The sequence below is a fragment of the Strigops habroptila genome, chromosome 1 (genome assembly GCF_004027225.2).
Source record: "Strigops habroptila isolate Jane chromosome 1, bStrHab1.2.pri, whole genome shotgun sequence".
Taxonomy (NCBI): Eukaryota; Metazoa; Chordata; class Aves; order Psittaciformes; family Psittacidae; genus Strigops; species Strigops habroptila.
The window spans coordinates 108,245,721-108,317,064 of NC_044277.2; the positions used below are offsets into that span (position 1 = coordinate 108,245,721).

The 71,344-nt window shown below is 39.5% G+C and overlaps 1 protein-coding gene across 12 annotated transcripts; it reads right to left on the minus strand.

Annotated features, from left to right (window-relative positions):
- Positions 1-242: 242 nt before the first annotated feature.
- LARP4B (La ribonucleoprotein 4B) lies at positions 243-56,270 on the minus strand. Of its 12 annotated transcripts, none has more exons than XM_030497853.1 (17): positions 55,905-56,270; positions 38,084-38,218; positions 25,251-25,398; positions 24,967-25,128; positions 22,585-22,666; positions 21,539-21,675; positions 19,955-20,058; positions 18,396-18,506; positions 17,849-17,902; positions 17,285-17,494; positions 14,201-14,307; positions 13,430-13,567; positions 11,869-11,914; positions 8,598-8,762; positions 5,420-5,544; positions 4,653-4,764; positions 243-4,101 (listed from the first exon to the last, which is right to left on the minus strand). In XM_030497853.1, exons 2-17 carry the CDS (start codon positions 38,162-38,164, stop codon positions 3,820-3,822), a joined length of 2,064 nt encoding a protein of 687 aa, XP_030353713.1. In that variant the 5' UTR covers positions 38,165-38,218; positions 55,905-56,270; the 3' UTR covers positions 243-3,819. The 12 variants fall into 12 exon arrangements, with proteins under 12 accessions (XP_030353713.1, XP_030353671.1, XP_030353694.1 ...); XM_030497811.1 differs by having other exon boundaries at positions 13,430-13,684; positions 55,905-56,247; XM_030497834.1 differs by lacking the exon at positions 55,905-56,270 and adding an exon at positions 53,364-53,380 and having other exon boundaries at positions 13,430-13,684.
- Positions 56,271-71,344: the final 15,074 nt, after the last annotated feature.

Consider the following 71,344-nt stretch of genomic DNA (forward strand, 5'->3'; position numbering starts at 1 on the left):
ACCAGCTTTTTTTAAAAAAGTTAACCATAGTTACCTATGAGGTAGATATTGCTGCCTTCAGAGTTATAGTACAGGTGTTCTTGTTGCTGCTACATAGCCTTAGGTGATGGTTACAACAGTAAAGCAAGCAAAGATTTTTGTTTTCCCAAAATTAGAAATATACCATTTCCAGAAATGGGGGCAAAAGACAAAAGGTAGTGAAAAATACTGCTGAAGAAAGGTTTAATTAAAAAAATCAGGAATTCAACAGTGCCTAAATCTTTATTTTTCATAACCTACATATTTTTTCAAATTAGACAGTTTTACATTTTATGACACAAAAGGAAACTTAAATTACTGATAGTTTACATGTAAGCTTGATTCCAGTCTTAATGGAAGAAGAACAAAAACAAAAACCCTCAAGAAGGCTCCCATATTACACTTCTATCTCGTGAATTGGCAGCTGTTAGGTCTCCTTAGAAGTCTTCGATTGTCTGCTGCTATTAGTGTAACAGGTTACAAAGCACAAAGAATCCCTAACTGTAGCTAGCTGGAGGAGATACAGAGATAGGTATGCACCATTACAGTCAGCTGTTGCTCCTGATACGCTGCACCACACTCAGACGAGGGCCTCTCTATGCCAACTGCTCAAGTCTGTGAAAGATAATGCAGCAACGTAAAAAATTTGCCACTGTTCAGAGATTTCTAAGTGGCAAACGACAGCATCGTGGTGGGGGATCGATCTGAAACATTAACTTTTAAAAGCAACCTTTGGTTTTTTGGCTTTTCAATTCCTGGAAGAGGAGTCTCAGATCCCATTTTGACTTGTTTTCAAAACTAAAAGCATCACCACACAATCCTACAAGGTAAAATGCCAATTTTAATTCCTGTATCCCTGTACCTTGAACTCAGCTACTGCTTTTGGGAGGTTTTTCATTTTAAAAACCGCATTTTAATCTCTGTGTATCGTAGCAACAGTCTGCATGCAACTTCACAACTCTACTCCAGAAACTCCATTTTGTCACTGAGTGGAAAAACCCCAAAATCTCAAAGTAAAATGCAGTACGGATAAGTTGTATATTACACAGCTATTTGGTGTGTCACTTTTTTTTTTCCTTTAAAAAAAAGCTCTAAAAACCACATCAGAAAAAGGTTTAAACTTTCGATGCAACAGACTGTTGCTGGGTAAGCAGTAATTACAGTGTATTGACCTAGCACAAATGGCAGCAGAATACATTAGAACAGCACAACACATCCCCCTGGTCTCCATATATCACCGTAGGTACCAGTTGAGTATCATGACTAGCTGTACACAGTCTCTGTAAGGAACCACTTGTGATTGTTTGCAGCTGGTAAGCCTTTCACTTGCAGCAGACAAACAAAATGAATCATACAGCTGGCCTAAACCATACACAAATCTAGCCACCACTTTCACTGCCACTGGGGAAAGGAGAAGCACGTTAAAAATCCAATGACAGAACTAGCTGAGCAGTTTTGGTGATGTTGTCAGAGCCCTATCTCCTCCCATAGCATTGACTCTTTTTGAACAAGAACAATCAACAGATTCCAGCATGCCCTATTTTGACCAATTCTGCAGCATACAACAGGCTGGATTTAAAAGGTCAACTAGTTACCAATTGATACTTGTAATAGGAAATTTATCAGGAGTCAACTTCTATAGTTACTTTACAGTTCTACGAATCATACATTACGGAAAGCACTGATACTCTTGAAAGCAGACAAGTAGGCTTCAGTGTGTATTTTTGTAGCAGTCTAAAGTTTTTTCCCAATTAAATCTGATTTTATTAATGACAAAAAAACTACATTTTGACTGCTGAAATTCACTATTTACACTGCAGAACACTTTTGAATTGGTTAAATCGCTTGTTTCTAGAGGGACTTAGGAAAACATTTGAGGGCTTTCAAATAAGACTTTCGTTCCATTTCCCTTTTGCAGTGAAGAGGCAGAGTCAGTTCAGCACACCAGAATAAAATAAGAAAAAGAAAAAACAACAAATTAAAGTAATATTCAAACCACAACATTTAGTTTATCTACATCCAGCTCAACAGCAACATTTATAATATCAATAATTTTTATCAGATTTTTTCTTTAGGGTACCTTTTTATATGTTCTGATTATTTACAACTGTACAAGCAAAGCACACACTTCCAAGTGCACATATTTAATACAGTATTGACTATTTGCATTTACAGGTTTTTCAACAATCTGAAAAAGATCAACTGTTTAAGATCTTTAAGGTATATTACAAAAACTGCTGCTAGTTCCTGTACTACAGTATGTTTACCCAGTAAGACCAGTGACAATAGATACATACTGTAACTGAGTAATTCTGTATTCCACTCACGCTAACCCTCCACGGGGTCAGACCTCATTAACTCTAAGCTGTCTTGTACAAAAGTTAAGGCAAAGTCATTTTCAAGTTTAAATAAAATTCAAGTCTTTAAATATTGGATGGAAATAATTCTTTAAAAAAATCAGTTGTTTAAATAAACACTTTTGTGGAATAAACTGTACTGTCATAGTCAGCAGGAATGAGTTTTGTCTGAACTTCCTGCAGTTTAAACACTCAAAGAAAAACTTTAGGCATTTTAAAACAAAAATAATTTATATTCAACTTTATTAGAAACTTGCTAATTTAGTGCATCCTTGTCCTTCAGAAAGCGCATCACTTCTAAAGTAAATAAGTGTGAGAAACCTCATCCCAGAGGTAAACATCAGGGATCTCTTCCTCCACCACACAAAACAAACACCATTATCTCACGTCTTGAAAAATTTACATCCATACGCCAATGCTTGTAGTTACAGGAAGATGCCAACACAAGGCTGACTAAGATATGAACTCTTTCAAAGAGCACTTGGGGCAGAGTTTAAAAAAAAGCCTACACAGAGCACAGGGGTAACCAGAATATACAGCGCTGACTCAGTTAACTCCCTTACAAGCACAGGGAAGCTAAGGTTATCACAAGAAGGCTACAGGGCTTTCTCCTGATAACATCCACTAACAGGCTTCACCACCGTAGAAGCTCACAGACTTAATTCTTTCTATTCACAATGTGCTTTGTATTTGCAAATTATAACATCAGTTTTTCTCTGGAGTGAGAAGATGGTTACTTGCTTGCAGTAAGTCACAAAAGGAAATATTTCAGAAAGACTGCTATGGTGCTCTGTAGGATTCATTTTGTGTGTGCAAAATGTCCAAAAAAAGAGTCAATTCTTAAAAATGCTAGAAACAACTACTCATTGAACCTAAAAGTGCAAGTTCATTTGCTGACACTTAGTACAGCAGCCCAATAAAAAAAATCTTCAAGGTCACGTACTAGTCTGTAAAATGTATCTACTCCCTTGCACTCTACACACGCTAGCTGCCGTTATCAGTCGTTTGGACACTTTAGATATGTACTTGCAGACCAGTTTATTAAAAATATTGCAGCAGCACATTTCTGCTTAACAGTTTAGAAAAAACTCACTATACAGAGCTTGCACTCACACAGCCACAGAGAGGCTTAATAAAAAGTTGATTTTCGTAAAGACAAATATTTTACATCTCGAAAGAAAATAATCACACTAAGCTTCACCTCCAATTAAGCACCAACCTAAATGTAAGGTTCAGAACAACTATCCAGAACTATCCAGAAAAATAGAATGTTTGTTCAAGAGGGGAAAAAGTATTTCACAGAGAAATAACTTGCAGGCATTGTTATATGCCTAGTATCACTGCAAGCTCCTAACCAGCAACTCATTCTCAGGTATCTTAGTGGGAACATGGGTTTAATTTGTGGGAAGCAGACCTCTTTTCAAATCCCCCCCAGGTATTAGTTTCACTGAGGAGATTTTGGAGGGGTGCTCTGTTCTTTGTTTAAACGTTTGCCAACGGCTGGAGGGGACGATCTGCGTCCTGACTGTCTCCTCTGGTCTTTGGGTTGTCCAGGATGTGACTTTGCAGGAGGAGGTTCTCTGTTTTTCTCTATTGTTTCTGTGGGCTTTCTTTCTTCTTTCCCACATGCTACAGTGTTTGGCTTCTGTTCTTTCTGGGGTTGCAATGTAGGAGGATCCTTGGTTGTTCTCTGGCAAATTTCTGCATAACTAGGTTTTCGAAGTTCCTGTGAAATCAAAAGCAAACAGGATAGCAGAGTTAAACAAAGTATCCTGAGAAAATGTAATTTACTTTCATGAACAAAAAAATATAGTCTTTGTCCCCAAAGACTGCTGCACTAAAATATGCAGATGAAGGCTTGAGTATGTTTACAGAAGCTGTACAGACAATAAGGTTCAAGGTAACATGCAAAACAGTATGCCAGAAAAATGGGATACTGTGATAAGGCAAAACACTTCTGATTCAAGCAAACTCTAAAACAGCTGAAAGATGATGAATACACTGGTTGAAATATTAACATATGTATTAATACTTCTACCTCACACTACCAAGAAGAGAATTCAGGCAAAGACCTATGATTCACCAAGTTATCTTGAACATTTTTGCATTGTTAATTGCGTAGCTGTATCATGCAAATAATCATGAGGCCACCAACACTCAAATTTAAGGATGCTGGGCTCACATGATTAAGCAACACTGGGTAGCAATGGAAGCAATCTTCTGTTAAATGCATCAAACTGGATCATTAAGAGAAAGTGAAGTAATAAGGTCACTTACTATGGCAGCCCCATTGACTTGTACCGATTTACATGCAGTACTGAGTGTGGAAGAAGAAAGCCTTTCTGTACTCTGTGTCTCTTTCTGCGGTTTATCCACAACCTTGGAGTCCCTGTAAGCATCCAGCAGGAAGCAAGGCTCATGAAAAGTGAAACTTCAGGATAGATGAATTATCTAATAATACGTCTAAAACTTAGTATCCAAGTATGACTATAAGAAGTTACAGCTATAATTTGCCTAGCACATTATGACTGGCTTACATTTAAAAATGCTATCAAATGTTAAAAGAGATTCCTGTGGAACTCAACACTACCTGTAATTTGTGACATTCTGATACCATTTAGTTATTCTATTGTCTTGCTTTCATTACTCAAACACCTCAATTTTATTTGCAGGTTCCAAATAAAGTCTTACTGAAAACTTTAGTATATGGACAATGGTACTGCCCACAGGATTGTGGGTTTGCTCTTTGTACTTCACAGCTATCTAATACAAGGCAGTAAGGTATTCATTAAACTTAAATACTTGCAGAGAGTAAAACACAACTCTAAACTTTTGTCTGCTGAATTACTATTATGACTGAATCACTGTTCAGATACTGTTCAGAATCTAAGTTTTATTGCCTTTACTACAAAATACAATAAAATATTATTTCATTCATTAAGATTTTAATAACTATGTACAGTGTTCTACCTAGCCTTCTGATGAAAGAAAATGCAAATGTGATTCAGAGCAGAATAATTATACCCGTGTAATTAAGTGCTTACTCAGAAGACTGGGGTGGCGAAGGAGACCTTTCAAACGTCCTGGGCAATGTAGAAGAAACTGGCAACATTGGCTCTCGAGGAATTCCCGACGGAATAGTGTTTGTACTTGCATCAACGTTAATGTTCTGAAGGAGTTAAAAAAAAAGGGCAAAAAAGGGCAATCATAGTATCCAATTAATATGGTTTGCCTGAAAATTCACACTATCGGGGAACAGTTTACAAGTTGATTTATAAAGGTAAATTAACTGTAGGGAGATACATACAGAAGGATCCAACATATGTGTTGTAACAATTAAGTTTTCTCCTTTGCAGTTATTTAGAAACACAGACAAATGAATCACACACTGTGGCTCCTTCCGAAGTCGGAAGCTTAGTTCCCTTTGGGACATACCTGGATGACAAAATCACTTCTTTCAACCTGGGAATTTTGCACCTGCTGGTGACAAAGCAGGCTTTGTGCCTGTTCATATAACCATAGTTAGCCTATTAAGACAAGCCTCCTAGATTTATGCACTAAGAACCGTCTTCTTCAAAGCTCTAATTCTGCATCATCCCAATAGCTGGTGCTAAAATCCCCTAAACTTAAAAAAAATTAAAAAAATAAAAAAAATAAGGTTTTGCAAACTAGGATATGACCATCATTTAAAAGTCCCTTTCTTATGCTATAACATGATTTGCTACCAAGCAAAAGAGGCTTTTTCCACAGTCCTCAAAGGATTCTGCTAGTGCCAAGTGATATCATACTTCCAGATAAAGGCCAAATCGGTTCAAAAATGCACACATAAATTTAAATGATTGCAAAATGAGAAAGAAGATTTTGTATCTTGAAAAACATATTTCTGATATTTATAACCATTTTGTTTTAAAAATGTATTGCTTCTGACCTGTCTGACTCCAGAACCAGAACAGATTCTGGTAAGCAGAAGGGAGAGCAATGGAAGAGAACACAAGCACAGAAGGAGGAAGATAGCCACCAGCCACCCCTCTCCACCAGCCCAGCCACCATTCAAAGGTCATAAAACATGACACTCCCGAGGTCACTGTTACAAGGGAAAATGGTATTTGATGACACTTTTTTAAATCAGGCGTCACAGATTACTGCAGTAGATCGAAGCCTAGTTTTACTCAAAGTAAAGCCATAAAAAATGGATTTTAGAAACAAAAGAACAGCTTCTACGGTTTTACTCTAGTAGTGTGTAGAAAGGCTTGTAATTGCAAATTGCTGAGTACTCTAGCCCAAGACCATGAAAACTTGTAGGTACATGGTTAAGTATGAATAGCTTCATGTCAAGCAGATACACAAGTGCTGTTCCTAGGCCAAAACACTTAGCCCCTGATCTGACAGTGCTGCAGGTTCCCAGCTGGAAAATGTGGGATGATTAATACCTGCCATTCCCCAGAGTTACATCTATAAGAGCACCACAAAGCAAAGAGCATAAAGATATGATGCTCGGATAACAATGTTGGAAATTAGACAACTTAAATTCACATGGTTTCTGTACATTGGACTTGCCCATCTCTAACTCAAGAGTAGCACTGTGCAACTACTTCAGCACTTTGTAACTCTACATCGAGTGACATGAAAAAATGTTGATTTCAAGGTGAGAAGCAGCCTGTGTCCATTAGCAAGATTCTAGTATTAACTCAAACACCTTTGTAGAAGAACACAATCGCTCTTCAGAGCCAATTTGCTGTTACCTTATTCCTTATTAACACAAAGAAGGAAAGATGGTGCAATCCCCTTCTTCCACACAATGGTACAGACTAACTCATACAAGCCAGAAAAAGATACTGGAAAATCAAAGGAAGCTTTTTAATGTGACAGTGCATTGCACTATCATAAAACCTCAGTGCCTGCCTGACTGCCTCTACAGGGGAGAAGCGCAAGTTGTTTACAGTCACAGTGCAAAGCAAGTGCTAGATTTGTAATGGGAGGAGCAATGGGTTTTCAGCTGCGGTGTCACTAGCAAGTGCTGGAATTATATTTAAAACCTGGAATAGGATAGTCAAAAACCACTTCAGAAATAATAGCGGTAAAATACTTAAAAACAGATCTCAGCCAACAACAGACTACAATCTGCAGTACTGTCAGCCAGTACTCCAGATTAAACACTGCTCTTACCATGGCACTGTCCTGCACATTCCCCCCCTAAATGCAAGCCTGGAATGTAGTTGTCCCTACTACTACTTGCAAGAGACAGAACAGATGGCTTGTCTGTGCAATCAGTGCTTCAGGTGCAGGCTGCTCTGCTGCTTCCTCTTTCCTTTACCAACAAATACTCTCCCTACCCAGCTCTGACACATGGGCACCAAAGAAAACAATTCTGCAATAGACTAGTTGTAGAGATGAGACATGAGAAAAATTTTAGTGTTTCAACAGGTTGCTTTGCACTGCTATATCCAGGGGTTAACTTCTTCAGTTGTGGTACACCTAGAAAAACACGAGTTCAACTAGAGCTAGCAAAAAAAGCCAATACTGACTTCCATAGCCTAAACTGTTCCATGGTGCACAGGGTTATACAAGTCTTGCTGCAGGAGAACACAGCGTCACTCACAGATGGCATGGTAGAGACAGTTCTAAGAATGAAATCTATGAACAGCTACTGAACATTAATTTTCAACTGTATCTCTACTACATCTAGAAAGCAGTGGTTGCCAACTCATTCTGGTATATTTTTATATTTCCAAGCAATAAGACAACGCTAGGATCCAGCTGGTTTTGGGAACAGTTCTTGTGTCAGCTACCATACCTAGTGTACTGGGATTTTGTAGGCAGCTTCTTTATATTTCAGTGCTTAAAAGTTTGTCACTTTCAAGAGTTTTATATAGAACTCGGAAGACTGAATTTCAAACAGGAGGAAAATTTATCACATATTTTTCACCTGAGTCTATCAAAAAGCCTAAGGTAATTATGAACAGCAAAGAGCATATTTTCTAATCTCTGCTATTAATATCTACTTACACTGGTGCTCATATTCCACACCATTTCAAAGAGAATACCCAACGACTTCTCAGATATAAGTGAAGAAGGCAGTGGCACATCATTTGACAGCTGTTTCTAAAAGCACTTACGACCCACGTAAACCCACAAGTTTTTCTATGTATAAGCCACCAAATTCAAACCCAAGTAGTATGCAATGTTGTTTTTTCCCCAAAAAAGTGAACACTGGCTACTCACTCTTTCTTTTGTCGTTCCTATTACCACACTGGACAGTCTGTTTTCAAAAAGGTCTTCGGTCTTTAAATTGCCAGCAGCCCCAGGTAATGGAGGAAAGCTAGATAAACCCAATTCAAAGCTAGGAGATGGAGGTTTTGGGGGTGGTGGAGACTGCGTTTGGCCTCTCTGGAATAGAAATAACGTGTTGAGGTTACTGCACTGGATGACAAGACAGACAGACATGGGACTCTGAACTGCATTTTGCATTTGATTTATTTCTGTGAAGCCCTAGAGAGGCCTCCCTCATCCCACCTCCCAAGAAAACCACACAGTACCAAGGAACAGAAGCTTTCATCTTCCACTGTTGCCCTTAAAATATTTAACTGGGAATACATAAGCATCCTTAAAAATTTCATATGCATAAGCTTTAATGATACTGGTATAGTAAGAAAAAGTCTTCTTGCTAACCCTTCCTTCATGATAGATCTTACACTGACATAGAAAGGAAAATGGACTGGTTTAGACACGATGATATAGCAGAAATACAAAGTCCATTTACGTGCAGTTGGTAACATTCTGAATGAAGGACAAGAGTCAAGAATCTTGACCACGTTCAGGTGTATTAAGAAATGGGGGACAGCATGCCTTCCATGTAATGTAGACAACAGCATTTTTCCTTGTTTTAATTTATATGGTCAACTTTGTAAAAATGCAAAGATAAGTGTCAAGACTACTTCTGAAACACAGAGAATTTTTCTTAATTAACTCTAAGAAGAGAAACAATGTCCCAGGTAGAAAACAAAACATCAATAGGCTAAACGCAATTATTTTGCACTACAGACAGCAGTTCCAGAGTTAACAGTACCACAGTTAAAGATCACTTGTAAGGATTTGTAAAGCTGAAATCTATTTACACTGAAAAGTAAAATTCCTTTTGTAATATGCTATAAGTGAATTTACCCATTAACTTCATCTGTATCACGTAAACAAAGACGTAACTCATGACTATGCTCAGGCCTGTGCTAAAGTGATCTCTGCTGCAGAATACCAAATGCAAAGCAGTCTGAGACAATTCCTATTTTGAAAAGGGAAATACTTAAGGGTATACAGCAAGATGGTCTGAATATGAAAAGAATGCTTCTGGACAGAAAGCTGTTGCATTACTTTTTTCCCTTCTTCCTCATGAAGAGCAATACCTACAAAACTACCCTTGAGGTCTCTTCACAAACTCCAGTATTTGTCGTAAGAAGTGTGTGTCAAGAGGGAAGTAAGGAAAGAATAGAGACAAGAACAACTGCAACTCCCAGGACTGCTACTCACCCGGCATTACCCCCCTGAAGAGTGCTACAGCAAGGGAGGCTGCAAACCTCCAAAAACAGAACCCAGGTGACCTGCCAAAGGGTCAGCGAGAGACTACACTTATCCAGCTCAAACTGCAAGAGGAACAACCTTTGTGGTTTTGTGGGGTTTTGTTTTGATTTTTTTTAGTTAGGGGTTTGGGTTTTTTTCTTTCCCAGAATCATTCTCCAAATCACAGCACCTAGTTTTCTTGAAGAGGACTAAGTCCTTTAACAGATAATGCTTTTGTATGTTTTAAGTTATATGGATGAGTCCTGAAAAACCCAACGTAAAGAGACAAGTACCATCAACCCCTTAAATTAGCGAGACCAGGGAGGACTTCAATCGGTTTTGAGCCGCCAACTGCATAAAATTTCTCAAGTCAACTTGCATGACAAGTTGAATAACTGGCTTATGTCTACAGCCTCAGATACAATCTGATCAGAAAGGCTCATGCTCTCCATGCAAGCATGCATGCTCTCTGCAATTTTTCCTTTAAAAAAAAAAAAAAAAAAAAGAAAAAAATTAAAGTCATTACTCCATTTGAATACAACTGGTTGTAGTTCTGTCCTACGTACACTATCTAATCACACAAGAAATAGAATCCTCGATTCAATTATTTCCACAGTCTAGAGGGGTCAAATGTTAATCTTTCAGATTACACTCCTTCCCAGCAGCTCTCATCTCTGTTCAAGTTGCATCACTGTATAGTACAGGCTAAGGATTCATGGGTCAGAAGAGACTAGAAGGAACCTGGCTGCACAGGCTGCAGTTAAAGCATGGTGCTAAGAGAAGGGAACTGTGGGTCTGCAAAGCACTCAGGTCTACCAGTTCTATATTCAAAGTTAAAATAATCTTTATAGTCAGCTGACTCGGAAGAGCCTCTCTGGTCAGTAAGAGGGTCCGAGCCACTGACATGCCTAACCTGTACACTTCCTTGCTCTTTCAAAGACAGAGAAAAATGTTGATAGGAAAACATCAAGCTAAAAGTTCAAGTAGCTTTGAAAGGGCAAAAGAAAGAAGTATTGAAAATCCTACATGTAATCTGATCTCACCAAGCTTTGTGAAGTTTGACAAGAACTAAAAGCAACTAAAGGGAAGGAACCACTTGTCATTTTATGCTTTCCAAACCTTGATGCTCCTTTACCCAAGACCCCTAAGGCTACTCAACAGCAGGAGCCACAAATTCACAATGCAGTGATTCCAGACCTTTTTGAAAGTGTTATGGCTCATGCAGTGGGGTCATTTTAATTTGAATTAGCAATTTTAACATGAATAAAGAAATAATATGGTTCAACTTCATAAACATGCCATGTGTGGAAAAAATTAATTGCAGAGAAGTGTCTGGTTTTCTCAAACCAAACTTTAAGTCCTAGCAGAAAATTACATTTTTTTTTTTCTTCTACACAACATCTAGGCCAGCCTTTTCAAGTATTATAGACTCAAGTATCAAGGCTGTTTAGGTATTCACCTTGAATTTAAGTTTACCAAAATTGTAATCTTAGTATAACCTTACCAAGTGGTACTTGGAGAGGCATTTAAGAAATAGAACTGACCACTTAACTAACATTCTAGCTACACATGACACATGGATGTACAACACGTTCAACATCTACAGGAATAAGTATCAACTGTTTTGAACTTCAGCTTAGCTATATAGCTCTCCCTAAACGTGAGCGCTGGCATGCTGACAAAGTAACACCAAGATGGAGATTTTTTGCTACTATAAAAGAGTAATTTTAACTTTTTCTCTGACTTCTGCATTAATAGACAATCTTCTCTGATACCCAAATGCGGTAAACTGATGTGACTTTAATGAGCTGCTGTCTTCAGTCAGCTGTGACATACAATTGCTTGTGCAATAACTTACCTCACCTGCTACTCCACATAATATCCATACTATTGACTTGTTACCCTATTTTTAAGATAGATGAAAATGAGCATGAACACTCACTGTAAACTTGTCCTCCCTTTTCTTTCGGTAGCCATATGAGTTTTTCCTAAGGGAAAGAAAGCAGTTATTAGAACCTTGTCTATAAATGAATCTAAGGCGGCTGGTGAAAACGGGAGAAGTTAATTCAAATTGCTATTTCATCCATCTTCGCTCTAGACAGGTTATTAAAAAAATGTTTTGGGGAAAAATTTCTAGCAAGCTGTCACCTTAAAATAAAGGTATGGATCTTAATACAAGTCAGCATAAGAACACAATGGTTATAAATAATGCCTGTGTTAAAAACATCTCAGTGCTGACTACATATAAGGTTTAGACAAAACCCTTCAATAGGCAAAGTAAAGGGTTTTTCTTGTGGTTGGGTTGGGGTTTTTGTGAGGGGTTTTTTTATACCTTTTGAAATACAGATAACCACCTTCAATTGAGATAAAGCCCATCCAGCAGCATTTTTAAATTTGCAATGCATTCTAACTCGGTTGCAATATCTCTTTTAAGTTTGACTTTTAATGTTATTAATATATTCAATACCATAACTTCAGAATATAAATTAAGTTCTGACTATTCCCACACATTTTTGTAGTCTATAGTTTGAACAAACTTGTTTTCTAGGTTCTTAATCATACTTACATCCACCAGTTATAACACAATTTGGCAAATTAGATTATAGAAAAGTATTGTAATCCTTGCACAAAATCCCCACTTAATTCCGTAATGATGTAATACAAGTCTAATATAGATCATCTGCAAAAGACTCAAGTCACCTTCTAATTTAGTAAGTCACTGAATGTAATTTACTTGGAGACACAAACGCAGCCATCATTCAAAGCTGCACAGTACTTTTATAAAGCACTTATTAAAACTGTACTGTATTGAAAAAATCTAAGATAAGCCTACTAAATTCTCACATTAATATAGGTGCCACCAATATTCAGCTCCCTCGGTGTGGGTTTTTATGTTTCTTTCTTTGGGTTTTTTTTTTTTTTTAGTTAGGTTGGGGTTTTTTTGGGGGGTGGAGGGAGATGTTGTTTTGTGGGGGGGGGGGGGTAGGTATTTGTGTTTTTGTTTTAAACTGCATAACGACAGCCTTCTTAATGGCATATAATCTTTTTTCCTCCCTCCATACCAATCCATCACCTCTGGTGTAAACGTCTAATTTGGGCAAAATGCTGATCTTTAAACTGAAAAATATAACACTGAGCACTGCTAGCACAATCTACACTGCTGAACGGAAAGGGCAGAACAGCTTCATAGAGTCAAATAATATGCAAGATCTTTCTTACAACATATGAAGAAAGGATAGAGAATTAGATCTTACAGCTGTAAACTGTTCATCGGTTGCCCTTAATGATTTTCATTTGGTACGAAAGTATGCAAGTCCACTTTGCATTTGTTCTATATTTCGCGCTTTCTCTGAAGTACTTTCCAAGATTTTAGTTTTGAGGTGAGACAGTCTCAGTTTAAAATACTAATGAGAACAGTACCAGTACCATACCTCTTTACTAGAAGCAGCAGTTTAGAAGCAGCAATACTGGTTGTTCAGAGGACAACAACAGAGCACACTCACCTTCCTCTGCCTAATCCAGGAGACGAGTCAACGCTGGTCTGTTCCATCCGTCCAGTTCCCACTTCCCTCTTGGTATAACTCGTAGTAGCATTCTGCATCCGTGTCCTGTTTTGTCCCGGCTGCCGCGTCTGTGGACTCCTGACGCCATTGATTAAACGATCAGCAGAAAAGTCGAATATTGTAGGACTGCCTAGAAGCCCAGGTCCCCTCTCTGCACTGGGTATTGTATGTCGTATATGAGACTTGCTAGGATTCCTACAAATTCAAAAGTCATTTCAACATATGTACTATGAGATCTTCTGAGGACTAAGTCCATACACAGAATTCAGAAGAAGTAAGATCTTTAGTCCTTCATTGCATATTTCATTTATAAGAATGATAAATATTTATTTTAACAGGTGATGTGAATTACCCAAATTAAGCTTTTCACTGTCTATTTTCAACTATGGCTTTACTAAAACCCACTTGAAATGGAAAATACTGTACAAGTAATCCTGCTGATCACATGCCATCATTCAGAATATTTCATCTGAATACCCTAAATCATGGAACAGAGAAGTCCTCAGCTTTCAGACAGTCCATTTACATTCAGAAGCAATACATCCACTAACAAGAGCAACACAATCTGTCCTTTGGCCTCATCTAACTTTGCACTAGGTTCAATTTCACAAGTATTTTCAGGTGTCACTAAAATAACTAATTTTATTAAACCCCCACATGCCAGGTAATAAAATCATGTGTATATTATTAAAAAAAAATAGTTGAACTTGCCTGTTCCTGGGAGGATATTGTCTGAGTGTAGTCAATGGAGAAGCAGCAGGCTTGAAGGTTGGAGATGTGAACCCATTGATAAATCCAGCATTTGGAAATGGTGTTACCTAAAGAATATATTGCATGCTCATAATTATAAACAAACTAAGTACTACTTTTTCTTATCCACATATTTTATGACATTCTCTGCAGGGCAGTGCTTAAAAGACTGGCTCAAACAGCTAGAGAATTTGTCCAGTGCCTTGTAACCAACTAACAAAATGCTGATTTTTGAGAAGACAGCCACTGTTTATATTCAAGTTCTGATAATTTGTTAAAAGGATTGAAAAACATTGAGCCAAAATTCATGGCTGTAAGTAGTGCAATGCTGCTCCTATTTCACACCATACTATGCATGACTTCAGAGTACAGAGATCCTCCTTTGCCAAAGAGTCTCTAACCTACAAAGCCTGTAATTATAATTTATATGTCCTTCCCTAAATCCAAAAAACACTGGTTTAGTTCCTCATTCTACTTACCTTCCATGTGACACCTAATAAAGCCTAGAGAGTAAGTGGATGTTAAGTGGACATCTGATTCTTTTCACATCTTGCCAACTTATTTGAAATGTGAATTACTGCCTTGTTGCACAAAGAAGCAACATTAGCAAAAGATTTTGGGGGGTGGGTGCATATCAATGTCTTGTATTAACAAGGTATCTCAAAATTTGAAACATGTTCATAGTACATGTTTCTCCAACCTTACTAACGCACTTTTCTCCACTTTAATGTACAAATGAGTTTCCTTTAGAAAACGTTCTTATTAGCAACAGCAAATGCTTGTCTTCTCTCCCTGAAAATAACTAAAATGCAGAACAGTAAGACTTCTGTGTAGCACTCTTTCTATACTTATAAAATTATAAGAAACAGCTGGGATTAAGACTGTTTCCTATAAAGGTATCTTTAAGCTTGTCCAACCTTTCTTTCAAAAGCTAAAGTAAATCACTAACCAATGGAAAATAAGATTTACCACCAAAGCTCTCATGCTAAGCTACTGACAGCCTAACCTATCAAAAATGCTACCTCAGGCTCCAAAAAAAAAAAATGGCCATTAGGAGTTTAATAAAGCTATTTTAGGAACAAAGTTTCATCAAAATACTGCTTTGAAGTGCTTTCTGCTTTAATAGTTGGAACTTGAACACTAAAATTCAAAGCTAGTAAGCAACTACTGAACCTAATGAGAAGACATTGAACATACTAAAGGAAAACAAGTAGGACAAGCTAGATCTTTCCTCAAATACTATTAAGGACTTGATGTAGAAATAGGTAGTTTTAGAATTTTGAGGACATGTGGTGCTACATTCTAGTTTCAGAACTAAAACTGTATGGCCACATTACTGGGTGTATTTAATCTCACATTACACATGAGACATAGAACGGTTAGCGTTTAGGTCAAAGCAGAACAGGAGAGAAACTTCTATCTTTGCACACAAGTATACATGCAAAGTGCAACCCTGTCTCATGAGAATTATTCCTGTGTCATTGTTCATCACGGTCCCTGTTCTCTCAAGTAGTTTGTATTCAAACATAGCTCTTCCTCTAAAAGGTTCAAGAAACATCCGATTACATTAATGTACACAAAATGCAGCTAACCAATGACAATAAGCTGCAAAATAGTGTGAGGCAAAGCTTTGCTAGTTAATTTTCTGGTTTTACTAAGAAAGGCATGAGACCTTTAATGCTGGCAAAGTTGTAATGTCTTCCCCTAAGGGCCAGGACTAGTAAGCTTTCTGGAATACAAAAAGTTCAAGGATGATGTAAGGCAGATACACACTAAGCTGTGCTTGAACCTGTAGCAAATTAATCTACATCAGTGCCACCCAACTACTTTACTAACCCATAGCAAGATTGTGCAATAGTCAGTCTTGTTTATCCTAAGGAAGAATCACATTCATTGCTGCTTAATAAGGTTGCTTTCTCCTGGAATAACATTGCTCACTACACAACCTTGTCTCCCTCACATTCTTCATTCCCTTTAAAAGCTTTCCTCTGCAAAGGCTCTGGCTACCTTCCCTGTGTGTGAAGTGTTTAGCACACCAACTTTTTAATTAGCTTGCTGTTCAGTACACAGGAAGTTTGTTCAAGGACACTTTAATCCTCTGCCAAAAAAACCTCTAAAAAGCTTCTAATTTTGAGCATTGCTACCCTAGTTTTTTAGCCCTGAGGAAAGAGGCATTTTCAGAGGGGAAAAAGAGGTTCCACACAGGACAACTTTAGACTCCCAGTTATTACAGAAAACTATATTCATAGGAGTTTTTGTAGGGTAACAAAGGCTGACTAAAAGGGGCCAAGGCAATTCTGATGGGACTATCACAACGGAGAAGATGGAAGCAGCACTGCAGGATGCAGCTGACGTCTCATTAGAGTGTATAAGGACTTACTGCTAGTAAGGCTCTAAACTTACCTGATCTCTAAGGCTTACCAATAGCCCCTTTAAGAAATGTTTTTAAAATTAAGCAAAAATTTTTTTTTTTTTTAATTGCCAAAAAAGATGTTAGTTTGCAGAGAATATGTTTTGTTTAAAGAACATGCCAAATAGGATAATTCAACATGTTAACCTAGAACTTATTTTCCTGCTGGAAGATCAAAATACTAAGTTATCCTTATTCATCAGATACCATTAAGCTTATTCAGCACACACAAGAATTGCTTTTTCTGGTATTCATGTACGTATTCTGAAGATCTAATTTCTAAAGAGGCTTTTAACCTTTACTACAAGTAGTCTGTAATGAAGATTTCTTTTGGTAATGGTTAATTAATAATCTTTACTAAAGAACTGCTTCAAAACCTAAAAGGTTAAATAAAAAAAAAATTAAGATAAGTAATAAAAAAATCAAATGCAGTCCAAGACCAGATACAATTTTCAAACACTTCAATCTTGTACACCATGGGAAGAACTTTGAAGAACTGTTTTGCAAGAAGAATCAGTATCTTCAACTCCTCTCCTCAGGATACATTCACTTCCTACACCTCAAGACTTCAGAATTAAATAAGAAAATAGAAAACTTTAAAAAGAATGCAACTGTTTCATAATCCAGAGACTTACCAATGAAGGGTCAAGGTAGCTGTGTGTGGCTGACCAGGCCTGTGGACCAATTAAGCTGTACAATGGAAACTGCTGATGGGGACTGTATACGGGAGGTAAATAAAAGGATGTTGTGTAACGCTGCTGCGTGTAGAGGTTCATATCCAGAGGTCTGTATCCATTCTTTGGCAAAAAAGTGTTTATAGCTATTGCCTTTGCTTTTATCCTTGCCTGCAAAGGAGATTGGATTAATTATTACAGCAGCCTTTCAAATTAAATCAGGATAGTTCAAACTAGCATCTCTCAAACTTTTACTGGACACTTGTCAGTCACTGCTTTCTCTTTCAAGGAAGGCAGGAACAGCTGAATGCTTCCCTGCTGGCCTGATGTGGAGATGGATATACCACTTCCAGAAAGGAGAAAAAGTATTAAAATGGTATGTGCTACATTTTAAAACCCATCACCCGGTCAAATGGCTGCTGAGATCGGACCACAAATTTGTATTAGAAAGCACAGGGAGCCCCCCACCTCCAAACTAGAACATATACACACATGCATCTCAAAAAATCATAAAGCTCTATTTACCTTAATCGGTTTTCCTTGGAAAGTTTTCACTTCTTCTCTAAGGTATCTGTAAGCCTTTAAAAAATTATAAAATTTGTCAAGTATAATTTAAACAAAGGAAACTTAAGTTTTGACAGGCTAATCCTGACAATAATTCTTGAAGTGCTTGCTAATGTTAAGACTATTGAAACCTGTAATATGTAATCTGCATTCAGCAAGATTTAAGTTATCACTGCAGAAGTGCTTCAGTAGCAGCAAAACAAGATCTTAATTCCTACCATTGAAACATTTCAATCTGTCATTCAAAATATCAATGTCCTTAGTACAAAAAATTACAGCTTTGGCCAGGAAGCCAGAATATGTAAACAAGATAAAACTCTACAGGGTATTTAATAGAACAGATAACTGGATATTAACCAAGGGGAAGCATTACTGGTTTTAGAGGTTTAGGTATTTTTTTCTTTAAATTGTTACATGGTTATAATACAGTTTACGTCTTGTCAATCCACCCTCATCCCACTGTTGTCTACTCTTGTATTTTAAACTGCTTCAAAAAAAATAGTGTTACCTGCTGTGCATCGGCTTCTGATTCAAATGTGATAAACCAATTGTCATTGTAGGCAAACTCACAGTTGATAAACCTAGGCAAATTATCTCCTTTGAAAAGTGCTTCAACCTCCTAAGAAAAGTGGTTTTGATAAGAAGGGAGAGAAAAGGATGGGAGGAAAAAAAAAAATGAATAGACAGAAGAAAACATCAACTTAAAGCACAGAACTCTGGAACTCCAGTAAGAAAGATAAAAAGCTTTCAGGCTTACAAAACTGAGAACACTTCAGAACACCTGCAGTAAGTAGTGTTAGTTCTCTCCAATCTCCCCACTAACTAGAAGAAATTCAAACAAGTGTTGTCTAAGGCCACGCTGCAAGTAGAAGTAGCCTGCTCCCTTAAATCAGAGGAGAGAATCTATTTTGGCCATACAAAAACACTTGAATCGGGCATCAAGTGTCAAAAAATGTCTATTTCTCCCTTGTCCCCAAAACCACGGAGCCACACGAAAACCTGTGCATGCTGCATGGGGTAGAAGAACCCCACCTCTTCAGCAGAAACCTGGAAATACACTTTAACTCAAGTGTCTGCAGATTAATGTATTTGAAACAGTGCTTATGTTACCTCAAAACCAATCAGCTAGGTTCCACAGAAAAATACCCCACACCTTGGACTTTTTATTTGCTTTAATCCATTTGCATACTATTTTTGTCACAGAGTTGAGGCGAGCAGCATCAAAAAGCAATACAATTAGGAAGGCCTTAGAGTAAACATTTCCAGTGTAGCATGGTCAGGCTGTATTTAAGCAGAAACTTATCCCATTAAATCTGGCCAGTTAAGCCTAGATTTTCCAGTCTGGCAAATTTATACACATAACTTATAAAATACTTCAGATCACCTCTTCTGAAAATAAAGACTGCTCAGAACTTTGTTGTTGTTAAGCATTTAAGACCATCCAGCGCTAACGTGTCCAACCTGACAAATTGATGACAAAAGAAAACCATTGTTTTCTAGTCTTTCCATTAGACATTGTCCTGGCTACATCAGAGTTGCACTGAGTACCTTTCAAAGAATCAAGTTGCCTACTCTCACACTCTCATTCCACAAGCCAGTGGAGATCCTTAGTGACTTGCTGACAACTCTGTCCTCAGTGTTACAGAAATGTTTGCAAAGCTTTAAGTACTTTACCCTAACAAGCTTCAAGGTGCAGCAGTGGCATTTTCCATTCTAAGACTTATTCTCCCTTCATCTTCATTTGCCATTTATCCAAGGAGCTGTGCACTAAGCACATATGGATAAGCCAGAGTCCAAAAAAATTAAGTTATCTCTACCTAAGACAGCATTCAGTTTTTCAGCCCTCTGCAGAGCTACAGGTTTTACCATGGTCTTCCTATGAGCAACAAGCTTCTATCAAATCTGTTTATTATCCACACACATGCAATAAACTAAGGTTTACAAATGCTGTTAAAAACTAAGTAACAATGTGTTAAGAAAATGTGATATGCTTATTGAAATCTGGAAGAAATCTAACTTCCAAATCCTAAGGGTAAAGCATTCTTTACTAAAGAATTAAATACTTACTTCAATAGGGGTAGATTCAGGTACTTCACGTAAAATCACAATACAGCGATTCTGATTTGGCCTAACTTTTTCTCCCTTCTCATCCACTTGGACTAAAGGCAACGCTAAAGACAGAAAAGACAAAAGTGTATTTTAGCTATCAGCAATTATAGCTTTGCACACAGAAAGACTATTCCTTCACTGGTGGTGGATCTGTGTCTGCATCAACATGGATTTTTGTTCCCAAGATTTGAGACCCAACAGTGCTGGTAAAAACAGAGGTGAAGAAAGTCTTGAGAACCTCTGCCTTTCAGCATTGATGGTGACTGACTCACCTCTCTTGTTTAACAGCTGGCCAATATTTTCCTATGTTTCTGCTTGTTGTTTAAATATCTGAAGAACCCTTTCTTGTAGTTTTTGACATTTCTGGCCAATTTCAATGAGCTTTTGCTTTCCTAACTGCATGACTGCACACCATGGCAATACCCTTACCTTGTAGTTCTCAACAGGTATTTGTCCACTTTTCCATCTCTGATATACTTCTGTTTTGGTTTTGAGCCGACTCAAAGCTCACAGTTAAGCCAAGAGAGTATCTCACTCCACCTAGTTCCCCAACCTTTAAAGGGGATGAGCTGTTTCCGTGCTTCCATGAGAGAGCTCTTGAAAAACTCCTAGCACTTGCTAGCTCCTTTATCCTCTGTGGAAGCTTCCCATGGAATCTCTCCCAGCTGAGGTCTGAGCAAGCCAAAGTTTGTTCTTCTAACACCTAAAAAACTTTGTCTTAGTCCTAACCTTCAGTGTGCTCAGCCAGATCCCCACAATGTTATGATCACTGCAGCCAATGCTATCACTGAGATATTACGAAGCAGGTTTTCTTGGTTTGTGAGTAGCAAGTCCAGCAGTGCCTCATTCCTGACTGGCACATCTAACATTTGTATGAGGAAGCAGTCCTCTACACATTCCAAGGACTTGATGGATGACATGTGAGCTGCTGTATTGTTCTTCCAACAAATGCCTGGGTATTTTAAGTCACCCATAAGAACCAGGTTCTGTTGAACCAAAGCCTGCTTAAGTGACCCAAATAATGCTTCATTGGACTTATCTCAGTTTGGAGGTCAGTCGCAGATGCCTACTTAAGATCTCCTTTGGATATGACCCCTCTGATCTTGACCTAGAGACATTCAGTAGGGCTTCCACAATTGCCATAGCTGACTTCTAAACATTCAGGATTCTCCTTAACATAGAGCACAACTCCTCCTTCTGTTCTTCCCTGCCTTGTCTTTATGCAACAGCCTATGGCCATCCATTGCAATCCTCAGTGATGCGAGTTGTCCCACCACGTCCCACAATTTAAACTCACATCATTCTCATTTACACAGATCATTACTCAATATCTCAAATGTGAAGTAGCTTCGATAAAACTGCAGTCCTATAATTGTGATGGTCTAAACTGGTAGGTGCTTGCTCTATTTAATACTTTACAGAAAAAGAAAAGCATTTTATTACAATACACTAAAAAAGGAAGAGAGACTGAAAATCCAGATTAATAGTCCTACAGCAATAACCAAAATGCTTTCTAGCATCAAGGGATTGATTTTTACTTACATCTCAGCACTTCGACAATCAAATCCATATCAGTACTGAGTTTCTTGACATGATCAAGGTTTGCTACTGTCATTATTGGCACATACTGATCACTGTCCATCTGTGATATAAGATACATGTCACTGGCAAGATTTTCTCTGTTGGGAGAGAAAAAAAAAAAGAGAGAAAAGTCACAGACGTAACTTTTGCCAACGAACTTGAAACAAAACCTCACATAGAAGGCAGATTCCTACACTGAATTTTGTATTCAGCATTTTCACCAACTCCCCAGTCTACCTATATAGCTCACTTCCCAAAAAACATGAAAATGTCTTTGTTTTTCCTTCATAAATCTTCCTGTTCAGGCAGCACATTACCCCCACAAGCACGTAATATTGTTAAGTTTATTACTTTAAATGACCCCCGATTAACTGGCTGTGCAGGAGTATACAGATTAGAAATTGTTCTAGGTTATTAAGACATGTGTTTAGGATGCTTTTATCAAGACACAAGCACCGAGAATAATTATGTAAACTACTTTGATTATGTTGCATCAGTCTATACTGGAATGTGTATGATTCAGAGCCTTTTATTGTTTTTGTGGTTTTGTTTGTTGTCATTTTGTTGCTGTTTTTTTTTAATTGATCCTTAACTTACAATATAAAGGGATCTATAGATGCACATACAAAAATCCTGCTTTTGTATCAACACAAATTCTAAAATTATTAGCTTAAAAGCTTACCAAATGGCTTAAGTTTGATGCAGTTTTAATTTGCATCAAAAAGCATTTAGTAGCAGTCATAAAAATTCACCTGATCTGTAATTTGTAAGTAACCTCACTTTAAAACAATGTATTCGCTAGTTCAGGTTTTAAGCCCAGATGTTTCATGTAAGATTTAAGAGGTATATCATACAATACTCTGGAATTTGTGCATTACTTCCCCCAAATTCTCATCTTTTCCATGCAGTTTTTAAGTGACAACTGAGAAACTATTAACATACATCCCAAGTTAGGCATTGATCTTGTGAGTTATCCTCCAGTTTGCTACGTTTAGGTAAATACATACCTAGATAAACAGAATTCCAGTGTTTTTTTCAGTAATTCTCGTAAATCTTCCTGGCCTTCTGGCTGCAACTGTTCATTTCCACCTAATAATTAAAATACTTAAATTTAGTGCTGCTATATTACACATTATGTATTTTAATCAAGCCATCATATCTATTAGTGGCTGTATAAACAATAATGAGTTTTCAAATTCCATAAATGTTCACTGCGTATTAGTTTACCACCCACTAAAATTGCACAGGAACACTTTTCATTTAAGGCATTACAGAAAAACCATGCCTGACTTCACTTGTTAGCTTTTGCTCTCCACATACATAAAAATCTGAAGCAGTTTTAGAAGAGCAGCTACAAACAAAGTAAATACTGAGCTAATTATATCTGTCTTCCAGTCTTAGGAAATTAACCCGTTTCTAGCTGACTAAACCCTAACAAATACAGCTGACCAATAAAGCACAAGAGTGATGTTCTGGAACACTTCGTGTTTCTGGCCTCACTCTAAATTCCCAACACACTAACTCAGAAGAGAGAGTTTCTGAACCATTACTATTAAATATCTGCATATATAGAATTACAGAATGGTTGGAAAAGACCTTAAGATTATCTAGTTCCAACCCCCCTGCCATGGGCAGGGATGCCTCACCCTAGACCATGTCACCCAAGGCTCTGTCCAGCCTGGCCTTGAACACTGCCAGGGATGAAGCATTCATGACCTCCCTGGGCAACCTGTTCCAGTGCCTCACCACCCTCACTGTAAAGAACTTCTTCCTTATATCTAACCTGAACTTCTCCTGTTTAAGTTTAAACCGATTCCCCCTTGTCCTACCACTACAGTCCCTAATGAAGAGTCCCTCCCCAGCATCCTTATAGACCCCCTTCAGATACTGGAAGGCTGCTATGAGGTCTCCAGGCAGCCTTCTCTTCTCCAGGCTGAACAGACCCAACTCTCTCAGCCTGTCTTCACACGGGAGGTGCTCCAGCCCTCTTATCATCCTCATGGCCCTCCTCTAGACTTGCTCCAACAGCTCCATGTCCTTTTTATGTTGAGGACACCAGAACTGTACACAATACTCCAAGTGAGGTCTCACAAGAGCAGAGTAGAGGGGCAGGATCACCTCCTTCGACCTGCTGGTCATGCTTCTTTTGATGCAGCCCAGGATACAGTTGGCTTTCTGGGCTGCGAGCACACACTGCCGGCTCATATCCAATCGCTTAGCAACAGATGTGTGATCAAGTAATCTCTTGGTTAAGAAGGAATCATTATTTTTTCTTATACCTGGAATTTTCAAAATCATCACATGGAAAACACTAATTTCATGTCCATTTTAGTTTAGACCCAGTACACTACTGTAAATTGAGAGTAAGCTAATTGTGTCAGTGGGAGAACTGTTTGAAGATCAGAAATTTAGTGTGGCTTTTAGAGATTTATAAAACATTTAGTAACATGTTACATAAATGTAAGTTAGGTTTGCGGGTTTTTTGGGTGGGGGTTTTGTTTTTTTGTTTTTTTGTTTTTTTTTTTTTTTTTTTTTTTGTTTGTTTTGGTTTTTTTTTTTTTTTTTTTTTTTTTTTTTTAAGTATTTCACACCAATTGTTACACTCTATACCCTTCCCTTCTTCAGTAACTTTTATCCCTTTCTTCAGTTCTCTTTAACCTTTCTTCTTCCTATAGCAACTTCTAATTTCCTCCCACCATTTTGTTCTTTCTGGTTTCTATTCTGATGTAGATAATACAAACACCTAAGAAATACACATATCATGTACTAACCACTATTTCTCTTCCCCATCTCCTCTTTCTTTCTTGCCTAAAACCTAGCAGAGATTCATAATTATATTAATTTTTATTGGTATAAACTACAGCTACTAACAGTTGCACTGAAGAAAAATAATGAAAATTAATTAAAACAGAATGCAAAGAATTTAGACTAAATTGTTGCTTATTTTACCATTCTAAGTACAAAACTGATCTTTCAACACATTAACATTACCGCTTGAGACACAAATGATATGTGAATTTCACCTCAGTTCCTGACCCAACTAGAAGCATGCAACTTAAATGTACATGTCTACACTAGGGACCTGCATTCAGAATAACATTTCAGAAAACAGTACTCAGTTATATCCAGAACTTATCACCGATTCTGTGCTGTATCTCCTAAGGCCTCTACTCAAACAGGAGAAAACTGGTTTCCAAATACGTCTAAGTCTGAGAGCAAGAGACAATTTTCTGGAGTCCGTTTGCAGAGCAATAACTAAAGTGGTATAGGTTTTTTTGGTGGGTTTTCTGTGTATTTTTTGTTGTTGTTTGTTTGAATGGATGCTCGCTGTTCAACTCAACATTTGCTTTTTTAAAACCAAGTCCAAGCAAATATTAGCTTTCTCTTACCTGTCTGGGTGGTTTCGTGCATAGACTCATACTCAGAATGATCGAGAGCCAAAGGGTTCATATCTGTCTGGTCTGACACCGAAACAACTGGTGACGGCTCCTGCAGCTCTGTCAGCACTGCATTCTGATGCTTTTTGTCACCATCACCACTGGCATCCAGTTCTGCGGCAGAGATGACAAACACACTCAAAAAGCATTCCTTCTAATCACAGTATCATCATAGTTAAAACTAAATCTGAATTTTACCTTTTGCTTGAGCAACTGCTAGAAACTTTTATTCATACCTTCTTTACAAGAATCTGGAGGCTGGTCAGGTATTTCTTCCCACGTTTTGCTCACACTACCATCAGTGGCACCACTCGCTTCCAAGTGTAACATATGATTTCCCCACACCTTTGCATTGGGGTTTAACTCAGAAACCTTGGTTGACTCCTACAGAAAGAAATTTCTTTGATTATGCACTTTGTGGATGCACAGCACACACCTGTGTGTATATAACTATACAGTTTCAAACAACAGTATCAGATGTGCAACTCAAGATTGTATTGTCAAGATTTTTTTCCACATCTGAATATATTAACAGAACTGCCATCTCATAATAGTTTCAGGTACAAATACAATTTAATTGTGCAGCACAGAATTCACTTCCCTGGTAAAGAACCACCAGAAAAGGACAGCCAAGGAAACTACAACAAACATTTCATTCTTTGCCTTTGACAAATTAACTCGACCTGTACTTGCCCTAGACTTCAGGCAGTTCTCTTATGTACATGTTAACATGATGCTTACTATATTATCATGGTATCTGTTTCTGTGAAACAACAGAAAATAATTAGGAAGATGTAAGAGCATGGGGTTTGGTTTGGGTTGTTGGTTTTTTGGGTTTTTTCTGGACTTCTATAAACATGTAAGTTCTAAGGAAGCATTATGAAAAACTGGAAGTAATGAGATGTGTGTGACAACTTCTGTCATGACTTCAAGACAAAAAACAGCATTAACAAAAATTTAGGTAAGTTTTCCCTAGGCAGGACAAATGGAATCAATTACCAGATCCAGTTAAGCCATCTTAGGCCAGTCTCCTTTAACCTGGATTGGAAATGGACACATTTAATGGTCATATATGGTTATATATAACCATTATATAAACAGTTATATTTGTCCTTCAGAGAGATTGCTCTCTGCAGTGCCAAGATCTACAATACTTTTTTTGATAGTAATACGAGACAGTTTTCTCTTGTTTTGCTAATGTTTGAGCAAAGCATATTAAGTTATTCCATACCCAGAATATCTTTTTAATATGACTATTATACCTGGAAAGAGTATTGCTCATAAGAACATATATTAAAATTTGTTTTGTGAATTTAAGGATGCTAGGAACATTACAGAGTTTAAGGCTGGCACTCCAAAACTCCACAAAGCTTTAATTATTCTGAAACACATGCATTCAAATACTCGCTATCATAGTGTATAGAAAGCACATCCAGAAGGTAAAATATTTAAAGAATATCAAATTAAATACATCTACTGAATGATAGAGAAAAGACTTATAAAAGATGGAAGTGTTCAAACATTATGACTTTAACATTGCTTCCTGTATGAAGGTAAATGAAGCACTATCAACAGTCTGTAGAAAGTTTCCCTTCCATATACTGAAGTTTTAATCTCAAGTTCAAATAGAATTGAGAATCTGCAATCAAAATACTTTGCCCGATATTTAAACTTCCACACAAGGTAAACAGAACCAAAAAGAAAAAAAAATATCAATATTCAGCAACTTTTTGAGATACTACATTCTCTATAAGAATTCATTTTGCTAAAGAGAGAGCAGTCAGCTTCAGGACAAAACAACATGTTATATTTAACTATAATGAAACCACAATTTGCCTTGACTTATGCAAATTCCTAGCTTCAGCTTTAAGCTAAACATCAAATTAATTCTGCAGAATACTTACAAATTCATCTTTATCTTGCCATTCCCAAGTAGCAACATTTTCTGGTGCTAGCAGCTGATATGGGTATCTTCCTACTGCGTATGAAGCACCTCTTAAGTCTTCAGGTTCATTCTGGAAGTTTTCACTAACTATACACAGTCTGTCATTCTTCATGGTATTGTCAGAAATTGCATTATTGCATAAAAAGCCCATCAGATATTCACCACTACCAGCAATAAGGGTGTCAGAAAATAACTGATTTGTCCAATCAGCATTGCCAGTCTGAAGACTGATGAAATGTGACCATATTTCAACGTGGGGATTTTGTCTGTCCGGTTCATAGGAGTGCTCTTGGTCACTTGGTATATCTTCCATCAGATGCAACACACACAGCTCATTACCTCGCTGAAATCTTGAGGCACCAGGAGAGGCCCTATGTATTTCATAGGAAGGAGTAGCAGCGTAGTTGTCTACCTGCTCTGGGTCAACAAAAACTCCAAGCTCTGTGTTTGAGAAAATCTTGTGATCTGACTGCATCTTTTCCCAGCTTGTGGCCAAGTCATTCATTTGAGTATTTAATATGTAACTGGTGCTTTTCGGTTCAGCAGTCTTGGCTTCTAACTGCTTTAAATTCCCCGTGGTAAAAGCTTCTAGATTCCCAGTTGACGTACTAAAACCAGCGAGGTTTGCCTCCTTTGAGTGGATGCTGACACACTGTTCTACTTCACCACTCTGCAGATTACACTCATTTACATCACGCACACTTTTTTCATGAGTTTCTGAGTCTACTTCAGTAAAAGGCCCAACAGGAACTTGGGTGTTCCTGACCTCTGGCTCTGGATTGTCACACTGACATAACTCAGGCTCTTCTACTGGTTTATCACACACATGACAACACACATTTTGACACAGTGAAGGTAAACTATTATGGGCTTTATGTATGAGATTAACGGCAACCTCTTGATTTTTAGTGTCGTCTATCAATTTTACACTCTTGTACATAAAATTGTCCAAAGCTGAAGGTACAGTGGAGTTAGAATAAGTATTCTGATCATGAGTTAAGCCTTTATTGCAATTTAAGATGGTTTTATCATGATCAATAATATTAGCATCCAAATTCCGTTTTACATTTTCGTCCTTGTTATCAATTGTCTCATTCAGGTGAGCTTCAAATTTTACCTGTTCTATAGATTCTACTACATCCCCAGCTATTTTGCCTAAATCAGTCCCCGCATTCCACTGATTCTCCACTGTGTGGAAGGAATATGTATCCTGTTGCTCACCTTGTCTAGAGTTCATGTCCATTTTATTTATACCCTCATGTTCCACAGACAGAGAGGAGACGCTGGTTTTGCTATCTGAATTTGAATATTTGCATAGTTTACCTTTATTCCCTGATGACTCTTGTGAAATCTGAGTTTCTAGGCTGTTTTCCTTTAGGAACATTTCATCTGTGCCTGTGTTATGTAGCTCACAAGATGTCAAACTGCCATCACTTACCCATGATCGAGCTCTGCTCAAGCTACCAGCTTCCTCAAGCACGCTGCCTTTTAGCTCAGTGATACTCACACAGACATCTTCCTCCACGCCATGATGATTTGCAGCTTCTGTTGATGTCTCGTTTTCAGTGCAACCCTTAATTTGAGTTTGAAAATCAGAACTTCCTTCCAAGTTTTCATGTATTTCAATCATATTCAAAGCTTCACAGCTATGCAAAACTGTACCTGTGCATTTCTCTTCATCTTTTAAGTATTCTTCCAAAACACCGTGATGTTCACTAGAGTCAGATGCAAGCATCTGGCCATGACCAGATGTTCTTTGAAATGTTCTCTTTTCCATATTTGAGTTTACTTCACTTTCTGGCTTTAGGAAATAGCCTTCTTTAGCAAGTTTTTCTACATGTTGACTCACCAAAAAAGAGTCATTGTCCGTTTCATGTAACTCTAATGATAATTTACAGCTATCCCTCATGTTATCTGCTACCTGTTTAGCACTTATTTCCCTTACAACACTTGAGGAATGCCTACTTAAACCAAATGGTACTATCTCAGAATCATGACTTTCCTCATTTTTTCCTGAATTACATACTCCAGTGTTTAATGATACACTGGAAATACAATCACCATGTTTTGTGTTTTCTGAATTAGGGCTGCATAGGTCTTCTTCAGCAGCATTCACGAATTTTACAGAATCACAAGCACTGTGGAGTGATTCATTCCAACTGACCGCATGACCTCTTGTATACAACTCCTCCTGTCGATTCTCAGGGATGACTTCATCATATACTTTCACTCTTAAGCCATCTTTTACTGTACTGTCAGTATTTAACCCATGCACCTGACTCTTGTCAGCCAATAAGTTATCATAAGAAGATTGGATGTCTGTGCTACAATATTCCTTTGCTTCCTTTTCCTGTATGCTTGACCTATCCAATTTTTTATACTCAAACAGTTCTTTCTGTGAATTAAACTTAGGTTCCACTTGTGTCGATTGCTGCATTGGAAATTCTTCCCCAGTGTCTAGAGGTCGTGCCATGCTGCACATTCCTTCATCAGTAACAGCTGAGTTATCTGTGTCTGCTGCAGTCTCTTCATGCACAGTAGCTGGCACCTCTTCAGCCCCTTTCAGATCTTCAGCATCTACAACACAAATACTGTAAAACTCCCTATCTTTTGTATTTTGTCTGTTGTCTACATCAAGATAGGAAAATGTTGGAGACATCTCTCTATATGAAGTTGAAACTTTTTGTAAGCTGTCACTCTTGTAGCTTTTAACCGTTGTTTCATTCTGGCCTGAACAGTCACATGGAACTGCGTAATCCCCCTGAAAATTTCTATTTAAGGAAATTTCATCCTGTAAACCTCTGTCTACGATGTCTGGTACATGCGAAGTAGAAATATGATCAAACAAGCAATGCTCCTCTGCAGCTACATTTCCATTATTAATATTACTATTAATATTTTCTATATAGTTAATATGCTGACCTTTCGCACTGTCAGATTTTTTAGATGCTCCTTTTTGAATAACCCTATCTTTCTTTTCTTCAGGTTTCTGCAGATTTCCGTACGTACCGGAGACCTTCAGGAGGTGACTAAAGGAATTAAAGAAGCTAAAAGGTCTGTCATACGTTCTCCTAGAGCTCTCACAAGGAGTATTCTCCATGCTTTTGTACGATGGATATTTCGCTTTTTTATCCCCGAACCCAAATTTAGAATTTGACGCTGCGCAATCATTGCTACGAACATGTTCAATGCCGACTACCGCAGCTGCCCTGTTAGCCGTCCTTCCCCCTGTATGCAGATCCTGGCTTCCCACAGTTCTTAAAATCGAAGATAAAGTTTTACTTATCCTTGACTTTGGTGCTTCCTCTTCCACGGATTTTTGTAACAAGCTGGTTTTCTCCTCATTTGTGCTGTTACTCAATTCTTTACTGAAGCAGCAGCCCATGTTTAATAAATGGTGTCACAGGAGTCTTCTCATTGCAAATCACCTTCCTCTATACACCAAACTAACTTTCTACTGCTACTGAGGAGACAAGCCAACACTCAGCTGCCAAAAATAGCACACTTTAGAACCATGCCGAGGTTCATATGTCATTGCCACTCAAAGTCCAAATCCCAGTTGCTGAGCAATGTTTTGGTATTTCATCATATGCACTGTAATATTCAAGCCAAATAATTCTCCTAATGAGATTACAGTCCGTTTACAACTATTACCAAGTCTTATGAACTTCCATTGTTTAATTTCCTGAAGAGCTTCCTTCATCCAAATCATTAGAATATTTAAGTGAGATCTTTCACAATGTCCATGTGTGCCAAAAACCTGCTCACCTTCGTATTTAATACAACTCCCACTTTCTATACAAGGATAAATGCATTCTGGCTTCACATGTTTAAATCTGATTTGAAGACTAAACTGGCATAAGCTATTACATCAAACATATTGTAGATCATTTTCTCCTTCCCCTCCCTTCCCCCAGAGCTGAACCTACACCAAGATTACTTCTTTAGGAAAAGCAGGCTAAAGATAGATAAGGCCTCATGTACTCCATTGAACAGCCATTGTACGTTATTAGAAGCTAATTCTGTTCAAAGCTTCTTTTTTTTTTAATTTATCTGCATTAAAAAAAAAAAAAGAATACATAATCCCTGAGGGGCCTTAAGATCACCCAGCTATCTCATGTTACTGTGGCAGGATTAATTATACCTAACTGTCAAAAAAATTGTGTACTCACAAAAAACCTCAGAGGTATTTAAAAGGTAGTTTGGCTAAATGCTTCTTCTTCCAAAAGTCTGTCCCCAGTGTAACTTCCCTCTGTTGTACATAAAAGATTTCTTTCTGACCTTAGAACAATCAGAACATGTTTAAATGTATGTATTTACATATTGGAAGAAGTCTACTACTGTAAGTCCCCTTAATTGCTAAAAAAAAGTAGTTCTGTTTCTTCAAAAATAAAAACCCAATTAAAAAAATGAAAATACCCAGCAATCTTGTCTGCTCTAAACAGTTGTTCTCATTTGCCTTTACATATCCTTACACCACTCAGACCTCCTCACAATCCATTGTTACTATTTGAAATTTGGACTCTATCCTTCACAGATCTTGCAGACTGTACCACTACAGAACGACTCTATTCTGTTACTTAAAGTACTGAAAACATAGGATAAAGTAAGAAAAGATAGACCCTTCAATTCTATTTCAAATGTTCTTCCAGCCGTACGTTGAACTCAGTGTTATTTTTCAATTGGTTGTGTACCTTATGGCAAGTTTAATCAAGATGCACTCGAACTAGTTTTAGCCTGGCAACTTGCCTTCTTTGTGTTCATATAGCAGTACATAGCAGTACTAAGGGTAATTAAAGTAGTTGCCTTTCAATTAAGTAGTAAGAGATCTATTTTAACTTCTACTGCAAACTATACTTGCAGCATAAAGGCTGCCTAACACAGAGATCCATTTCTTAATATCCCACTATCACTACTTTTTGTTTTGATTGTCATTATGACTTACTTTACAGCTGCCTTCATGGCAAGTCACATAGCCTATATAAGGCTTAAGACATGATTTAGTTTTATCTGTGTTGTCTGTACGGTCATCATCACACTGCAAGATTTCTGCTTTGTTTCCAAAATTCCAAGAAAAAAAACAACAAACCAACCCACCCAAACATCTTTACCAGAGAAGCCCACAGTCACTTCTTCCTTTCAATCTCCTTTGCTTACTTTACTTCAGATAGAAAATCTACTACAGTCAACATAGAAATAAATTACACATCACTTCCTCTTTTAGTCATTCATATCTAGTCAGTAAACTAAGTTCAGATCTGTTTAGACTAATGAACCAAAGGAGAAGCAAATTTTTTTCTTGCCTGTTGTGTCCTGAAGATCAGAAAAACAAACCCAATGCTGCACTGAACCACAGTAAGCAGAACCAGGCTAGGTTAAAATCAAGAGAATAAATATATATGTACACATGTATATATACACACATACACATATAAAAGCTCTTGCTATCCCAAACTGTTCACAATGTGATGATAATAGCTTGCAAGTACAAGGCAGTACTGAGCATGTGCAGAAGCACTCTGGAAATTCAAATGTTTCACTTCAGTCTGCACTGCAGACACTATGAAGTGGTCCTGCAGTAACAAATAGTAGAGCTCACATTTAGCAGCGTAACAGAATAGAGGTGAATCTCTTCTTTATACAGCATGAAATGCTTTTCTTCTCTGAATTTTTTGCAAAGTATTCAGGTATTTGAGTAATTTCTTATCCTACTTCTCTTTATAATACTCTGCTTAACAAAAGAGTGCGAATCTGTAATATAGCTGCCAATGTAGCTTTTTCTCCCCAGACAAATATTCTGCTCATAGGACAAACGAATCACAAAAAAAAGAAAGTGATTTAGATTCTTAAAACACAGATTACCTTATATTTAAATGACATATAAAATTAAATGCTATAGGCAGACTCAAATTTGTATATGCAAAAGAAACATACTGGCTAACTTTCAGGGGAAACCTATTCACCACTAATCCCCTGACCATATAAAAAGATTGCTGAACAGGCCAGGGAATACATCCCCTCCTCAGCAAGTCTGCTTTGAAATTGCAAAGTAAGGGAAGAAGACTACCCTGCCCCCCCAGCTTATCCAATATGTGAAGCCTCAAAGTGCCTCCAGATACATTGTTCTTAAGGATAGGAAGTCTGATGCATCATTGCTGCCATCTGCTGCATTTTTTTTAATTCTCCTGTGGGACAAAGTTATTCAACATGCTTGGATCCAGACTTAAAACTATGCCAAGCCACTCCTCTCTTTAGCATTCCCTGGAACCAAGAACAGGGAAAGGGGGAAGGAGTTACTTTTAATAGCTTTTCTGAAGAAATGCCACAAGCAAACTATTCAACTGGTTTTAATGTCAGCATAAAGTCACAACAATATTTACAAAGTTTACAACTACTCAGAAAACTTTCATCAGGTAAACAAATAGCAAGGTTTTTCCCTCGGTGATTTAACCATTAGTAGCTATGTGCTTTCTACAGAGAAACTAAGTGCCTTTAAGAGATGGACCAGGCCAAAGTACACTTTTCTAGTGCCTTAACAAGCACTTCTCCTATCAACTAATGGGGAGAAAATGGGTGAAGCAGTTCAGGCAAGCAGAAACTTCTTCCAGTTTTCCCATACCCTTCTCCTGATGTGCAAAGGCACATTTTGTACTTGTTCCTTTAGTTTTATCTAAAGGTTTCAGGGACACTTTCTATTTTTAAGCACCTATACTGCCCATTAAGTCACATTTCTCAATGCTGTTTATTGTGGGATCACCATAAAAAAGGGGTGGGGGTAACAAAGTTAAGCAGAAAATGCCACTGTTGTTATGCTACATCACCTGAGGTTGGTTGCTTAACTCCCCAGACTCGCCAAAATCCTTCTGGCTAAGCTAAACACCACCACCTGACTTGAAAAGCACTTCAAGAGAACTTGTGCTCTGCCACTTCAGAGCCCAGCTCAGCTGAGGGGTGGGTTTACTTATTTTGGTGTTTTGTTTTCTTTCTTTCCTTTATACATATATATTTTTGGCTCTGCCGTATTTTCTCATCTACTCCAAGCCTAAATAGGTTTTCCCTCTCCACAAAACAAAACTGCTCTGAAGCAGCACTTTCATAACCTGAACAATTTTTTCTAATAAGTACTTTAGTCCTGTGCGCTGCACACACCTACGCAGAAGGCAAGAAGTCAACATGCTTATTAACAGAGGTATACCTACCCATCTACTTTCGTTTCTACATGTATCTATTCCTTGTCAAGGAATAAGTGTTTATCCCATACACAGTGTTACAGAATTAAGTTTTAAAATACAGTCTAGTGTTAAAGTTACAATAGCACAAGCCAAAACTAGCCCTTATAACCTTCTGACATCTAACTTCATTTAAACTTTTTCTACAATAAAGTCATGCAATTGTACCTAGTCCTGACAAAACAGTGATATTCCTGAACTTCTTGGCCACACCTCATGTTGTGTCCACCTCCAGTTAAGGCAAAAGAGAAGAGCAGCATCACAAAAGACTTCACAATGTCACTACTGCAGGTTTTGGTGAACAGCTGGTTGGATTGTTTAACTTTCCCTCCAATACATCAAGGTTAAATGGACTGGTAAGAGTTTAAATACACATTTTACACATTGAAGCAATTAAACATTAGAAGTCGTCTACAGGTGCAGAACTATTCAGCATTTTTCTTACAGTCTAAACCTACAATAATGTGACAGAGTGAACACTGAGCAGTATTGATCCTTCATGACACTGATACCATACATGCTTGGTTTAAGGTCTAATCCTCCCACCTCTCGTTTAAATCTATTCATGATCTCCTGAATTATTAAATGTCACCTACTTGTTATACAAACTGCTACTTAACTATTAATTGGCACGTACCATATGTAATACTGTGTATTGCCAAACGATCTGAGGAGTATAGCTACACTGAATTTTCACTGGATCCTGTATTAAACTAGTAAAGTCAATTTCCTCAGCCCCTTCTACAAGGCTTATTCTTGAATGCGTTGCAAAAGGACTTTTGAACAACATAACCTAACAGCTCTAAGCTTGAGACATCCTTCCATATTACATCCTATGAAAAACATTTTAGAAAGTACAATTAAGTTCTCCACTATGGGATTTGGGTCCTGGCCCCTTCCTCAGAGAGTCACCTCAAATTTCTAGCAAAGAAACTGATCAAAAAGGAAAGAGAGAAGTAAGTCAAAAGGGAGTGCAACATTCTTAAACACTGACTTCCCTGGGTCTAGTCCGACCAGGACTCTCTCAGAAAGAGTAATTGTCAATCAGGATACAAAAATATTCCAATGACAGGTATCACAAAGTGACCTGAAGTGACAAAGCCCCACCTCTAGCTTAGAAAGCTGGAAATACCAGTGTGTTTCATTCCCAAATTTATCAATGCTAAGAATTTGCTAATATCCTTGAAATTATCTACCTCCAATTTGCAAGTATAAGCTACTATTAACAAGAAATTTATGAGGATCCTCAATCTGCCAACTTTCCTCAACAGATTAGCATGCAAACTACTGAAATTCTGCTGTTAAATACTACCAAAATCAGCCACATTCAAGTGGAGCTGTTGTTGGAAATGAACCATACTAGGCTTGTGATCAATCTACAATTAGGCATTAAATAGCATATAATTTCATAGCTACTTCAAGGCAGAAGAAATTACTTTGCCTCCCTAACCATGAGGTTAAGCCTTTGAAAACTGTCAGTAAACAAGTGACCACAGTATCATTAACGTACACAACCCTGGAAAGTGATTTCTGTGGCTTTCCATCACAGCATCAAAACTTTTAATTCACTCACTACTATCTGTTCAACATTACTAACAGTAGAACGTGTGTTAAGTTTTGCTCCTGCCAAAGAAAACTGACTGATTAAAGACACGGCTAGGAAAATTTAACTATTGTTATTTTTTTAATAGTGTTAATGTTTAAAGATGTAACAAATAATACTTCATGTAATCTTCATAATTAAGACTAGCATACAGGGAATTATTTTTCCAGGATCTACAGGGGTGTATTAAAATTTCCAGTAGAAATTCTACAACTTTCTTCCTGAACTGCCACAACAGCACTCGAAATAGGTATCACCAGATCCCAGTAGAACAGCATAGCCAAAAGAACTAGGGAATGTAATTCAGCAATTTTTTTCAGTCTATCAAAAAAACACTCCTAGAAACCTGACAAGATACCATGGCAGTATGGCCCCATATCAAATACACACAGAAGCAGGGATCACCACAAACATGAATCTATTCCTTTATGCAGTCTAGTCCTCTGATCTCAAAATAATGAAGACACACAAGAAAGAGCAGGTGATTTTCAGTTAGCCTGAAGCATGTACTTGCTAAATGCAATTGAGTCAGGACTTCAGAAGTTTTTCCTCATTCCTCTCATGTTTTGGGAAAGGTGAAAGTGTCTTAATGATCTTAGTTTGCTAACTTCTTCCTGTAGTCCATGAAGTTTTTCTCAAACTATAGACTTGTACCCAAAACTTGCAAGTGAAGACATGAAGCACTGGCAAAATACATTCATGCAAGTATGCCATTATGGAAGGGACCATCTTGAAAACACCACTTTTAACAGAGTATATTGGTAATGGTTCTCATACAACAGAACGACCTTTTGATGCTGTGCATACAAGAGTATGATAACGGTGCAACTGAAAAAAAGCTTAATAAGCTACAGATCTCATCTATTTAGAATAAAATATTCAGCAAAGGAAAAGCTTTAATCTCAAAAGAATTAGTTATTTGAAATGCACCATTATAGCACTATGGATATATTCCAAGATACCGAAATTGACATTTAGTCTTCTCTACTAAAGAAAAGAGCAGACAAGTTTTCTGAAATGGAAAGAAATAGTTACTCTTTCTCCAAGCAAAAGAACAGAAATTAAGATTTAGATCCAAGTTTACATGTAGTTTTATGAAAATTTTAGTATGCCACATTAGAAGAAATAGCCCTGGGAAGACACATCAAACCACCTTTAATGCTAATGCACCTGTTGAAAGTGCACTGACTTTTGAAGCACATCTGCAAGTCTCTTACTCAAGCTTACACGCTGGTTTCTTCACATTAATGCCCTGAGTACCGGGAGAAATCACAAAGTTATGGCACGAAAGTGGGTTAAATTTTTTCCACTACTGTCAAACAGACAAAATTTACACGTGAGAATGTACAACAGAGCAGAAGAGAACCCAGAACTAATAAAAAAAGAAAAAAAAATATGGGGGGGGGGGCATAGAAACAAATAAATGAAAACCCCACCAGCTTGCTTAGCAGAGAAAAGCACAAGTTTAGAGTGTTTTCAAAATGCTCCTTAGTGCATGCTGCAAGGTAAGTTGAAGCAGCAAGCATTTGCTGCTGCTGTAAGGTTAAGTTGAAGTAGCAAGCATTTGCCACTTAGCATAGCACAGGCTAAGTGCCTAGCAGAACACACCAAAACCAAACTCTTCAAGATGTCCCAAGAGGAAATATCCTTCGCAATACGCAGTTAACTTTCAAAGATGAAAATACAGTGTCATGAGTAGAGCATACACACAAATTATGTATTCAATCGTCTTCAAAACATTTACTGCAACATGTAAACACACACAGTACTATCTGCTGTACGATCTGCCAAAAGCATCCCATAAAGCAACTTCCTGGATCCTGCAGAGTAGCACAGAAGCAGCAGCACGTGCCATTTGGCAGAACTGACTGAGCAAAATTCCTGTTACAGAATGCAATTTCCTATTTGTATGGGTTTGTACTTTTTTCAATTACGGATACATGCCAAGTGCATTTCCTGCATTTTCCTCACATGGTAATGTGTGAGCTACAACCTAACTCAGTATTGGTAACAGAATTCCTGCATAGCCTAAAAAGCCCTGTACCTTAAATGAATGCAAACTGTTGTAACTTGCAGTTTATTTAAATCCCTTAAAGAAAAATTAAGTTGAGGCTCCTACTCAGTGTGGAGAATTAGCCACCTTCAACAACTCTGTTCCAGCATTTTATGTTGTAATGCTATCAGCCAACTGACCTCTAAAACGTTCTGAGATACAATTTTGATTAAGACATACTAAAAAAACCTGTTTCATGCAGCATTTATAGCAGAGGAATATGTAATTATAATACTTACTAGATGAGAACCGTCTTTAACTTCTTGTACTTGCTGCACCTGCGGTTCAGCCACAACTTTAGTGTCCTGATCAGAAGTCATGAGCTGTCTGCTTTTTGGCTGCTCAGAGAGAACTTCACTGGTCACCTTTGTAAGCTGCGGAAATAGGAAAACAAAAGATTCTGTAAGTGGTTGTTGAAATTCCTGAGGACTCACAGCTATTCCAGACCTGCCGTGCTGATTCAGACCAAAGGTCCAAAGAACTTCCACGCAACACAGTCAGGATTATGTGTTCAGAGAAAACGTTATGGCAAAAGGAAAGGATAAAGTGATCTTTCAGATATACTCAGTTCCCAGTCACTGGCTGCCTTGGGAGTGCAAACAAACGCTTGCCACAGCAATGGGCAGGGAAATTCCACTGGGAAAATTTCACTTGATTCTCACTTTAATTATTCAGATTGGTTTTCAAACCATGGCTTCCTCACATCACCTGGTAGACTTACTGAAGTTATTAAGGAGCATTCAGTCACAAACCAACCTTTGTCTTCAAATACTGACAGTCACTTAATCTTTGCAAATTTCAAGCATGTTACAACAGTTCTGCTAGATTAGTAACACTCACAAGTTTTCTGCTCCATCATCCTAAAATGTTATTTTATTTCATTAGACAAGTAGAAAACTGAGTAGAGTTGAAAGTGTGACAGTGACTTCACTTCGAAATTTGATGCTATTATTTAATACTGTTATTTAAAAAAATCCATGTTCTTTAAAATAAAAATTAAAAAAAAAAAAAATAAAAAGGAAAAGCTCACTTAAAACATGAAGTCTCAAAGAAAATACTGGGGTGTAAAAATCAGTTTAATTTTTTAATTTTTCTTTTCTAAAAGGAGTATGAGCAAGTTTTAATACGCTTTTTGAGTTACTTCTTCACACAGAAGTTCCAGTACTACATCTGTAACAACATGCAAGACAAATGTATTGCCTTCGAGTTGGTGACAACTTCAGGGTGCAACTCATGCACTGTGTCACTGTTACATTCCCAGAAGTATTTTTTCCTAGCACCCTGCCTCTCATCTTGGAATAGAAACTATTTAAGTAAGGGAGAATGGCACAGACAGAAAACACCACACAAAAAAAGGAAATAAAGAAATTATACTGTCCTTCACATATAGTCTTGCACACACATGAACAGATGCACAGATCTACATGGCAGAAAGTCTGGAATTCATTCAGGATGTTTGTCTTTCATAAAAAAACCAAAAAATCATCCTCAGGGTAAAAGCAATTTTTCAAAAGCAAGTACTAAGTAGCCAGACTCCGTGTTCCTCAAACCCATGCTGTATGCACATTAACACTGCAGAAGGTGTCTTAAGCTTCTTGGAGAATGCTTCTGTTAATAATCTTTAAAAGAAATTGGGTTTATCCTTCTAAAATTCTGGATTAATATTTTTCTAAAAAGAGCAAAAGACTTCTTACACATTCTGTTTGCTGTATATAATCTCCACTGCTGTTCATACTAATCTTGAGCATGCACATTAGTCCAGATTCACAAGCTAAAACCTAATTTACAGAAAGATAAACATGTTTCTGTCAGCAATTATGTTATCTACTCAGCATTTTGATCCTCAAATCAATGCCAAGGTACTTCTTTGCATCCCTCTGTTGCCTGCTTCTCTCTTACACATTTCCATTCCCTCCTAGGATCATCTCCAGTCATGCTGCAATCTCTTCCGTCCTCTGGTATGTAGTGTTAGCACCGGTACTTTGTAAATCTATGGATTGTGGAAGGCAAACAGCTAAGATCATGTGAGTCTAACAAACTGAAGTTCCACTACACATATGTACTTTAAAGCATTTGCTGACTGGCCATCAAGCACAAAATATTCAGCTAAATCATTAATTTCAGCTGAGGGTAGACAACTTCTTAGACAACTTGATAGATAACACATGACTGCAATGTGCACACTGCAACTTCAGATTTCTTGGGCAAGCCACCAGCAATCATAGCAGCACATCGTTCTACTGCTTTCCAGAAGTCCTTTAGATGAGATTATACACGACACTTATCACAGGCTAGGTCTAGATAAAAGCTCTAGGTAACCCTGTTTGGATTACTCAGTTAAGAATCATATTCTCATTAGACAGATTTTTTGTGATACACACCACATTAAATCCACTTACCTCATGAACAAATTATTTCTAATAACTACAATGCCAAACCCATATTTTAAGTTGCATTTTGATCATTATGGATCAAAATGGCTCTCAAAACAAGTGAGACAATACTATAATAATCTGTTCAAAAAGATATTCAATCTGCCTTCTAAGTCCCATGCTTTTAACAATGATCAGCTATTGCCTTTCTGCCAATGAGTAAGCCATACGGGAAGACCCCAAACACAGAAGGAGTTTCCTTTGTAATTTTCTTCACTTAGTGTATCACACTGCTCCAAGCCTCCAGGACATCAAGTGCTCTTCTGCAAAATCCCATCTGTTGTGATACACTTCAAAGCAACTTCCTTTGCAGAGCTGTTCTGGAAAGCTAGTGCCATCAACTTTTCCAGTTAGCAGTTGCCACTTACCAGTCTTTTAAAGCATGAAACTTAATATGACTGCAGGTTTCCGCAACTATCATGTCAGAGGACACAGTGTTTGTGGAAAAGGCAGTGTTACTTCAAGGAGAGAAACAATAAAAATCACAAAGTGTTAGCTCTTCACAGAATGTGTTTTAGCATGCTTTTTGTTAGTACTGATACATATCTCCACACACAAGTTTATTTACAGGAACCACAATCAATATGTGGTAGTACTAGAAACTACAGATCGGGAGTGATGGTTTGGAAGACTGTTTATCCTCTTTTGATGCTAGTTTAATAGCCAAATTAGCAATCAAGTTAAACATGGCACTTTAATGCAGCAATAAAGATTATCATCCCGCTGAAGAGTTAACTTGCCCACCACTTTAAAAGATGCACTGAATTGCTGATTGGTAAACCGTATCTTTGCATAAATATACACTGCTGCAGTAAGTAGAAGACATTCAAGGGAAAAACACAAGTCAGGAGACCTATTTGGGGCAGAGGTAGCAATACCTACAGCAGCACATGCAGCTGTCAGAAGTAGACTGCAATTTTCTTCTTTCAAGTTATAAAAAAATGAACCCACAAGAAAAGCCTTCAGAGGCACACAATCTCTTAAATATGCTTTTAAAGAATATTTCTAGTCTGCAGCAAACAGTCACGAAAAATCAGTGTCCTCCACTAATTATGTCTAGTCACAGTCTACAGAATGGCCTGCATTTATGAATTGATTTAGAAGCACACAATTATAATTTTGTAATACTATGTATAACTTCAATTCTGTAAATGCATATAGCAAAACTTTATTTTTCCTTCTGGCTTGCCATTTGGTCATCAGACAGTAATTAGTCAAGTTCAACAACTTCAGACATATGTCAAGACCAAAGTTACTTTCAAGACATGCAAATACTTATTTCCACAACTACCTAATCCAAGAGAAATCACATGGATTTTACTGAAGCTTAGAAACCAAGTTTGAACTGCTTTTGATAAGTAGGCAAGACACTTATTCCCCACAAATTTAGAATGCAGGTAAAAACATGTTTCTTTAGAAAGCACGCAACTTTCAAACATTAAGTCCTTAATGTCCCCAAAACTGTCATACACTGATCAGTAACCGCAACAGAAAGGAGAACAGCACCTTAATGCAGTTTTTTCTCAGTAGGACAATGGGTACAGTAACTCTATTTATACAGATCTGTCCCTGCAGGCACCTACTCAGCAGTGGTTAATCTGAGGAGTTACAAGAACATTCTCAGGAGGGACTGAGACCATCTGGCCAAGCACAGGTAGCACACATTTCAGCCTACTGGTTTCCCTCTGCAACATCCACAACCACTTTGACAAATAAGAAGTTAGGTTGTGGATGGTTTTATTGGGTTTGCTTGTTTGGTCTTTTTTGTTGCTGGGTTTGGGTTTTTTTTGTTGAATTGACAACATGTTTCTTTACTGGCAAATATTTTCAAATCCATCTTGTTATAAGAATTTCATCATTTCAGAAGATACCAGGTACAAACTAGCAATGGTCCACAGTATATACTGAATGGACTATACAGATAGAGTACACACAACCATATGGTCACTTCTGTCTGGGTGCCAAGCCGAGCTGGGATCACTCCCATCCAAAAGCCACATGTGTGCATTAACCATGGTACCAACACCAGGCTAACACACTGCATTTTAGTTCAGGTTTAGGTATCTTACAGTACTGGCAGTTAATGTCCAGCTGTCTGAAGATACTTCTATACACACTGCATCTACATACACCATAACCTTGCAATAGCTTGGAAGAGATATCTACTTGATTGTTATATAGCTGACAAAACCACTACTGCCCCCACCAACATCCTCAAAACTTCCCTTGAAAGCAGGGGGATCAAGGCCTACACTTATTACTAGTCTCTATTTTTCCTAATTCACATTCAAAGTGTGCTTTTATGCAGTCTGTTTTGCTGTCTAGAGTTACAAGAGTATGAGTAGCAGCGTGCTTTCTCTCAATCAAGCCAGTCAGATAGATGTTATTTAAAAACATGCAAAACCCCAAACAGTGCTCTAGGGCTGAGATCCTGCCTGCCAACTTTCAGCCCAGAGTAATCAGCCCTTAAAAAGAGATTTACAAATGCAAGTGCTGACAACTAACTTCCACGCTGCAAACAGCAACATCATAAAACAAAAAAGCTCATAGACTAAAAGATCTTTTCATTGCTCTTCCAGTAAGTACAAACAAAAATAGATTCGAGTTTGGCTTTGTGCAGAACTCTTCCGAGCAAACATTTTAGAAACTTTAAACACAGATTAAGATAAACTTTTCACAAGGCTAATACAGAAATACACCTCCAGCAACATGAGAAAACCTAAAATGTTTTGAAAACAGAGGTGCATTCATTGCTAAACTTAAACCTCATAACAAACTTCCAGCTGCAGGCCAGAAACCCTCTTTCTACTATCAGAGATAACATGCTTTCTCACCATCTTTCACACCCTTAGGTATCCATCCACAAGGATTATGACACCTCAGCAGAAGAAATCAGAGCTACCACTGACCTCAGCTTCAAAAAGAGTTTTAGCACCTGCTGAGGACATTACATAGTTGATATGAGAAATAATAGATGACTCTTCCAGAAGTGTGCTATTAATTCCACACATTAATTCCTGTTTAAACAAAGCTTACCATTCTTTATTAGCTTTACAAGTGCTTTGAATACCCAATACGTATGTAATATGTCAAGAGTTAATCATGTTCTCAGCCCAGGTAAAGCTGCTAACTCAGATACAGGATAGTTAAGCTTATAGAGCATCATCAAGGAAACCTGACAAATCGTAATCCTGAAAGGCTGCAAGTTTCCCTTCAGTTTAGCATTACGAACACTGCTACAAACTAGAGCTTGCAATTTTAATCAGATGGCTGTTTGAGAAGCCTTTCAAGGAAAGCTTTCATGTAAGAACTGAACTATCATCCCACTGTATGGGGCGCATGTTACCATTCCGTAGATGAATAACCCTATGAAACTGTATCTTTCCAATACAGAAAGCCTGTAACAGAACTCAGGGGTTTCCATTTTTCCTTTCAAAGCATGAAATCAGTTTCTTTACAGAGCAGATGTGACAAGCAATCTATCATTCAAAGGATGGCATTATTTAAAAGAAAATATACTGTGAAGTTATCACACTACTGCAGTGAACAAATCAGCTGTGAACAAAAAAAAAAAAAAAAAAAAAATCTAACAATCCCAAAAAGTACATTTGTTGGTGGCAATCTCTGCAATCACCATTGTACCTACATCAGTTGTAAACTCAGTGTTACACAACAGCAATTAAAAAGCTGACATGACATAAATATTTAGCCATACCATGTGTCTACAGAAGTTAATACTGAATACACTACTATTTGAAAAATCATCCCAAGGCTCTGAATTTGTTTAACTGCTGACTAGCAAAACAGCTGGGGGAAGAGTTGAAAATTTCACCTCTGGAGCTTAATGTGACCCAGACATTCAAAGCCTGCCAGACGATGGTTTCAAAATGTCCATGCATGCAGTGTACATGCCAGCGTGGTGGCTGGAAAATTAGATTTCAAGAATTCGAGAAAAGTACCAACCGATTTGTTTCAGTTTTCCTTTCTGCCAAAAAGAATTACTTATGCCCAAGCACCCACCAGGCAGCGCTCAGAACAACGCAACTTTTTGGTTACTGAAGAGGAACATGGACATAAACACTGAGGGTGAACTCACACAGGACCCTTGGTGGGCACAAGGCATTTTAAAACACACATGGCAACCGGGTGTTAGCAAGAAATGCATTGTGCCAGAAGACCACTTAAACCTTTACATGGTATGATTTTAACATTCTGCAATAAAAACCCACCAGCTCAAATGGTTTAGAGCTGCTGCTACATCTACTTCACAAGGGTTTTGAAAAAACTTCTGTTCTTTATAAGGTTTATAGCCTCCAAAACTGTTCCGCAATTCTATTAATTATCTCTTCAAATGTAGTCTCTCCTCTAAGAATGGCTGAGATTTCAAGAGAAACAGTATAACTTGCTAGTTAAAGGGAACACTGCATCTCCTTATTTAAAGATTTATGAAACATTTCTGTGCTAGGCTTCAAAAGTCATTCACAACTCCCATCATTTACTGAGCTTCCTAACTCACACACAAACCCATGCGATGGAACTACACACCAGAATTGATCATGCTGCAAGTCTAGAAATTGAGATCGTTACAGTAATTAGCTGGCCACGAGATATCAAGCAATAAGTTACTAAACAAAGGTGATAAAATACCAAAGAAACATGATAGTGGTAAATGATAAGGACTCTACACAGAGGTATGCAAAAAACTCTTTCAGTCAAGAGCAAGGAAAATGGGAAGATGGTAAGAGTTACAGCCTTATTCACTCATCTAATCTCAAACAACAGTAATAAAGATCTTGACAGTACATAGAAGATAATGGGATGACCTCTACCAACAAATAACCCTGATTATTTTCCTTGCATCTAGCCTTTTCTGCAAATAACCCGAAGAAAAAGCAAAAACAAACAAACAAGAAAAACCAGCAAAACCCCCAAACATTACCATTTAAGAACACTAGGAGTGCCTACCAAGGCAGGAATAACCCATCGGGAAGAAATTTTTGTGCCTGATAAAAGTATGAAGCGCCCTGAAGTGTGATTGTGTCATGAGCAATTTTCAGTTTGCTTACAGCTTGTTCTCAGTTTTCAAGTCTGAAGCAGCACTCTCCTGACTGCAGGCTGAAGCACCTAACATGAAGAAACCCAACTCATTAACTAAGAGGGGTTGCTTCATGTCGCACATCCATCACAAAGCCACAAGCTTGTTTTCCTCACTGTAAGTGGACTAATAGCAACCACCACCCTGCAGGTTATCCATAAAGATGCATATTTAATTTCTATTGTAACTACCATGTCAGATAAGATTCTTTTACCAAATTATAATTTCAAAAAGTAACAAACTGTTAAATAAACCCTTCACTCTCCCCTTTGTGCATTATGTCAGTCAACCCCTCAAATGGCAATGTTATGCTAGTAACTCACCCAAATCATGACAACTCCAAAATGAAAGGTGGGATGCTACTTTAATATAAAGCATCTGTGATCATAATTCTCCACAACCCCATTTTCTCTTGAAAAGTTGTTCTATCCAGTTGACTGTAGAATCCTAAATTTTACATTGATTACTAAGGCCTACAAAAAGCAGGAAACATCTCAGACTGGAGGAAAAAGGTCTTTGATTTTCCCCAGGAAAGAGATCAGGAATTTGCCACTCAAGCACACTGGGCAAATATCTCAGTGTATAATGATTTTCCACTAAAATACTCTATCACTTGCCCTCTGATAGGTTCATGAGCATTTGACCTCCTCCCTGTCTCCCAGCTCTGTTGTCCCTTCTTACTTTTTCAGGACAGAAAACATGACCAGCAAGAACAGAATTATAATAAATTTGAACAATCCCCCTTTTCTATAAACAGTTAAACAGAGAAATACACAGTAGTTGCTTACACACACACTTCTAGGTCCACCAGAATAGTAGTAGAGAGGACCCAAGTTGAACAACTTTTGCCAATAATCCTTATTTCCTGTTCTCTAGGAACCCAGCAGCAGGAGAGCACTGCAAACCAAGTACTGCAGTTCTGAGTGAAACTTAACAGGTCAAGTCCACGTCACTCTGCTGCTGCCCCTATTGCTCTTGCCTACAAAGCATCATGGGGTGTAGGGAAGACACAGTAACATACCTGCAGGACTTCCACAACAGAAATCCCAGCAGAAATCCCGTACTGAATTAAAGAGTGAAAGAACAGGTCAGTGCAAACCAGCGTTCTTTTGCATTGACAGAAACAGAAAACCAACTAAGCCTGAACACAGAGCAACAATGCTTCGAAGTACCTACAGAAGGACTAAGCTTAAAGTTCCAGACCCCACACATTGCACAGCATTTCACATCTGTCTCTGCTTCTAAGCAGTATAATAGAAAACACATTTGTTAAATAAGCCTAATCATAGAGGAAGACTAACTTTCCATATAATCTTCTAAAACCAGCCAGCCCAAATAATGGTCAAGTATGAAAACAAAGAAGTTTATGTCTAACATGGGTTAACAGTACTGTACAATGTGATGGAAGCTCCCTCCTTCCACCAGATTTTCTTGAATATATTTTAAAAATTCATGAGGTTTTCATCAGAGTACAAGTATCATGTATTATGCTAATCCACTGCTCACATTAATTTCTTGTAACACTCTCATCCACCTGCATTTACCTGTTATGCTTGACTGAGCTACGAGGCAACAGCCTGTGCTTGCACAGCGTCCAGTGCAGTGGGATTCTGATCTGCAAATACAAATCACAGCTGAGGTAATGCAAATAAATGTGTTAGCATTTCTACTAACATATATCATTTTAACTGCTAAAATTGTTCACCTACTACACAAATATTAACTCTAGATGCTTTGGTGTGATCTTTGATAGGCTAATTGCATTTTTCTCTGAAAGACAAAGCTCTTCAATAACTTCAGGCATCTTCATGCTTACAAATTAGCTGGGAGACTATTCCAAGCTTTTAGGTTAATACCAGTATTTAATGTCAAGTACTGTTCAGTGATGTGGAAATTATTTTTTCAGGAAAGCCTCACGGAAATCTGTTTCTGAAGTTTATCACCATCAAATGCAAAACCTCGTCTCCGATTCATCAACTTAAACTGTTGCACTCTGATTTATTTTAAATAAGGGAAACTTTTTAAGAACCTCAGCCTGTATTACTCCCTTCCCATAGCCAACCAAGACACCACATGAAGAGATTAACATGGCTATCGGAAAAAGACCTGTGAAAGAGTTCTCAGATATCTTTTCCTGTTCTTCATTTTGACACATCTTATTTCTAGCAGGTGAGTTTACTCTGGCACTCTGGACGCTAAGCCTGTCTCATTCTATCATATCTTCTTGGAACTGCTGCACGCATGAAGAATTATTATGCAATGAAAATATCTTGCATAGCAATATATTTTCCTCATTTCCCTTCCCTCCCCACATAGCTGGCTTGCTCTCACTTAACCAAGGGGTTTTTGGGGGTATGCTTTTCTTTATGTATTTAAGGGAAGTCAGAGACATTCATCTTCATATTCCACCACTGAAAGAAGCGACAATCAAGTATGCTAAAATCTCACATTCAGTAGTAAAGTTTTAAGAAACTTGCACTTTGATCATGAGAGACAGTTTTCATTCTAAGACTGAAACTTATTCCTGACTTGGAATGAAAACTAGAAAAGATACTGAACTTTGCCGGCTAATGAACTCAACTGCATCTCAGCATGCCAGTGTCACAGTAAGCAGATCTGTCATTTTATAAATTCTGTTTCTTTCACAAAAAAAATGCAAGTTCTACAGTACTTTACTAGCTGCTTCGAATTTTTAAAGTTAAGATGCAGCAACTGATGGTCTATTTGGCCTTTCCTAATTCTTCAACGAAACACTAATTCCTCAAAGATACAACAAGTGACAAAGTACCAGCAGCTTTAGCACTTGCTTGGAGTGAACAAGTTAAATATTGTGCATGAAGAGTGTCAATTTAGCAATGCTGGGTACAACGAACTTCCTTGTTTCAATTACTGAATGTTCCTCCTCCCAATTTGCCAACACCATCTTTACGTTTTCCGCATACTTCGCTACGCTGCTGAGCAGCAAGTGGTCAGTGCCCACTCACAGTTCTGCTGTGACTCTAGGCAGTGCGGTTCACAAAAGTAGAGAATATAACTAACCCAGTTCTACTGGGCAGGATTTTACGGACAGCACCTTCTTCAGAAAAATTCAGAAGCTGGCAGAAGAGAACGCAGTATTTTATAATGGAAGACAAGACTAAAAACATCACTTGAAGCTACAAGGTTAATATTTAGGGCACTTCCAAGGGTGAGGTTAGAAGTCTGACGTTCTTTAACGAGTTTTAATAGGCTTATCATCTTGGAATATTACTACTATTTGGATTCCATGTTTCAAGTCTGCAATCAGTGCTGTGCTTAAGCAGTCGAAAACTGTACTAGGAACTTCTAGGACACTTAATATTTTTAGTGCTTTGAATTACTCTTAAAGACACACACATAGCTTCAAAGCTGATCTGTTAAGTTCTTCATCATCACATTCTCAGACCACACAATAAACGCCTAATTCAGGGAAGCAGAAATTTTAACACCAAGGATCTCAAAGTCAACTGCACACAGAAACCTTTTCCAGAATTCTAGTTCATGCAGACTGATGGGACACCTGTTGCAGTGCTGCTAGAATACATTTTTGGTCAGAAGAGGTCCAAGGAAAATGAGAGAGAAAAGAGTCTACAGTGGTGTAAAGTCCAAGTGAGAGGCATATATGGAACCAAATAAGATGTTGATAATTAAAGTGGTAAATAAAAAGGTACAAAGACAAGTTTTCTTCCAATACGAATATATACAATAATCCTTGGACTATGCCAAGACTACTGTAATAAACAGGAAAGGATGTTTGCAAGACATGTGCAAAACAAACAGCCTAGGATGAACTCCCCTCGGGCTTTGGGGTTTAGGCTTTTTTTTTTTTTCCTTCGGATTACTCTAAACGCATTCATTTACCTAAAATATGTTTGTTTAGATTTGGTCCTGAATATGTTTCAAAACTTAAAGTGAAATTAAACTACTTACAGAAGAAATGTCATTCAACTTTAATGTTCTGTAATACAAAAAAGGAAGCTCATGTTTTTGCCAATGATTATTTCATTAGTCTCTTTGCCAAAAATAGAATTTAACCCAAATGATCCAGTCATGTTAGTATTACTTCCTCTTTTGAAAAAAGCCACCATCCTTCATTACAAGCTTCACCGAAATCAGAAGCAACTCTTGCTTGCTTTTAAAGCGCTGTATGAAAGGCTATCACCTACTGGGTGTACATTTGTTCACAGTTAGAGCACCCCACCTTTTTAGAGTATCACTGTAATCAAAACTACTGGTAATTCAGGTTTTGACTCACTGTTAAAGGATGGACTGTTCCAATATTTCAGCTTGGATTCAATGACAATAATTCTTGCTTGCAAGTCAAAATAACCGGGCAGAGACCCTCCTAAAAATTCCACTGATTCCTTGAATCCAGGCAGTTAAAATACATGTTAATTAAGAAACAGAAAGTTATAATCCTAACAAAGCAGATTATAATCTAAGATGCAACACCTTCATTAACAAATTAAATTATCCCACTCCCTTCTTTATAATACAAATGTTTTAGACATCTACTGTAAAGAATCAGACAACAAGCTTTAAACAGGAACAGAGACACAAACCCAAGATCTTGGAGACATGCCAGTGAAGGCAATATTTTGCCCAAATTGTTTGCCTTGCTGCTTTAAACAGCAACATGTTGACCATTCTCTGTTCCTGTCGGGCAGCAACAACATTGAATGGGAACGAAATTCCAAGATAAGATTGCAAATTCTGCACATAAAGGTGGCTCAGCACTTAAAGTAACCGTGCCCTGATGTATTCTTCACTTTTGCTCTATTTTTCTAATTCTAGAACAAGAATCAGAAACCAGTAGGATGCATCAAAATGTTTGAGCCTAAGCCTTCAGCGCCAGGGTAGCAAATCAAGCTACTTTGGACATTGGCCTGCTGATTCACCAGTTCCTTGTTTGAACAACAGCCAGAGTCAGACTCGGTTGTGCAGCAACCTGCGACAGCATCACAACCTGTAAAAATATTCTTACGGATACCAACACTGACCAAAAACCAAAATCATAAAGCTGCCAAGAGGCATCCCTGTAGAGCTTCACAAGCATTTCGCTAAGTTTCTGACAAGTGAAATTTATCAAATGGTTACATATTTTTCCCTCAACATAATTACTATTTAACTAATATTTTGTTTCTCAAGGTTCTCTGTCAGATCACTGGTATCCTGCAATTATAAAATACTTGGAAATAGATTGCAGAACATTAGGTCTTCTGAGAAATACAGAGAAACATTTTAATAGAGTAACAGAAACCTACAATTTTTTTTCAAGTTTCTAACTCCATTACCAAGACAGATAGGAGTCTGCCTTATGAATACCATCAACAAAGTATTAATATTCATCATTGTTGCTTACTTCTAGAAGGTAGCAGGGAAAGGCCAGTATGAAGAAGAATTTATCTAAGCAAACAGATACTTGTTCTGATACTTGTGCAAGAAAACACAAGAAATCTAAAAGCAAAATTAAGCGATACAGTATTCAGAATTGCAAAAAGCACAGCACAAGCTCTAGATAAAAATAAATACATGTTCTACAACTACACTCAAAACTCAGGATATTCCTGAACAAGATCCATGTGATAGCATCTAAAGGTGTAATTTCCGAGGTCTGTATTGCCAGTGTTTGCTATTGTCAATAGTGAAAATGATACAGTCATTTTAGGAAGGAATCCCTAACAGATAAAGCAAATCTGGGTCTAATTCATTATAAGCTACCATGCCAGACAGACGCCTATATATATCCATAGGCATCTATGTTTCTATCTATCTGTATGTGCGACAGTCCAGTACTAAAAGTTGTGCATAGTTGCTTCCTTTAATACATGTACACTGAACGTGAAATACCTGTGAACTCTAGATGGCCATAAAGACAATCCAGAATAAACCCCTACTGTAGGATACACTCTCAGGGACACCAGCTCCTTACATGCCAACAGCCTTTTGTGAATAACAACAGAGCTGCTAGAAGTGCAGAGGTGGCAATCCATTCAGCTTATGAACGACTGATTCCTTTTGTATTACATCATTCAACTACCCATTAAGGAGCTGGACTGACAGGATCCAGAATATGCATAGCCCAGCCCTCCATGGTAAATGAGCGTTAGAAAAGATTAAGGCTCAAAGAAATTGGTGATTCATCAGGGCGTCAAAACAGCGTTTCCCCCATTCCCTGCAATGTTCTAGGCCAAGTAACTAGCCGCATATTAGTAACCCCTGTCAGGCTTCCAATTTTGGAGTTAATTGCTGTTCCTGAAACACATACCCAGACACAAAACACCTGCAGCAGCACACATCACAGAACGACCACTGTCATGGCTATCCTAATGGCACAATTAGGCTGTATTACAGTCACACCTAATTTAAGTACTCTGAAGTACCTCTGTTGTCTGCAGGTATGACTCTCTAGCCTGCTTCCTAATAGAGAGGGGAACACCCCATTTAGAAAGTGCATGTAACAGCAATGCACGCACAGAACACACAAACATGAAAGTTCATTGAGAAAAAGGATTATAAACCCTCAGCTCCATCGCATGACCAAAATTTAAGAAATATCAGCTATGAACTAATTAACAGAATTTGTTTCTCTCTTGCGCTACTTTGTGGAACTTGGCTACATTAAATGAATGGGTGGTACAGAAATCAACTTTTAGTCTCCTGTTTCTAACAAGTTCCTCAGACTTGCTGGTTTTAGATATACTTTTATCATGCAACAGCCAAAGCCAGCATACACTTAAAGAGAAACAGACTGTTGGAATAGCAATTCTTCAATTATCCAGTATTTACAGCACCAAATTATTTTTATTGACCAGGTGAAATATTACTGATTTTATATTCAGAGAAAGTGCTTCAGAGGTATTCTTGTTTTCATGTTTGATCGTTGTAACACTAGCTTGCCTTGAGTTTAGCACAGAGGAGTTAATGCATAGGAAAAGAAAACAGAACTTCCCCAAAACATTAGCTTAGAACTGTGTATCAAAGGTACCAGTTGAAAATGTTGTAAAAAGTATATTATCAGTTCAGGGGGGAAGAGGGTGCATGTGTGCGTGTTTTGTCTTTAAGGTATCACATAAAAGTAGCATTATTTCAAACTTTAATTTTTACATCGCTTTCCCCTCCCTAATTTAATGACTGGCTTCTATGGTGAAATCCACCTGTCTAGATCTTGTTTTATATGAACTAAATCAACAGTATTAGTTTCAACATACGTATGCCTTGCTTTGGGAACAATGTTGCTCAAATACCTTTCCAGGGCTTTTACTAGAAAAGTAGGTTCTACTCTCCACTTCTATGCGGCTCTCCACGTACTACTGCCTCTTTCAAAATGCAGAGGAAGGGTTAATTTTCTTCCTTACTACGTCCTGTTTTGTAACATCCTTCCTTTCCTACTCATACCTGCGTGCCCATTCTGAATGCAAATACAAGACACTTGGAGTACTCACGTTAGTTTAGTATCATTTATTACATACAGGAATAAATGCAGCCAAAGCTTATTTTCTAAAGTTATTTCTAAAACTTGCTGACTAAAAATGTATTTTGCTAGTAAATGCTTCAAGGAACACAACACTATGTAAACCGCACCTTTGACATCGGCTTAATTCATTTAACAGTTCCTCACATGTGTGCGTACACATGCGCATGCACAAACAACAGCAACAAAAAAAAAAAAAATAAATCACACTCCTAAAGCTTGATATTCTCCCGTATTGAAACTATGCTTCTTTATTTTTATGCTTTCTTCATCTAGTCTTTTCTGCCTTTTTCTCTGTGCCAGCAACAGCCTTCTTGACACCACATTTGTTAGCTACCTCTACAGCCACCCTTGCACCTTCCTTCACAGAACATCTCCAAGACAAGAATGCTCCTCTTGAAGATCGATAAGGCCGCTGCCCTTGACAAAACCTGCTCCTTCCAACACAGGCACAGGAAAAGATAAGTCAAGTGCTCTACGTGCTTATTCTTGTACCTTACCTGTAAATTTACAAGAACGTGAATCTCTGATTAATATATACAGGCACCACCGAATTAAACATTAATAGTGCTGAAGGGACAAAAAGCCACCTAGTTTAAAAAAAAATAAACTGATGAAACACATCTACACCTCATTACTTTGTTCTTTATAAACCCTTTCTTGCTACCTTTCAGCTGTCACTTTAGATTTGTCATGCAGTATGACCAGAAACATGCCTTTTCTGTGTCTGCATGTGCATTTTGTGAGGTAATGTAATAAATATTTAACAAAGAGTTTATATTACCATGTCAATTAAGCTCACAACTGATTTAAAGCCAAAGCCACTGCTAGATACGAGACTTGAGAGGCACAGTAATGGATCTCCACATAACATGTAGATCAGGCAAACATGACTGTATATAGTTTACATTTCAGTAAAATACACCAAGTAGTTAATTTCAAACTACACAAGTAAAAGATCAGAGCCAGAAAGTGCCCACAAGGTTACTGCATGTCTCAAAAAGAAACAAAAAACCACCCCACCAAAATCCCAAAGCCCCCACAACTGCCTCCAGTTCTAGATGTTTTATCTTTCTTTGTCCTGAAGCAGATTGAAATTCCAGCCACACATCTAAGCGAGGTATGTATACACCCGTCAGTCATCCATACCCTTCTATGTGTTTATTTGTATTAGAGCAAGCCATAAAAAGCAACTAAGGCAGAACACACTTGCGCTAACACCTTTATTCCCTTAAGGCATTTGTGTGTAAACACTTGAAAAAACAGAAATAATTACAAGGAAAACAATTCAATCTAACCCAGAACATTGTGTTCACCTAAGGACCCAATTACATACCATGAAAACATACAATCGCTTATTGAGGAACATCCAAGAGGTCAGATCTTTTCTATTGATTCATTTACGCAAACCTGTTTCAGTAAGTCTTTCCCCCTCTCCCCCCTCCCCCCAAAAAATGTAAAGCCAATTAAACGTAAGACCAATTTTTATGGAGTAACTTCCATATAAATAGCATACACATATAAATGAGAACACACCTAGAATAATAAAATTTCCTACAAACATACAAAATACATACTCTGTTTTCTGTATGCGTTTTATCAGGCCTCGCAACTGCTTTTCTCCTCCCTTTCATTTCCCACAAAAAATAATAAAAAATTAGAAAATACCCATTTTCTTCTACCGGGCAGAGTGATCAAGCTGATTAGCTTCATATCTCAGGAATTAACTTGAAGAAACACTTACAAGTCAGCAGGAAACAAGTGAAAGTTCAACTGATAAAAACAGTTACCAGATCGGAATCAAACCCCTGGAGTTGTGAAATCCCAGCAAGTTTAAGAAAAGAACACAGCATGCTTTGACCTTTGAAAATGTATCCAATCCGTAAAAAACGGATAAGTTTGACATGAAACTTAAACCGCATGAAAGGTTAAAGCCTTTCAGTAGAGATCCTGGGGCAGTATTTCAGAAAGATTCCTACTCCCATTTTACTAAGGATTCAGACTGAGGCCAACAAAACTAGGCCAGAGACAACATGCAGGATCAGAAGCCAGAATTCCCATGGTTTTACCCCAACCGTGACTCAAGTTTAAACAGTGGTTTTGAAACCAGCTCTCTCTGTGGCCACAGGCAAGCCTTAACCACTTTGCCTCAATTCCCTTACCTGCAGAATAAAAATAATTATACTTATCTGCCACACAGGAATCTTGTACAACATTGTTTAGCAAGTGCACATCTATTTAAACTGTGGACAAAGCTACGTAGTAATTTTGAGCATCTGCACAAACTGAAACTGAGAGTGACAACAACTCAGCTGAAGCAGCCAGCAAAGGCCCAACAACAACAAAATCCTACGGGCGAAACACCGTTCGCGTGGTGGCTGCTTTTCCAAGTCTTGCTTCCTAACCTGCGAGCCCAGCTGGCCCGCTAGCGCCCGCACAACCCCTTCACCGACTCGGGACACGGCTCTCGGGGGAAGTCAGCGCTGCCCCACACCTGCCCGGAGCGATCGGCGAGGGGGTCACGGCTGCCCCGCCGGAAAGCGCTGTACAGCCGCTGTTTCAGCCGTGCCCGCACACCCCTCGTGCCTGTTCCCCGCCGCCGCCAAGGCGCTCGCACCCGCTGCCCACGGGGATCTGCGGCAATGCCGAACCGGCGCGGGGGGGCAAAGCTCACTCGGCCGCTGCCCGGGCACCGATCGGGGCAGGGGCAGCGAGCGCTGCTCGCTGAGGCCACGCTGCGGAAGCGGCCCCGGCGGCCCAGCCCGGCAACCTGCCCTGCCCCCCGCCACCATGGAGGCCCCGAGCCGGGATCCCTCCTCCTCCCTCCTACCTCTCCCCCGGGAACCGCCTCGGGTGGGAAGATGGCGGCTCCGGCCGCCTCCCCGGTGAGAGGGGGGTGGCGGAACGGGTGGGGTGCCTCTCCCCCTCTAGCCCCGCCATTCCTCCGCACACGGGGAGGCGGAGGAGGAAAGGCGGGGGAGCGACCCAGGCGGTCGCCGCCGCCGGGAGGGCGCGGGCCCCGGGAGGGCCCTCGCACTCACCTGTCACCAGCAGCAGCCGCCGCCCTCGGGACGGGCCTCGACGGGGAGCAGACGGGAGGGCACGGGGCGGGGGACGTATCCGCTGGTGCCGGGGCCTCTCGCTCCTGCCGGGCTTTCCGCTAGCGCCGGGGCCTCTTGCTGCTGCGCCGCCGCCGCCGCCGCCGGGGCCTCGCCGCCGCCGGATGCCAGGAGGAGGAGAGCGGAGAGGGGGGGGCGGGGGCCGGGAGGAGGAGCGGGCGGCGGCAGCACAGCGGGGAGGGGGGGTCGCGGAGGAGGAGAAGGCGGCGGCGGCGGCTCCGGGGCCCGAAACGTCTCCGAGCCGAGACTCAACCACCCGCTCGCATGAGAGACCCGCTTCCGGCTCCCGGCGGAAGTCCCTCCTCCGCCGGCGGGAAGGATTGGTCAGCGGCGCCGCGCGCAACGACGCTCTGGGCCGGCACCGGCTGCCGCGGATTGGCGGAGGGGAGGCCCGCGCGCGGCTTGACGCGCGGCCGCACGTGACGCGCGTGACGTCACCCCCCCCGAACGGGCGCGCGGAGGCAGCTCGGCACCGCCCGCCCACCTTGGGCCGCTTCGCCGCCTCGCGCCCGCCGCGCGGCCGCCGCCGGGGCGGGGCGGGGCGCGGCGGGGCGCGCGCCTGCCTCAGCCGGTGCCCCCGCGGCGCGAGCGCGCCCGGCGCTTGCCCCGTGGCGGCGGCGGCGGGCAGCGCGCGGGCCCCGGCAGCCCTGGCGGGGCGCCCCTGACGGACGGAGCCGGCCCCCGCAGCCCGGCCCCTGCTCGCCGTCAGCGGGGCCCCAGGTCTTGGAACGACTTTGCGTTGACACAGGGCGCGTTGTCGCCTTCTGGAGCGCTGTCACAACAGCAGTGGGAGGGTCCAGATGCCCGTCCAAAACTGTATATCCTAGCACGGAATATTCTAGCTCTGAATATAGCAGCGTCTGTGGAGTAAGGCTGAGTAGCTGTGGCTTCAAAAGGAAGTGATAAACATAAACAGGAGGGGTTTATGAGAATAGTATTTCATGGAAGAGCCGTCTGTTTCATGTGGGAGAGCGTTGTGTCAGTAGGGCTTTTCCAACTTCTCGACCTCTTTACCAGGTATTACCAGGACCAGAATATATCTTCAGTTACGTGAAACTGCAGTAAATTCCAAGAGGTTCGAGAGTTCCTTGTTTCACCAAAGAACAAGTCTTGTCAAACAGTTCTAGTTATTTACTATAAATCACAATTTGTCTTTAAGTACAGTTAATTAGGCAAATGGAAAACGTGGTTTCTTCTTAGGACTTTAAAAAACCCAAACAAACAAACACTAGAAAGAATCATCTTCCAGGACCATTCCCAGTCCTCAGCTTGCCTTTCACCTCAAACATGGCAAAGCTAGATCACCTTACAACTGTGTGGCAATAATTATCTGTACCATGCATTGCTGCCCACCTTTGCATCTCAGAAATCAATCCAGATGGGGCCTTCTGGACCCTGTTTTTAATCCTTACTGAAAAAGAGTCGTAGTCCTGCCTGCTAGAAATTCCCACAGAGACAATACTGCAGTTAACTTAGGAGACCTATTCTAAACACACCCAAGTACCCTTTGGAGCGGTTTTCAAGGTTGCTGCATTGTTCCAAATCCCTAGCTAGCAGAGGAAATAAAGCATGTCATAGTACCTGAAATGAAATCAGGTCTTATCAGACATAAAGCTTTACCGTTCATGTGAGGGAAGTGTGCATCAGCAAATGCTTCAAACACAGGTGGTGTTTTCCATACTAAGTTGTTTCAGTTTTTCGGAATTGTTATGAGGAAGAAGGCTGAGCAAAGGAAGATGGCTAGCAGAGCCTTATCAGGAAAAGGAATAAAACCTAGCTTTGAGTGTAGGCGTTTAGGAGAGAAGATGCCTCAAGCAGTGCAGGAAATAGGACCGATCAACATGGTCAACATTCAGCTGCTCTGTAAATTGGTTACTTAAAAGTCTAAACCAGTGAAACAATTGCCATTCCTAATTCTCTTTTTATTTTATGAAGAAGCTCAATATAATTTTATTCTTTAATGCCAGACTGCTTTTCAGCAGACTACAGTGCTTTTCAAGAAAAGGAGAGGAAACATCTAATTTTAAGCTCTGAAACTTCATGAGCCCCATTACATCCTTGTTCTAGAGGAGCCTCAAAATTCCTGATACTTACCCTTTAGACATACAGCCTTCACGTCTCCCCCAAGCCATACTCCCATGCAACACTTGGGCAGAAAACCAAACCCATCAGACTAGTAAGAAGACTGCACTGTATCATTCCTGCTGCTCTCTTAGGGTTTATGATTGCAGAGCTCATCTTCTCCCTTTCTGTAACTGAAGGAGTGTGTGAGAGAGAGAAAATGAGTGATTCCCATCAAAGACCAGCACATGGAGACAGCCTCATGGTAGGAGGGAGTTTTCTTTAATGGATAGAGTTTGTTGTTTGTTTTGGATTTTTTCCCCAAAGCAGCTTATCTGTGTTATTAAAGGAAAAAAATATTCTGAGACTAAGTTTTTTAAAAGGCCAATGTTACAAAGGTGTTACATATTGATAGACGTGTCAATATATATGTGTTGGGTTTATGCTTTTTATTTGCTATTGTTAAGTTTTGTTGTGGTTGAGTAACAGTGATATTAGTGCACTTTTCCCGTAAAGTAATGGGAATTTTCTACTTGCCTGGGCCACTTCTAATTCTCTTCTCAGTGTGGGGGATGTAGAACTTAATCACTGAATGCTTCCAATTTTTAAAGGCACTCTGCTGAGATCAAAGAGATTTAACATTTTTCCTTGGTATGCTGCTAGCTGAGGAATGTGTGCACAGATATGAGTAAAACATTACAAATCAGCAATGGATGCTGTGTGGTAATACAAACTACTCCTGTTTCTTCTACAGCTCAAGCTCAGCAGTCTGCAGAGAGAACGCATCTCTGAAGGAACAATATGCATGAACAACAGGAGTCCCCAAACATCAAGCAAGATGAGACTAAGTAGTTGATTCTTTCTTGATCTGTGGTCAAACAGATGTAGAAGAGACTATGTAAGTTACTGCTCAGTATATTAGTGATCTATAAGTTGGGGGTTTTTTTTAACCGGGAGTCCTAGTTCAGCAACAAAGAATTGAGGTATTTGGTATACTTAAGAAGGTAACTTCTTACAAAGAGGAACTGCAAAAGTACAGTACTCCTGGAAGCTAAACCTAGAATTGAGCAGTCAGAAACTCAAACCCTTAAAAATCACTAAATACACTGCAATGCTTGGGCTTTACAGCCTTTATGATTTGCTCTAAGTATAATGCAAAGGATAATATTTCCTTCCTCAAAAGAGCATAGAGGATTAATTCATTAAAGTTTGTGAAGCTCTTGGGTGACGTAATAAAACTTCCACTGAAACAGGATGAGATTGTTCCTTCTAGCCTTGTTCCTTCAGCAGGTTAGTCAGATTTCTTTAAGACATAGGGACCATTTTAAAATAAGGTGGTGGTGTGGGTGCCAACCTTTATTAAATCTTGGTTTTCATTAACACGGAGTAAAAAAGTTTAAGCTGAAGATGGTACCATAAATATTAAAACAGTTGTTAACTGCAGCTGATTACAAGCTTTGAGGAGGTGGTTTAACAGTAATAATTACTGTTAATTGGGCAACATCACAAGTCTGAAAATTACCATTCTGTTTCATGGACTTTACACTATCATCAAACTGACAAAATAACTGTTACAGCTGAAACCAGGACACTAGTATACAGGCCTTACTCTCTCTGTATGTAGCAGGTCTGTAGCAGAGCCAGGGCTTAAAAACAGGTCTCTCACATTCTGGGTTTGAGCAATATACTGTCTTCAATTTAGTTATTGTTTGTGACAATATTTGTTTCTTTAGCTTGAACCCATTTTTAAAATCTAACTAGGCCTTAATGGGAATCATATAATTTATATAAATTTTGTGGCTGAATAGGAATTTTCTGGAGAGAGCTGAAACCACTGTGTGAAGTATGAGTGTATTTATGCCCAATTAACAGGTGGCAAACTAAGGTATGAAGATGTTTGAGCTTAGTGTTGTAACTGTGCAAAAGTTGTGTCTGCTCTGATAAAGTGCTATAATTTTGTATTTCTGTCCTCTTGAGCCATATACTGAGATTCAGTGGGGAATATATATGCATATATTTTAACTCCCCAAACGTCCCATTTCAAACATGAGCATCTTTAATTGTATTTCCTGCTCTTGTTCTCACAGATTGTAAAAAGATTTTGTTTCCATTTTTTTTGTTTGCTTTTGGATGCAGTTTTGATTCTCTCATTCTCAAATATGTTGGAGATCTGTGAGGAAAATTGCATGAAAGTTTTCAGGCTACTAGATGAATGATTTGCAAAGATATCGATATCAAATGTTTCTAGTTGTACAAGTCATAGATTGCATAAGGTATAATAGTGACCTGGGATAAAAAGATGAAGATAATAACATAGATATTTAAGACTTGAAATATAAGCAAATAACCTCTATAGAAGTATATGTGTGGCACCTTTGTTTCCAATTATTCAAGAAAAATGTAGTCCTTGACTGAAATCAACATTTTATTTGGCCGTTGTTAGACAATTTATCATCAGATAGGCTTTGTAATGGCCCGCCCATCACAATGGGGTATGATGTGCAAAAAGACCAAATGTAGAACTCAGGAAGTGTCTCTTTTTTTAAGTTTATTCAGGCCAAATGAAACATTAATTACAAAAAATGTGGTTCTAAACCAACACTTTTCCCTGAATCTAGCATTAGTCATATCACTAAATATTATGCAGTGTTATTAACATAGAACACAATTTAAATCAGAGCTCTCCTAAATTTTCTATTTACTTGGAGAAGCTGCTTTAACTCTGCATCAAATATCTCTCTGTGGCACAGAAATGCAGATGGTTCTAAAGACAATCAGAAGTGTATTTGTTCAATTATAGCAATAGTGAAGATCCTTTAGCTCTTATTCATGGGTGTATATTCCTCGGTGGATAAAGCAGCACATCTGGAAATGGTAAGGCTTAGTAATGAAGAGTTAGCACATTCTCTTCTCACTTTCCTTGGATGTTCATTTGAACTTGGAAACTGTATTGCTACTTGGCTGTAGAGATACTCCATTCTCATCGTATAAATGGCTGTGCAGTGTTGAAGGACAGGGAAATTGGAGTCCTCACCTTGTCTTTTACAGATATGGATGTTTTCAGATGATAAGTGTGTCGTTAAATCTGTGATGGGTGGGTGTCCTACTCATACCTGTATTTACACACAAGTGTCTGAATTGGTACAGGGGATAAGGAGATTTTTTTTTCCTATCAAGTTGGGCTACGGATGGATTATGAGGCTGGGATAGAGTGATTTGTGTAATAGAGCTGTAAGGGTTGGACTTCAAGAGATCATACTTGTAACGTGATGACAGTGCAGGCTGGTTCGTTACCAGGCAGGCAAGACTGTACTGACAGAGAAAGGGAAGAAGTGCATTGTCCTTCGCTCTTCAGAGTCAGGATTTCATGTGTAACCTGCATGGTGCAGGTGATGTTGCTTCAACTAGGCACCTTTGAGTTTTTCCTTTCTCTCCTTCCCCATCAAATACCTACAACAGCAGGATGCTGAGGGTGTAAATTTACTCTTAACACCACAGAAGAAAACTGCTGCAGACTGCTATGTCATATGTGTATTGGATACAAGACAGGTTATCTATAGTGATGTGGCTAAAAGTTTCAGGTTTATAATAAAGAGCACTTGATGGAGACTGTGGTAAATATACAAGAAATTCAGACACAGGTTAGTGTTTCAAATGTCATAAACCAGTGACTATTAGGAGTTTTAAAATGAGTTTGAAATACTGTGGTCTAGTTGTAGGGTCTGAGAGATGCTTTAATGCCAGCGTGCTGGATAGTCCTTTTCATCAGGAGTTTGTTCCTAAGGGCATAGTGGGTTGCAGTCATCTCCTTAACACTAGCCCTTTTTAGGGTCATTGCATCTTGGGGTAAAAAGGAGGCTATCCAAAACACCCTTTTGGTGCTGGTGATTCCCAGATGCTGTCACAGTCCTTTGACACCACTGGCAGCTGGTGTAGTTGGGAAGGGACTGCCCAGACAATGCCAAGAACAGTTGGCTCCAGGCAGCTGTGCTACACTCTTCTTCAGATGCACCCATACTGCTCAGTCCGAGCAAGGAGACGGTGTATCCTTTTTCAAAGTACTGGATGTTCAGTGCCTGACACTTCATTTCAGCCTAAGTAAGTTGCTTGTTCCTGGCCTTGGGGTTTTTTTCACAACCTCAAGAAATGATCCACTCTACTGCTTATAATTAAATATATCCAACAAAAGGGATTCTTCTGAGAGCTTTACACCTTATGGCTAGATTATGAGGTGACATCTTTCTTAGTGATGCGAAGTACTTGAGCTAGAAGAGGTGATTAGAGAGGATAGGAGGAAAGGTGGCAGGCAAACTGCATTTGTTGTATTCATCAGTCACGACTTGAAGCCTTTTCAGTTTGTTTCATTTCACATATCCTTTTGAATTACAGGCTTATTGCTCCTGAAGCTGCAGAGCTGAAGGTGATTATTAGATAAGTCAAAAAAAAGTGTAATTCTTCACATGCTGAAATGTCTAAAAGCTAATTCTGTTGTAGATCACCTGTACTCTGCTATGTAAATAAGAACAGATGATGGCAATTTATCCATCACAAAAATTAATCACATGAAAGCAGGGTCTGTAGTCAATAAGAATCGATAATATCCAGTCCTAAAAACCTACGGATCATCCTTGAATACTTTTAATTAATTAAATTAAATAATTTTACCATGAATTTTAGCTGCACTTGCACATATATTTTGAGATGGATGTTTTGGGGGGTTTTTTTTGGTCCAGAAATGCCCGCTAGCCTCTACTTGGTCTCTGATAAACCAGCTCCAAGTTCCCTGTAATCCGAAGGAGAGGAGGGGAAAAGAAGGACAGAGCAGAGCTGGTTGTCTCTGAGCTCCTTCTTAAGAGGATCTATACCCTTGTCACCAGGGTGGAGGGGCAGAGTGGCTTTATGTCTTGCACTTGGCTAGCTTTGCTTGTAAATGCTTCTAAATTGCGATACATCATAGTTACTTAGGGTTAATCTATTTAAAAAAAACCCTCTGCTGCTCAGTCTTCAGGTATTTTATGTCCATAATTTATAGTTAGAGTATAACATATACACACTCTAATTGGGTTCTCTGACTTGTACTCTGCAAAAGCAAGCAGGCCCTCAGATAAAGAAGCAATGATTCCGCAAGACAAGACTATTAGCTGTTGATATTTTGTAAAGTCATGTCTGATTGTTCTTTACACCTCTTCCCCCTCAGTCAGAGAACACGATGACTCTCTGGAGGCCTGTAAAAAAATCACTTCATGCTGCTGAATACTAGAAATTGTCAAGATGATCTATTCAATACAGTCTTATGACCTCTCTTCCCTGTTGCAGAGCCCTTTTCCATGACCTGGAGATTCATTTCTGGTTTTCAGCCTCAGAAAGATTCCAGTAAGAGGGAGGGTTTCCACACCGGTTGTTTTTTAATGCTCAGAAAGATATGCAGTTAAATCTTACTTCGGAAGTCACAATGTTTTCTTCTCAGTTTAAGCTTCAGGTGGTGTTCTTGGCATCTTAGACGTGTTCCTAACCAAAGGGCCTTGATCCTCAGGATATTTTTCAGAGGAAGCATTTGCCTATGTATATTGCTGTTGCTCTCATAAAAATTTCTGACTCATCTGTTTCCCCATCTACAACAGGGAAGTTGTAGATCAGCTCAAGCTGCTGGTTGCTTCAAAACTCAGAGAACTCTTGCTGAAGTAACTATCTCTAAGGAGGCAGGGGGTTAGTTTATTATCCTGTCTTCGTAGTGCTTTCTTGGCTCAGCTGTGATGCCAGCATCAACACCAACTCCGTTAAATCATCCACAGATTGAGCAGGGCCAAGCACTTGATAGTAATGGATTGACTCTGGAGCTGAAGCTACGCTGTTGCCCAGTAATAGGCCCCCACTTCCAACTGCCGCATCAGAAGGAGGAAGGTCTTGTTTAGTATTTGGCAATTCTGTGTAAATGTCTCGGATACCACAGGCCAAGCTGGCACTAGACATCTATGCTTAACCAGCTGGTTTGTGTTCCAAGAGGTCTGCTTCAGGGTGAGGCGGGCAGATCTCTGAACTCTACTGACTGTAACCAAAGCTTGGATCATTCATCCTTTTTGGTATTACTACAGGTGGATAAAGTCACCATGAGGACTACCCAGTAGTGAAAAATACATGTTTATGCTGTTTTATCTCTTGGCTAGGCCAGTTCTGCGTTAGGTCTGTGGGGCTGGGAGCATATCTGGTGGCTTCTGTGAAATGTGTGCATGGTTCAGTGTTTCCTGGACAAATATGTGCATCAGAAAATATTCTGCCTTACTGCCAGGCTGGCTGGCAAAGGCCAGTGCCTGGTTAGTGAAAATGTGAGCCCAGGTGAGACAAGTACTATATGACTTTGCATCCGAGAGATGTTTTCTTCACAACTGGCTTTCTGGCACAGAAGCGAAGTGTTTCCCTCCAACCTTCTGTGCCTCCTTTGTGCCTGGGGAAAGAAGAGCTCTGAGAGTACGGCTGTGAAATTTGAATAGGACAGGAACCGTGCAGGTGCATGTAGTATACAACTAAACCCTGGTTTTCAATACACACTGATTTTTAAAACAGCTTAATGCTACCTTTAATGCCTTTTGCATTTCTAGCACCTCTTCTCCTATATGTTGCACAGTAGTAACGCATTTTGGTGTCTGCTGTAATATGGATAATATTTTAGTCATGTGTTTCTGATTTTCATTAAATTGAGTAATAAGTGGGGGTATCCTGCAGAGATACATAAACTATCTTGTAAAATGAATGGTAAAAGTGATCTGTGTCTGAGGAAGTGTGTCCTTGGATCCTATGAAGCGATTTGGGTGGCAGATAGAGGTAAGCTGGATCTCACTGGGAAGGAGTCTGTGGGATAATGGTGGGTGATGTCCCAGGACAGCACAGCAGATGGTCAAGGATAAGGTCTTGCTTGTCTGCCTTGTCCGGATAAGGTCTTGCTGAGAGGCCAGTAGGAAACCTGCATGTTGGTACATGGTCCATCCTGGAGGCTGGATCACAGGCAGGCAAATAAACCAAGAGAAGGAGGCAAAATGGATGAATTTGACCTGCCTCGCTTCATAGAGCATCAGGGACGGAAAGGCCTTGTACATCCCTGCTGATAATCCAGCCCCAGGCTTGTGAGAGACAGACCTGAACCAATGGTATGTAAGTAGATGGAATTTGCAAACATATAAAAAAGAATCTTAAATAGGATTAAGTAGAAACTTAAAATTATTTGAAGTGCAATCTTTCTACTGAGAACTATAAATTGCATTGAGAAGGGGAAAATATAAACTGCAGGAAGGGGAAAAAGACAAATGAAGCATGCAGGATTTGTTTTGTTGTTTTTGTTTTGATTTGGTTTAGTTTTAGTTTTTTTAATTGAAAAACATGTAATTCTAAAAAATAAACAGAGTGGGATAAAAAGTATTTATTTTGTTTCTCCTGACTCTGTGACTGGTTCTGGTACCTCTTTTCCTCATCAACTTTCTTTCTTCTTTTAAACTCTTGGCATCTTGTTTTCTAATTAAATTGTAAGCTTTTATGGGCAGAAGCTTTATTCAGATATAGAGCAGTAAACACCCTGCAGCAACAAATACTTACCGTGATTGGCACCACTGAGCAATATAAACACTATGTAAACAACGAGAAAGCCTGAGAGGTGCTGAGCCCTGGATAAATACTGTTTCTTTCCAGTGGCTTACCTTATAGTTAAATTAATTCTAACAGTATACAAAACATGTCAGCACATTGGCTAAAGGCAGGCTGGATACTGCTTGGGGGTATGGAAAGTCATGAGGAACTGGGTGAGACCTGTAGAATCATACAATGGTTTGTGTTGGAAAGGACCTTCAGATCATCTAGTTCCAACCCCTCTGCCATTGGTAGGGACACTTCACACTAGACCAGGTTGCTCAAAGCCCCGTCCAACCTGGCCTTGATGTCCTCTGGGAGGAAAGATGCTCTGGGAGAAGCTGATCTGGAACTTGGAGCCAAGCTTCCCACCCTTTGGGAAGGAAAAATATTGACATTCAGGGTGGCTTTTATCTCATGGAGTAAATGTCTGTACGTGAGATATATCCAAACTCCCATCATAGGCAGTGAAACCTGGAGATATATCCAGCTGACTGCTTCAGTGCCCACACATATTTGTCTAGTGCCATTTGAGATGCCCTGTAATAGGCCCCAACTTCCAACTGCCACATCAGAAGGAGGAAGGTCTTGTTCAGTATTTGGCAATTCTGTGTAATTGCCTTGGATACCACAGGCCGAGCTGGCACTAGACATCTATGCTTAACCAGCTGGTTTGTGTGCTAAGAGGACTGCTTCAGGGTGAGGTGGGCAGATCTCAGGACTCCACTGACTGTAACCAAAGCTTGGATACCCAATTCACGTGTGGATACCTACCAGGTCTCTTAATCAATCTGCAAGTGGAATATTAGTGGCCTTAAGATGTGCCCCAAGACAAGACTTACCTTAGTGTCCTTTAAGATAATAGATACAAAACTGATTGATTCCTTACTTTTTAAAAGTGCTTTATCCTCCTCTTGAAAATTAGAGGTCATAACATGAGCCAAAGATGCATGTGAGAATAGAGGCTTCAGACCTGCTCTGAGCAAGCATGCCCCCTCCAAACAGATGCATAAAGCCATTGCTCATTGTGTGGACCCCGGAGCTGGCTCAGCACCAGAAGCAGTCAGGTGATGCCGAGAGGCAGGGCAGGGTCAGCTCACCTGGGGAACCACTGGCCTTGCATTTTCTTAGAAAGTGTTTCCTTCCAAGTGTGTGAGCTTACTGCAGCAAGGACTGTCTTTTGCTTATGTGTTTATACACCACAAACATGAGGAGCACCTAGTCTCTGACAAGGACACTGGTGCAAAACAAATTAAAAATACAGATAGAAAGCCGAAGTGCAGAGAGGTAGTGCAGCACTGGAAGAGGTTGCCCAGAGAAGCTGCAGGTGCCCCATCCCTGGAAATGTTCAAGGCCAGTGAAAGGTGTCCCTGCCTGTGGCAGGGGGATTGGAACTTGATAATCTTTAAGGTCCCTTCCAACCCAAACCATTCCGTGATTCTGTGTGATTGTGTGATATGTGCCAAAGGTGACACAGGCCCCCTGAGACAAGGCTGAGGTCTTCAGAGGTTTGACTCAATATCTCAACTAAAAAGTTTCATATCTGTGCATGATATTATATATCAAAAAAACTGGTATTTGAGTAGTACCTGAAAGTTGCTGGTTTTTCTCTAAAGGCAAATGTGTTAAAAACCAGTCCTTGACCACAAGGGAATACAGCATGAGGTGTGATCAGACAAAAGAAATGAGAAGGGTATGTAATATCACAGGTGTGTTGCGTAAGTGTGGGAGCAGGACAGATGGACTGACTGTCTCTGTATTCCCAGATGTTCTCAAAGTGAGCAGGAACTGACTACTACTAAGAGTTTTTATCTGAAAGTCAGTACCAGTATGTTTTTTCACCTCATATAAACAAAGAAAAAGGAGGGTTTGTTCTGCTTCACTGGGGAAAAAAAAAACCCACAATAGACTTCCATTCAGCACACAAATAGCAACTGTCCTGTGACTTCTCTATTTAAATGGGTATCCATGGTGAGATCTGCATAGCTTTCGTTGGATGGCTGCAGAACGGTGCTGTGGTTCACGCTGCAGACAGGAAGGAAAAGACAGCTGAAAAATTCCCCTTACAATGGATGAATAAATGAATGAGGAAATGCCATAAGATATCAAGTCGCTGTTGCATCACACTGTAAAAAATGATGCCTGAGTTTTCCAGCACTGCTTTACTATCCCTCCACTCTGTTTTTCCAGGCCCATTCAAGTTAAATGCTAGTCTGTGTTTGTAGGCACAACCCTGAGCAACAGATGGTACATAAATAGGTGTAAAAACTGCAGCATTACAAAATAGGTGTAAAAACTGCAGCTGTGTGGTGTGACACACTGGAGGGAAGGAATGCCATCCAGAGGGATCTTGACAGGCTGGAAAGGTGGGCCAGTGCAAAACTCATGAAGTTCAACAAGGCCAAGTACAAGGTCCTGCACCTGGGTCAGGGCAGTCCCTAACACAACTACAGGCTGGACGGGAATGGACAGAGAGCAGCCCTGGGGGGAAGGACTTGGGGGTGCTGGTTGATGAGAAGTTCAACATGACCTGTGTGCTGGGCTGCATCAAAAGGAGCATGTCCAGCAGGTCAAGGGAGGGGATTCTCCCCCTCTACTGCACTCTTGTGAGACCCCACCTGCAGTACTGCGCTCAGCTCTGGAGCCCCCAACATGAGAGGGACATGGACCACGAAGAGGAGACCACAAAGATGGTCAGAGCGCTGGAGCATCTCTCCTATGGAGACAGGCTGAGAGAGGTGGGCTTGTTCAGCCTGGAGAAGGCTCCAGGGAGACCTTAGAGCAGCTTCCAGTGCCCAAAGGGGCCGACAAGAAATGTGGAGAGGGACTTTTTACAGGAGCATGTAGTGATAGAACAAGGGGGAATGGTTTTAAACTGACAGAGGGGATATTTAGATTAGACATTAGGAAAAAATCCACTATGAGGGTGCTGAGACACTGGCACAGGTTGCCTGGAGAAGTTGTGGCTGTCCCATCCCTGGCAGTGTTCAAGGCCAGGTTGGACGGGGCTTGGAGCAACCTGGTCTAGTGGAAGGTGTCCCTGCTTGTGGCAGGGGGGTTGGAGCTAGGTGATCTTTAAGGTCCTTTCCAACCCCAACTATTCTATGATTCTATGATTACAAGGGGCTTCCTTCCCAAGCTACATTTCTTGTTTGCTTTCTTCTTTTCTTTGTTGGTAGCTGGGATTAGTAATCTGCTCTATGATATACGAGCCTGGGTCGGATCACTGCAGGGTCTTACCTAGCTTAGAGAACACAGGAAGAGGTGGTACTGCAGGTACCAATGCAGGTGTCTGCTGTGCAAGTGGACTTGAGCGGCAGAAGGAAAAGTGAAGCCAGGGCAAGATTCTTGGACTTCTTGAGCCACTTTTCTTCTGGGGAGAGTGGCAGATCTGCCTGAAATATAGGATACTATCAATATGTTACCAAGGCTGTTTATATGGAGGATCTCCAAAATAAAAATGAGTATCAACTGAAGTCCGAGCTAATGAACGACAACTTCCTGGTGTTGGAATAATTATTACAACTGTTCACAACAAAGAAATGCAGTTCTTCCAAATACGGGCTTTAAAAAAATTGTGCATGTAACCCCAAAATAAGACAAAACCAGGTTAAGGAATGAAATGTGAAAACATTTACTTGCGGGTTGTTACTTAGGTTCTGCATTAAAATACAGAGGGTTCACACTTTTGAGATCTAATCTGTACATGTATCAGACAGAAACATTTTACAGTGTAATATTCTGGTAGTAATTTGAACATAAAAATCCTTTTATAGATCATAGCATTTACCATAAAATTATTAGCAATGCTAATGTTGGATACAGAGTGGAAGATTCCAATATACCAATGATAATGCATTGAACTTTAATTTCATCAAACTAGTAGAAAAGCTTCTGGACTTTAAGCGAGACCCAGATCTGACCTACATATATTTTTTAAATGTTATGCCTAAATGCTAAAAATTGAAAATATTAGTAAAAACAGATTCTCTCATTGATGTCATCAAGGCAAAGTCCCCAAAGCTTTTGTAGATACCTTTTGCTTCCATGTGAAGACTGCAAGCGGACTGATCAGTAAGTGTTCAGTTTATTCAAACCAAGTCAGGAGTTAGGTGCTAATCCCGGCTGCTGCCAATACAGCAGCCATCGAAATGTAAAAGCGTGGTTAAAAAAAGCTAATTTAAAAAGTGTTTTCCTGTGGAATGCAGCCAGCTTTTGAAATCAGACTTTCGCTGTCTTTACTAAGCCATCCAAATGTTACAAAATCCAGAAACAGAGCTAAGGAATCCTGCCAACCCCCCAGTGCAGGATGATCATCTCGCATAGTTTCTCTGCTTGGCTGTCAGGGCATGCCAGGGTAGATGCCTGTGGTGTGATGTGGTCCTCACTTTCCTTAGGGAGCAGCAAAAGAGATGCCCCTGCTTGTGCTTTTAGGTCTGTAATCTGGAGGTGTTCTCAGCGCACTCTCCATGGACAGGCTGCTCCTTTGTGGAGCAAGTGTAGGGAAAGGCAGAAAAAGCAGTGCTGGGAACAAGGACCAGACAGAGCTGGGGTTCTGTGAGGAAAGGGAGAGACAGGCATGATTTATCAGGAGGTGGAGGCACAACACACCAGGCAGAGGTAGATGCTTGTGCAGTCTTGAGGGAGGGTGTGGGCATCCGCCTGCATGGGGGCACAGCCAAGCATGAAGAAAGTGCTGAATAGGTTGGCGCTGGGGAGGCACAATCAATGGCCCGGGTGGTTTTGATCTGTGCTTGGGAAGCAGATGCCTCTAGAGTTAGAAGCAAACTGTTGTGGTTTCCAAATGCTCATATTTAGCATTCTAGTGAGTTGGAGCAGATGGCAGGTCTAACTACCCTGGGCCCCATTTCTGGGCAGCGGCTGGAAATCCTTCAGGCATCTTTGAAGAGTGGTGTGTATATGCCTGCTTAAGGAATGGCATCCTGGGATTCCCTGTTCCCTTCCACTGTCTCCATTTAGGTTTTACACCATGCTCAGCACTCTGGAATGCATGCCCAGTGCTGGTGCCACAGGCTGGGGACACCTCGCTGGGTTGCAGTGGGTGAGCTCACATGCCCTAAGTCGTTCAACAGGGGTAGTGTGGGTCTGGCTCCATGCCAGTGGAGTTACTGTGCTTCTCAGGTGGAGACATCAAAAGGACATGTGAGAGCAGACATATCTGGACTGTTTGAATGCCTTCCAGAAGCTAAATCATCTGTAAGCACTGCTGAAGTGAATTCAGCATGCTCAAAAAGTAGGGCACAGCTGATTTCCCATCACCATTCACTCCTAGGAGCAGAGTAGAAGTTTCAGAACAGCCTTGGTCACAGGCTGGGAGGATGTCCTAGCCAAGGATCACCAGCAAATGCACCCAATTTCTCAGCAGGGCTGAGGCAAGCAGTACCACTTTTATGCCACTTGACTATTGCTCTAGAGAAACCAAAGTGCTCTCTTCCCTTTGCAGTTTGAGATGACCTGCACAAAGGAGGTAGAATTGGGGGCAGGCTTTGACTTTATGCATGTAGCTTACACTGAAACACACAGTTTTTTAAAGAGATTTCTAAACTTTGCTCATTAGCTTGTAGCAAATCTCAGTGTGCAACAAAGCAGCTATCCTTACACAAGTCTTGTCTCCCTATATGAGGCTTTTTAGGTTCTCCAGCTATTGCTAGGGAATCCATATGATG

Bases quoted from the DNA above. Each gene is read 5' to 3' on its own strand.
- LARP4B (XM_030497759.1), bottom strand. From the start codon at position 30,344: ATGGGCTGCTGCTTCAGTAAAGAATTGAGTAACAGCACAAATGAGGAG. The intron at 22,667-24,966 runs GTAAGAGAAAGC...TTTAATTATTAG, and splicing joins GCACGAAACCACCCAGACAG to GTGGAAATGAACAGTTGCAG. The intron at 17,495-17,848 runs GTAAATAGAGCT...TCTCCTTTGCAG, and splicing joins TCCAAGGAAAACCGATTAAG to GCAAGGATAAAAGCAAAGGC.